The 72089-nt window shown below is 34.9% G+C and overlaps 1 protein-coding gene across 1 annotated transcript; it reads left to right on the top strand.

The window, feature by feature from the left end:
• Positions 1–20806: 20806 nt before the first annotated feature.
• Positions 20807–64491, top strand: LOC133337419 (segmentation protein Runt-like; the record flags this gene model as incomplete). The annotated part of the gene is made up of 3 exons (XM_061545644.1): positions 20807–21064; positions 22652–22868; positions 64291–64491. Coding segments are annotated over exons 1-3 (676 nt in total), but the record flags the coding sequence as incomplete, so codon positions are not given.
• Positions 64492–72089: the final 7598 nt, after the last annotated feature.

Genomic DNA, 72089 nt, shown 5'->3' with positions numbered 1-72089 from the left:
GGGAACCCAAGGACCGACCAACAACAACAAAATCAAATTAAGAAGAAGAAAAAATAATAACGATAAAAAAACTGTGCAGGGCAAAACAAATTAAAAAGAAGACGTTTGAAAAGAATTATGGCGAAAAATGTTTATAAATAACCTGAAGGTAGCCAAACAGTTAGGGGGCTAAGAGAAGGCGGAGGGGGTTTGGAGGATGAAATTAAAAAAAAAAATGGAAAAAATTTAATTAAGCTGATGGCCAAACATTGTTGTCGTTAAGGTTACACGAAGTGAAGAGACAGTTTCAAGAAGGCCATTTTATGTACTCAGAGTGTGTCCAAGGAGCCCTGCCATTGGTTATAAGGAATTGTGTCAGTGTATTAGTGCATGGATTTGTAACCACAAAATGTGTTATAAATTTTTGTGGTTTTGATTATAAAACCACAAAAACCACCACCATTGTCTGCACCACCTTGGTTGGTGGTTGGCCCACACTATATGCGGTATTGGGAATAGGTGTCGGTTGTGGTGATGGTGGTGGTTTTTTATGGAAATGACATTCTTCCCAGATGGGGTTGCTGTTGTTGGTTCGCTCCTATATCAGACTCCGCCTTACCCATGTGGTTTATTAATAGCTGTCTATGACAAATGGCATAGAATTTTTTTTTTTATTTTTTGCACTTTTTTACACTCTAATGCAAGGACCTCCTACTTGAAAGTAGTCCTGGCTTTGTTGGTATTTGCTGAAAAAAAAATATTTTAGACCATAGATGCCTTGAAACAACAAAAACAACATCAATATATAATGGGTTGTCTTTAGCCACAAATGTTAGCCACAAATTGTATGCCTCACTCACACCATGAAAACACAATGAGAATGGAAACACATACATTGACATAATTTAACTTCCAATAGAAAAGCAAAGAAAAATAAAACCGATTTAACCGAAAAAATCGGTAAAACGAAGACATTATTGTATTTGTTGCTGTTGTTGTCCTTGGTTTCTTTTTCCATTCTTTCCGTAAATGTTCACCACCGCTATTTGAGGCTTTTGGGGTTTTCCTTATCTTGAGGTTAAGCTTTTTTTATGAACTACTCTCCTGTGGGAGAATAAAAAAACTCCTTGAGGTACGTTACTCCAAAAATGCCACTCAAAAGAAAAAACCTCGTCTTTTACTCCGCACACCTGGAATGGAATGCAATTGCTCCCCCCTGAATTTTATCCCATTTAGAAAAGGGGGTGGTATACTTTTTTTCCCTAGGTCTCCTGCATCAACATAAAATATTTCCATTACTCGCTTTCTTATGGTATCCTTATTTTATTTTTTCTAAAAATTGCGCTTTGCCACCCTTAGAGCATCGCCAAATTAAACTCAACTCAAAATAATATAGAGCTGAAAAAAACTGGGAAATGCCATGGGGGAATGGTAAAGTGGATGCTGTATTTTTTTTTTCTCGCATTTGTCCGTGGAATGGGTCAGGGGTTAAGGATATTTTCGCCTGGCAAAGAAATGCAATATTTGAGTTGTCAATCTATGTAGGAATCATGTGGAATAAGGGAATGGGGGAAAGAAATAACTCGAAGGATATTTTTTTATTCCATGAAAAAAACATTCGATTTTTTTAGTGACGGATAAAAGAGGATTAAGGGGAGAAGAGGAAATTTTTTGTAGAATAAAGAAGGAGTACAAGGAGAAGAGGTTATAACTCCCACAAATGTTATATTTTGATGCCGAAGGAGGATGTATGATGAATTTATATTTTGAGTGACAAATAAACCTATGAATGGTAGGACAAAGAACAGGGGGATATATGGAAATAAGATCCCTTAAGAAATAGGTATTGGGGATATTTTGGCCAAACATTTCGATTTGAGAACAGTCCCAAGACATTATTTGAGTCTATATGTAGAATGTGGGCTAAAGTATTTCTATTACTCAAAATAGTGAGTTACGTTTTGTCGTTATTATTATTATTGTTTTGAGAAAACTCTCAGAACATTGTAAGATTTTGATTTTCATACACTGAGGCGCATTTTGATACACGGTGTCGAACAATGTTGGCTCTATTTAATCAACATCGACTTCGTGTATAAAAAATACAATATAGTACTAGTGAGGAAATCCGAAAATATATAATAACCGGAACGAGTACCTTGTATTCGCGACCAACCTACGATATCACATTTAGGTGATATCTCATTTATGTTGCTATAGTTTGATTACAAGCTGATAGGGATTAGCACCTGACATAGACACCTGGTAATACACTAATGCGACTACGTTGTAATTTATGTTCGGTGGCAAAATTGAGATTTGTTACGATATACGACTAAAAAAATACTAAATTACAGCGAATTTTGTTGAAAAACTCGCTCAAGAACCCCAAAATACCGAAACTTGTGCATATGTTTGTAACAGGCAAAAGGAACCAAGATAGACACATGGTTCCTTTTGAGAATATGCATAGAATCAATTTCTAAGTCGTTTTTTGCATGTCCGTCCGTTTGTCTGTCTGTCGATGTTAAAACAAAGTACAGGTTATGTGTGTTGAAATTGGAAAAATCGGTTCAGATTTACATATAGCTCCCATATATATATTTTCGTCAGATTTAATGTAAATGGTGTATCAAAATCCCTATATATCTTTGGATGTGCACGAAATTTGGCACAGCCTAATGATTTGGGTCTTGAATGATATGTGTTAAGTTTCCCGAAAATCGGTCCAGATTTAGATATAGCTCTCATATATATTTTCGTCCGATTTAACGTAAATGGTGCACTAAAGTCCCTATATATCTTTCAATTTGGCATTGAATTTGGCATAGTTTACTAATTTGTGCTAAAATTATGTGTGTTTAGACATAGCTCCAAAAAATTTTTTCATCCAATTTTATGTAAATTATGCACTAAAGACCCAAAGTTTGTCCGATTTCCACACAATTTTGTACAATGAACTGTAGTTAATATAACCTAGCATGTGGAAAGTTTTGTTGAAATCGGTTCAAATTTGGATAGAGCTATCATATATAATTTCTCCCGATTTTAAGTAAATGGTGCACTAAACATAAACATGAGGAGGTTTATCAGGAGGTCCGATTGATATTTGCTTTAAAGTGATTTACATAATTTTTTCCCATTGTAAGAAGCAACTCTATATCTGACAAATTTAAAAATATAGTATGGGTTGCAGAATGACATGTTTATGGATCCAATTTCATTTTACTGGTCCGTCAAAAATGCGACGTCTGCTAGGATTCATCTGTTGAATATACCCAAAGTGGTGAAGGGTATCACATAGTCGGCCCCGTCCGACTTTACTACTTTCCTTTCTTTAATTTTTAGGGTCTGTTCCCATACTGCAATAATCAACTAATTTTTCCAATTGCTTTCGATATCATAAAAGAAAAATTGTTATCGTGGTAAAAAATTGCACATTCTTGCAGGTTGTGGAACAGACCATTAACTTGAATCCATCCGAGAGCATAAAATTTCTCCACTGAGTCGAATTCCAATTATTATGAGTTTTTGCGAAAGTCAATCTGGCTTACCAATACTTTTCAGAAATAAAATGGCGTTCCTGATGGTTTTCGGGCTGTAGCCTGCTGTATAGCTCGTCCACCCTCTGTTCCACAAATTCCGTTGAACTCTTAAATGGGTATTTTTTATTGCTATGACAATTTGTTGGTCAGTACGAACTAATGTTCTTTTATAGCCTTCCTCCGTGCTTAACTGTCACTATTGATATAGTATCATAAAATCGACTTATAATCAAATAAAATGAATCCAAAATTGCGAATACAATATAAAAAAATAATATTTAGTTTCTCGGTAGTATTTAAAATTAGAATAGCATGAAATCGTATTTCTTAGATATTATGGTCTTAAAACTATGGTATACCTTAATAAAATTTGAATTATGGACAATTTGGTTGAAAAACGTGCTCACAAACTCAAAACTATCAAATAATGGAGGGTCCGTTTGTGTGGGGTTTTTCCCGAAACCTAAATCAATATTGATAGTTTTTTGTACGAAGATTGCAAACCCAATGAGAATTCAAAATATTGAATTACACAAACAATATCTCCAAAAATAGTAGAGAACCTAAAACACCAAATTACTGCAAATTTGGTTGAAGGTAAGACAAATAAATGGTGACTGCAGATGAGAAATGGTTCACATATAATAACCCTGTGCGAAAACGATTGTGGTCAAAAAGTGCTGAAGTACTTCAAAACGGTGGCCAAACCAGGACTAATGACCAGGAAGGTACTGCTATGCACTTGGTGGGACTGGAAGGGGATTATTTATTACGAGTTGCTTCTATATAGTCAAACGCTAAATTCTGTCTCTACTGTCAACAACTGGACCGTTTGATGATAGCAATTGACCAGAAACGGCCAGAATTGGCCAATACGAGGCCACACACATCTACAGTGACTCGCCAGCAACTTCGGGAGCTTGCTTGGAAAGTTTTAATCCAGACTTGGCACCAAACAATCTTTTTCTTGCATTGCAAAATTTCTTTAATGATAAAAAATTGGTATCTATGGAGGATTGTGAAAATCGACTGCTAGAGTTTTTTTACAAATAGAGAGCTGGACTTCTATGAGAGAGGCATTAGGAAGTTACCTTTAAAATGGCGACAAATCATACAAAAAACGGTTCATATTTGGAACAAATCGAACATTCCGAAGTTTGTTAAATAAAGTCTTATAGTTCAACAACCAAATATCTTGACGCATGTCAATTTTCTATAATATGAATTTTTGACTTTGACATTATGTTATGTATAAACCGCGACCACGATGATATACAATTTTACTAGAGTAAATCTGATGGGTTACGAACCTTTTGTGGTTAGGGAAGGGACTCTCCAAGGATTTAAATTATAAATGCAAATTCCGCATGATTGGAGGCCAATATAACCAATATGTGTAGCAACATAACAGAAATACAAAATCAGACTTCGTTCACATAGTAACCCTCGTATATGTTTCTGTTCTGACATAGTTCTCATATATCGATTTATATAATTTTCTGTCACATATTTTAATCGAAGATGCATTCTTGTAGAGTATTATAATTGTGGGCCTATATTTGGAGCTTATAAAAACTTCCGATCCATTTTCCATATTTTGAAGGTCCTAACCACATTTTATAAAATAAGTTTATGTAATTTCAAATCTTGGTTTCTTTCTGGATAATAAGCTCTTGATGAAACTGTACAATTTAGGTTCATTTTTCAATGGCTGTAATTTGTCATTTTGAACTTTCAAAGGGTCAAATTCCTACTTGTATAGGCTATATGCTTGGCATTTTAAGTCGGTAGTTAGTTTAGGCGTCGAAGAAAAAAATAACTACAAACAACAGATTTATAAGTCTGGGTTTATACATGCAACTTTTGTAAGCAACAAATCGGTGAGGTCATAGCAATATCGACCTCACCGATTTGGGATATTTTGTGGGTTTGGAGTTGTGTTGTTATTGAAACACTCCTCTGAAAAAAATTTAGATATACTAGATTAAAATAGCTCTAAATTGCCCGCCGAATTTTGATTTCTCATGGTGCAGGTTATGAAAAGTTCAAAATTTTCGGAAAATATGTCGGGAACTTTGTATAGTCGCTTATATAAAATGTGGACAGATATTTAGCATTGTTTTTAAGGTGGCGAGTTTTGTTTCTTCTGAGACCCTGATATGCTTCAAATCATCAAATCGTTTACTTTGATAATTTTGTAATAAGTCGAAATATCAAATTACAGAAGGTTATGTTGGAAAATGCGGGCAGGGCTATTAATGGGGGTTATGCCAAAATTAACATTAATTTTCATTTAAAGCTCATGTCGTCTTTCTGGAGTGGCTAATTCAAAAATTTCAATTCGCCGTGAATTTTTACATTCAAGAATATATTTTTCGTCATATGTCCATCATTATTACTATTTATAAAAAATTCCTACTGGCTGATTTTGTAGAGACCCTAAGAAATGTTTCTAGAAATCTCTCTCCAATATATTAATAGAGAGAATATATTTTTGCTTTAATAGCCAAGAAAAAAACACATTGAGCTTTTTCTCAAAACAATATGAGTTGCAAGGAAAAAAACACCCACTGAACACTCGTGGCTCGTTGAGTTGTGTGTCCTTTTAGAAGGAGGTGGTGGTTCATTCCAGTCAAATCTTTTTTCGTCGTTGTTAAGCGAAAATGGCCCATTTGAGTTATTTAGTGTGGAGGCTGTGAGTATTTTTTTTCATTCTGACTTTTTGTGCACTGGAAAAAGAAATTCCTTAAGAAAATGTCCTTACGCTGGCTCGTTCGCTCACTCTCTCTAACCACCTTCAAATAATTGTATTTGTGGACGAACTCATTCATAAACACAGGGAGAGCATTGGAATATAGACTCATCATTTTGGGGTTTGTTTTTTTTTCTGCTGCTTATTGTTGTTTTATTTTTTGTCCAACGTCGTGTTAGAAAGCTCAACATATTTTGTTGTCCTGTGTTGGTTACGGGTGCGGTATTGAGCACACCACAAGAGTAAACCACTGCTACTGGTTCTCGCGGTTCTGTGTTAAGCCAAAATGAAGACGAAGAAAAAAGTACTAAGAAGAGGACGAAGCAGATTTTTTCTTCATTTTGGTTTTGTGTTGAAGGAGACCAACTTTGGTGGCAGACGGCCAAGGCAAGAGAGACTGCCGCCTGATAAGTGGAAATGAAGGTGTTGTTGGCATTGGTGGTATCACTATTAGACATCTCTATGCATACTCAGACTGTGCGGACAGACATACCGACGAACGGAAAGGATATTAAATTAATGGGGCGTTATTATGCTGAGCGAAGGAAAAAATGAAACGCTGTCGTCACCCAGCAGCAGCAGGATGCCAGCGTGAGAGCGGGAGGCTGTACTGATGTTAACCAAAAATGGTGATGACAATATGCTGCATGCCAGCAGTGAGACAGTTGGCGGTAGGGCGGTCGGACAGCCGTTTGGTGTGGGTAAGTTGTTATCACACGCTTGCCATATGAATGGTTGTTGGTTGTCGTTAAAAGCTTAAGCTTTTTTGTGCCGAGCCAGGCCATACATGTATGGTTGCGTGTTGTCGCCTTAACCCCAAATGTTTGTAAAGACGTTCAGTTATGTCTTGTTTTTTTCCTTTCTTCTGCATCTTCTAGATACGAAGTTTTTTCTAACCACCTCCATCAGCATCATCGTCACCATCATCATCATCAGCATTGGCAACGACGATGACGACGACGTCGTAGCAGTCGTCTTCTTCGTCGTCTTATTCACCAAACCTAACACCAATACCAGACCAACAACAACTACAACAATAAACCAAGCATCCAACCAACCAACAACAACAGTTGCTCACAGTGATGGCAACAGTAGCTGCAGCAACATCAACAACAACACCAACAACAGCAACCATAACCATTAACAATTTTTTGGCCATATCGTCGACGTCGGTCGTTTGGCGTCGTCAACATTTTGTGTGATATTTTTGTCGTATTTGTGGTCCTCATATAGTGGTCGCGTTCATGTTTTACCGCAAAAACCTCAACGAATCGAACATTTATATAACCGAGTTTTAATACTAACGCAGCATTTGCATCGATCGCCAGAAGGATTAGTTTTTTGTCGTGTGTGATTGTCGTTTTTGAAAAAATAAATAAGTGAAGTTAACCGGCAATAAATTTGAAAAAAAATAAAAATTTGTTTTTAATTGCTAAAAAGAATATAAATAAAAATTGAATTTGTATGATTTAAAAATATAATAATGTGTGTTTGTGATAGAAAATAAAAGGAATAAAATTTTTTAAACAAATTGAAAATAGTATATAATACATTGAATGGAGATTTAATAAGCAAAGGTTTAATATTTTCGAGTTAGAAAAAATTCATAATTTTTTTATTCCGTTATGAAACGAAAGGTTTGATATAATGCTGTTATGCTGCCAAATATACAAATATATTAAATTTTGAAAATAATTTTTGTAACGTATTTTAAAAAACGTAATAATGAAAAATCGTTTAAATAATTATTTTTTTTAATAAAATGTAGGAACAATTGGCGTGATAGCCAAATGGAATTAGAACACGAAAATATTGTAAATAGATAATGCAACGGATACGTTTTTTTTTTTTTTTTAATGACTTAGTGTAGAATTTCAGGAAGCAAATCCCGTTTTTTTATTATTTACGCTGTCGGATTACCATATACCTTTAAGACGGCTCCATATATTTCTCTGAGGATGAATATAAAAATGCTGTCACTTAAATATCTTAAATTGGAAGTCATATATATGGAGACTAAGGACCAATATTTAAATCCCTCTGCTAAGTTATATATTATCTTCGAGAAACAGAAATGCCAAATTACAGAATACTGGCTGAAAATTGCGAACAGAACCTTCAAAATACAGAAAATATGTCGGTCAAAATGTGGACCAACATTTAGCATTTTACCCTAGATGAGAATTTTGTTCCCTCTGGAAACGTGATATGTTTCAAAAGATCACGACATTTTTCAGTGAGCAATTTTTTATTCTCCAATAAATCGAAATATCAAATTACAGAATGTTATGTTGGAAAATGCGGTTAGGGTTATTATATGGGGGTTATGCCAAAATTAACATTAATTTGTTAAGCCTTAAAGACCATGTTATAGACGGAATGACTTGAACATTTAAGTCAAAACATAGACCTACATTGGACATTTTCCCAAATAAACAACCTAACAGAGGACTATGCCATAGTAACTATACGAAGAACACGACTATTTTTTAAAAAATTACAAATACGGAAACGTCAAATTTTTTGTGATGCATATAGAAAATTAAAAAAAAAAAATAAAATAAAATAAAATCGCATATATATATATATATATATATAGGGGAGAGGGGGGCACCTTTGAACAGCGCTCATAAAATCTTGGTTTAAAAATTTTCCGACCCGCGACCACATTTTTGTATATGGCAATCTTGTTCTCTATCTGCGTAAACCACTTTGGCTAGCTTCTTCAGTTGTCGACAAATTTCATATGTATATTAATTTTAAAGGTTACATATGTACCTATATAGTTAAAACTTATAAGAAACCAAAAATTATAAAATAAAAAATTTTATGAGGCTTGAAAGAAAAAAGTGTTCCAAGGTGCCCCCCTCTCCTCTATATATGAATTGGTTTAAAAGAAATTTAGTAAACTGCATTGTCGGATCACTAGCCACCCAGTACAAAACCAAAAATTCTCAGATAGCAGGGATATTTTTTGATTACTAATGCAACAATGTAGATGAAATTGGACGAAAATCTAAACCGATTTTGAAAAAATTTTATACATGTCCATATATATTGTTCCTTGTTCATATCTCGTTTCTTTTTGTGATCTCGTACCTTTTTCCCATATTTTAAATTCGTTCTCGTTTGTTTTTCAGATGCTGTCACACTGTTAAAAATATATAAACGTATGCGTGTAAATTTTTATTGTTTAAATAATTAATTTGTATATAAAAAAGTAGATAAATAATAACAAATATGTATTAGGTTGGGGAAAAAGAAATCCATTATTTGTTCGCCAGATGGCTGTGCTGATATATTTCTCGTAAAGTATCGATCAACTAATTTCAGATTTATGTTCATTGGAATGGTGACATTTCGCAGTAAAAAAATTGTTTTGCTGTGTTTTGTTTGGTGCATTTAGTTGTGAGTTACAGTGTGTTAAAAATGGAAGTGAACAAAGAGAAAATTCCGCACATTTTACAGTTTTTCTTTGACAAATGCGAAAATGCAAGACAAGCGGGTAAAATTGTGAATGGTGTTTATGGTTCCGATACTGTAACAGCCAATTATGTCCAATTTTGTTTTCGTAGATATCGTTCAGGAATTTTTGATGTTAAAGATGCACCTTGCACATGTAGGCTGGTCGTCGAAAATGTCGATAAAATCGGAGAAATTATCGAAGTTGATAACAGTAGTAATATCGCCTAGGAGCTAAAAATAAAACTGCTTTAAACCATTTACAATTGACCAGGAACGGCCAGAATTGGACAGCAGGAGATGTTTCGTGTTCCTAGTGTCGACAACGCTAGGCCACACGCATCTACAGTGACTCGCCAGAAACTTCGGGAGCAGTTCGGACTTGGCACCAAGCGATTATCATCCTTTTCTTGCATTGCAAAATTTCTTTAATGATGAAAAAATTGTACCTCGGGAGGATTGTGAAAATCGACTACAAGAGTTTTTTTTTTTGGCAAATAGAGAGTAAGACATTTCTATAAGAGAGGCATTATGAAGTTACCTTTAAAATGGCAACAAATCATACAACATATTCAGCGCAAATCGGACATTCCAATGCATGTTAAATAAAGTCCTATAGTTCATATAAACATAATGGATTTCTTTTTCCCCAACCTAATATGTTGTATTATCATCCTGCGGTGGAATTCTGTGAACGAAAAACAAACGATGAAGGAACTAGTTCCTTTTTAAGAAATGAACGAGAAAGATCGATCCGCTTCATGAGATAAGGCAGTGAATAAAACTATTGTTCGGTCGAGTGTGATGATTTATATCACCAATCATAAATTTTGTGCTATTAAAATGAACCTCACGCATCGCAAAAATAAGACCGTGAACCACCGTATTCAGGACTCAAATAGAAATAGTTTTGCTACGATTGAGGATATAATGGAAAACTCGATTTTAAAGGAGACAAGATAGATCTTGATGAATGAATAAACAGTTATTTTTTAACCAAACTTTAACTTTTGATTTTAGATCGGACTCGTATATTCTGAATCGGAATTCCTATGTCGATTTAGCCATTTCCATCTGCTGAAATCGTTATAGAGAATTTGAAAAAGGTTTAAATTGAAGGTAGAAAATTTCGCACATTTATTATTACTACTCCTTGGATGTGTGGTATTGAACATGGGATATGGATCCATGATTTGAAATATTCCCCACATAGCGGTACATTTCTAATTTTCAGTATTTTAGGAACATTTTCAATCGATTGACTGTAATTTGTTAGTATACATATAACGGTATCCACTCATATTCGGTATTTTTGGCAATTTTAAGCATATTTTTCAATTTTATTTAACATTTTAGGGGTTTACTTCACAAAATGATTCCTTACCAGAAAAATTAAAACAACGTTTTGACCTAAACCGCTCTAATTGTAAAGAATAAATTTGAATATTTTTAATATCCAAGAAATATATTTCGACTTAATGAAAATAATATTTTTTAAAGCGATTTGATTCGAACAGCTATTTGAATCGAACATAACAGTTTCCAAGTTTTAACAACTTCACCACTACAAACTTAGCCAAATGTTTCATTTACAATTAAAATCAAATTATTTAAATGTTAACTTATGGTAGAAGGCAATCAATGTTGGTTTCCCTTGCAGCACGAGCAGCAGCAGCAGCAACAACAACAACAAAAAAGCGACATTTAATTTAAATACAAATCATCTTTAATCTGAGTTCATTTCTATTGGTTAGCAAATAATTAACTCTTAGAATATATCGGGGTTTTTTCTATATGTTGGTAATTTTTGTAAATATATAAATAGCAGAAATACACAAACACACACATACATACATGCATATATGTATTTGTATTAAGTGGCTGCTTTGGTTTAAACTGGTTTCTGTCTCTTTGCAGTTGTTGTTGTTGTTGCTGTAGTTGGTGTTTTTTTAGTTTAATTTACTATTAACATTTCAGATTTTTAATTGTGCATTATAGACCGCACCACCACATCTGCGGTAACAATAAAAATAATCTTTGTGGCATTACGATCAGTTGCATTATTGATTCAACACAATCACACAAACTCACACACACTCACACATTCACATTTGGATAAATTGCACTTTTAAGCCAATCTATATATAGATGCGAATGTATGTAAATATATTTATTTATTTGTGTTCACCCCAAAAACACTTTGATGTGATATCATAAATAATAGATGACGATGTCGATGCCGATGATGAGATGATGAGATGAGACAAACAAAAACCGAAGTTTATTTATTGTAAATAAAAAACGGCAAATGTCGATTTTAAAATGCAAGAGGAACAATATATAAACTATAAATAAGCATCTAAAAGGGAATAGACTAATATTTTGGTGTGATAATTATTTGTTGGTATAGAGAAAAATGTGTGTGTGTCGTTATGTACACTCGTCTTATGAGACAACATTTCAGTGGACCGATGTGCCTGTAAACATCCCTCAGTCATCAGTTTTAACTTTTTGAAGCAAATCTGGGTCTTCGAAGACTGAGCCCAATTCTACTTAGCAAAACGATGTTGCTAATTGCTAACATACGGACATATTGTTACACAAATTTAGAGCATATGGTGTGAATACCAAATTTCTTAAGTCGGTCGGGATCATTTTATTCACAGGAATGCAGAATGTCAAATTACAAAAAAATGCGTTTAAAACATTTAAAATTCCGAACATGGGAAGCGACCCTCATATAAGTACCTGTGTCAAAATAGGAATCTACTTAGAAAATATTCTGCAAAAATTATTTTTAATTTTAAAGAACCCAGAATGCGTTTAAATTTTTAAAATACCAGCACCTTTTTATGGAGGCCACTTCGGAGGGAAAATGAAGTTAAAATTTTTAAAATACGGGAAATAGGGTCCACTTTATGGGAGCTATTTATAACATGTATATTTATTAGTTAGATGTTAAACTCTATAAACTTGTAATGCCAAATTGCAGATACTTTTGTATGCGAAAAAGGATATATCCTTCAAAATACGGAATATGGGACGTGACCTTTATAGGGGACCAAGGACCCAAATTGTAAATTGGTTTTCTCACTCTCTTGAAGCACCAAGTTTAGAACAGGCCTTGAGAAAATATTCGTTAAAGAATTCACTCTTATAATAGTCCTTAAAATAGTATTCTTTAAAAAATTCACTCTTAAATTACTTTCTTACTTAGCTGGCTTGTGGCAGAACGTTCGTTTCATAAACCGAGCTTAAAAAGATTTCCAGTCGCGTCGGCCTTTTGCGCAGTTTTTCCAGTTTGAAAGATCATATTCTGCAATGTTGTCTTCCACTTGATCTTTCCATTTTATTCGCGGCCTTCCCTTTCTGTGAGAACTATCAGCTGGTTCGCTTTTATATGCCTTTTGGGCTGGGGCATCTTCATTCATTGTCACAACATGACCTAGCCAGCGTAGTCGCTGCAGTTCAATATGTCTAACAATGTCGATGTCTGAGAACAACTGGTACAGCTCATGGTTTATTCGACGGCGGTATTCAACGTCAACGCAGATCGGCCCATACATCTTTCGGATAATTTTTCTCTCAAACACTCCAAGAGCGGCCTCATCTGCTTGCGCAAGTACCCATGCTTCAGATCCATATAATAGCACGGGTAGTATCAGCGTCTTGTAGAGTGTGAGTTTGGGCCTGCAGGAGGTGGCATTACTTTTGGTTGCTTACTCAGACCACAGTAGCATCTGTTGGCCAACACTATCCTTCTCCGAATTTCAAAACTGATGTCATTAGTTTTATTTATGGCGGTACCGAGGTATATAAAATCTTTAACTACCTCGAAGCAGTAGTTCTCAAGTTCCACAGTTGGTCCGAGTCTACTGGATGTCTTGCGCGTTGATACTATCAGCTTGGTCTTCTCGCCGTTTACTGCCAGACCCACTTTGGCAGACTCCTTCTCATTTTATTCAAAGGTGGCTGTTACCGCTCTCAATGTTCGACCCATTATGTCGATGTACAGAGTGTCATTTCTGTTCACCTTTGCCTCTCGTATGACCTTTTCCAGCAGGATGTTAAAAATATCACACGACTTCATAACTGTCACCTTGTCTGAATCCTTGTTCGGTACTAAAGGGCTCCGAGTGGTCCTTTCCGACTTTATCTGCTGATCTTGTGCTAGTTAAAGTTATCCCACATAGCCGAATTAATTTTTCAGGAATGCCAAACGTAGACATGGCTAGGATAGGATAGGGCTGTTCAATGCGACTTCATAGTCGACGAATAGGTGGAATGTGTCGATGTGTTTTTCGTGGGGTTTTATCCAGGATTTGGCGCAGAGTGAAGATCTGGTCAATGGTGGATTTGCCAGGTCTGAAGCCGCATTGGTATGGTCCAATGATGTCATTGACCATTGGCTTCAGTCGTTCACACAGCACACTGGATAGCCCTTTATATGCGATGGGAAGGAGATTTATTCTATAGTTGGCACATATCGTATTGTCTCCTTTTTTGTGCACAGGACACAGGATGCTGAGGTTCCAATCATTGGGCATGCATTCCTCCAGCCAAATTGTACTAATCAGCTGGTGCATGCTCCTTACCAGCATCTGATCACCAGTCTTGAATAGTTCGGCTTGTAAACTATCGGTACCTGCTGCTTTATTATTCTTCAGCCGATTGATTGCTATTCCGACCTCATCTTGGCTAGGCGGTATGCACTCTACACCGTCATCAATTATTGGTTCTGGGGTATCCTCTTCACCGCTACTATTTGATACCAGAAGTTTTTCAAAATGCTCCTTCCCAATCCTCAGCAAGCTGTCTGTATCTGTCACCAGATTTCCTTCTTCATCTCTAAAGGAGGATGTGGCTGCACCAAAGCCTTCGGTTTGGTGTTTTATTCGTTTATAAAATTTTTGGACTTCATTCTGACTCCTGTACGTCTCGATTTGCTCTCGCTCACGTTATTCTTGTTATTTCTTTTTTCTGAAAATACGTTTCTCTTCTCTCCTTTTCTCCCGATAATTCTCCATCGCATTACGTGTTGCTACAGTCTGCAGGGTTGCCCTATACGCTTCGTTTTTCACATCAGTATCATTACGACACTCCTGATGGTGGTTTTTGGTCATTCTTAAATTAGTCCTTGAAAATTTTTTCTTCAAAAAATTCACTCTTATAATAGTCCTTGAAAATTTTTTCTTCAAAAAATTCTCTCTTTTAATAGTCCTTGAAAAAATTTTCTTCAAAAAATTCACTCTTATAATAGTCCTTGAAAAATAGTCTTTCAAAAATCCACGCTTATAATAGTCCACACCTCCATAGGTCCTTGAAAAAATATTCTTTAAAAAATCCACGCCTCTATTATAGTTCTTGAAACAGATTTCTTTCAAAAATCCACGCCTCTATTATAGTTCTTGAAACAGAATTCTTTCAAAAATCCACGCCTCTATTATACTTCTTGAAACAGAATTCTTTCAAAAATCCACGCCTCCTATAGTCCTTGAAAAAATATTCTTTAAAAAATCCACGCTTCTACAGGTCCTTCAAAAAATATTCTTTGAAAAATCCACACCTCTACAGGTCCTTGAAAAAATATTCTTTAAAAAATCTACACCTCTATAGGTTCTTGAAAAAATATTCTTTAAAAAATCCACGCCTCTACAGGTCCTTGAAAAAATATTCTTTAAAAAATCCACGCCTCTACAGGTCCTTAAAAAAATATTCTTTAAAAAATCCACACCTCTACAGGTCCTTGAAAAAATATTCTTTAAAAAATCAACGCCTCTACAGGTCCTTGAAAAAATATTCTTTAAAAAATCCACGCCTTGTAATGGTCCTTGACAAAATATTCTTTAAAAAATGAACTCCTATCACCCCTATTTTGAAATAGTTCCACCTCCTTCTAAACACATTTAATATAAACACTTTTGAAATAAATACACATAACCTCACAAATCGCATCAGTGTCCACTTGTTCGAGGAGCTCCAATACTATTTTTGAAGCAAATAAATGAATGTTCCAACAACGACAAGGACAATGATGATGAATTTGTTTTTTTCGCTCTTGTTTTGTAACACACTTCATAAAAAATATCCTTGTTGTCTTTGCTGTTGTAGTGACGAAGCTGCTGCTGATGTTTTTTTGTTGGTCAACCATTTTCCGCAACTGTTAATTTACCAACTCTTTTATATTTATTTACACTGTGTGTGTGAGTGTTTTTTTATTTATTTTTTTTTATATTTTATTTTTATTGAACGACAACAATATGCCCCGTAAGAGAAGGAGGATGGGATTTTACAGGGCAGAATTTTTCGTTGGATAAATTCAAATCCAACGAAAAATTCAGGATGGACAAATTTTCTAAAAAAAAATTTTTTTAGAACTAATTTTTTCTAAAACTGGTTAATGCTTCGTATGGGGAGGGACAAGTCCATGGTTCGCACTTTTTCCCCTATTATCTGTACCATATGGATAGAAAAAAAAATTCCATCTCCTACCCTTTAATTTTTCTCCTCGCCTGGCCAGTGACCAGTGTTTCACATGTGGCATCACACACTTGTTGTCTATCGAAGGTTTGCCAGTATGAGGTCATGTCCAACCTCCTGTGTTAACCAGAATGCACACAAATTCCAATTTGTTCGCGTAATTTTTTTACCATCTTCTCCTCCCATAATTGTTGGCGAACTTTCCGATGTATTTTGTTACTATACATGTATAAAGATAGAGGTGAGAAGTTGTCCGACATGTGGTACCATTTGTTTGTAGTTTTACTGGTAAATTTGTGAACTGGAAAAAAATTAACGATATGTTTATACATTTTTATATGGTACTGGAATTTAATATAGATTGTTATACCCTACAAAAACTATGTTGTCAGGGTATTATAGCTTTGTGCAGCCCCAAGAGTTTGTAACGCCGCGAAATATTGGTCCTAGACCCACCTTTAAGTATACCGATCGTCATATTTTGTAAACACGATACAGGCCACAGTTATCAACCAATATTCACGAAATTTTGCATGTTGGATGGGTTCGGCCCAAAGAAGACCCCCATTGTTTTTGGTAAATATCGGTTAATATTTAGGGGATAAAATGGACCAAATACTTAATTTTTGTCGGTTTTTCTGGTCGCTCCAGAGGCCGTAATTATGGTCCAAATATCTCTATTTTTACATGGAGAAGGGGATCGAGCCAAAGAATAGGCATGCCTGTTTTGATAAAGATCGGTCAATATTTAGCGGGTCAACTGGATCCCGACTTTTGTGTGAAAATGACAAAATTTGTATTCTATGGCGTATATATTTACTCCTGGCATAGAGCCGATAAGTTGATGGTATATCCAACCACTCCTCTTGGATATACCATCAACTTATCGGCTTTAAATTGATACCAATTATAAATTAAATTGATACCAATTATATTGTCGAATGTACTAGGATGAGGGAGTTACACGCAAATATTTACCGGTAATTACGTATTCACATATTATTTAATAAACCATAGCGGAAATATAGCGCTGATCGCTTGGAAATGTTGCATGAGGTTCTAGTTATGGTCAAGTACAACGCTTATAATTTTCTGTGATGATCAGATAATAATTTTTCGATTCAATCTATAGACTACAATTATAAGCCGAACATCACAACACAACCCACGATGAAGGGAATATGAATAAGGAATTAGAAGGGCTGTACTGAATATTAGTAATATTCGGAAAATATGTCAGTGCAAGGAAGACCTCTAATCGGGCAAGAGGGTGCAACTATCACGAAATATTACCCAGGCTCGGAATAAAAATCCGCAGAAAGATAGAGTTCTGTGGCAGCTGTGTAGGGTATCGTATGGTCGGCCGCGTCGGACTATACTGCTCCGCTCACTGGTTTAAAATATGTTTTTCTTCAAACAACAGTCTCGGATTTTTAAAAATATTTTTCTAATTAAATATAGATGCGGCATGGATTTCTTAAAAATATTTTTTCTTCAATCATCGTTGGCTTCGATTTTTTAAAAATATTTTTTCCTTTAATAAACAGAGGCGTGTATTTGTATACCCTTTACCACACTGAGGTACAGGGTATTATGTCTTTGTGCATATGCTTGTAACAGGCAAAAATAATCGAGATAGACATATGGTTCCTTTTGAGAATATGCATGGAATCACTTTCTGAGTCGATTTACGCATGTCCGTCTGTCCGTCCGTCCATGTATTTTTGTGAACAAAGTACAGGTCACATTTATGATCCGATTTGGATGAAATTTGGCACAGTTCACTTATTTGGCCAAAGGACGAACCCTATTGAAATTGAAGCAAATCGTGTCAGATTTAGATATAGCTCCCATATATATTTTCGTCGGGTTTAATGTAAATGGTGTGCCAAAGTCCCTATATATATTTCGATTTCCACGAACTTTGGCATAGCATACTGATTTAAGTATAGATTTATGTGTGTTAGGTTTCCTGCAAATCGATTCAGATTTGGATATAGCTCCCATATATATTTTCGTCCGATTTAAGGTTAATGTTGTACCAAAGTCCCTATATATATTTCGATTTGCACGAAATTTGACACAGTGTACTGTATTAGGTCTATAATGATGTGTGTTAAGTTTCGTGAAAATCGGTCCAGATTTAGATATAGTTCCCGTATATATTTTCGTCCGATTTAAGGTAAACGGTCCCTATATATCTTTCGATTTGCACGAAATTTGGTACAGCCTAATGATTTAGGTCTAGAATGACGTGTTTTAAGTTTCCTGAAAATCGGTTCAGATTTAGATGTAGTTCCCATATATATTTTCGTCCGATTTTATGTAAATGATGCACCAAAGTCCCTATGTATGTTTCGATTTGCACGAATTTGGTACAGCGTAATGAATTAGGTCTAGAATAATGTGTGTCAAGTTTCCTGAAAATCGGTTCAGATTTGGATATAGCTCCCATATATATTTTCGTCCGATTTAAGGTAAATGGTATACCAAAGTCTCTATATATGTTTCGATTTGCACGAAATTTGACACAGCGTACTGAATAAAGTTTAGAATGATGTGTGTTAAGTTTCGAGAAAAACTGTTCAGATTTAGATATAGCACCCACATATAATTTCGTCCGATTTAAAGTAAATGGGGCACCGAAGTACCTATATGTCTTTCGATTTGCAAGAAATTTGGCATAGGGTACTGAATTATGTGTGGAATGACATGTGCAAAGTTTCGTGAAAATCGGTTCAGATTTAGATATAGCTCCCATATATATTTTCATCCGATTTTATGTAAATGGTCCGATTTTATGTACACGAAATTTGGCATAGGGTACTGAATTATGTGTGGAATGACATGTGCAAAGTTTCGTGAAAATCGGTTCAGATTTAGATATAGCTCCCGTATAAAATTTCGTCCGATTTTATGTAAATGATGCACCAAAGTCCCTATATAACTTTCAATTTGAACGAAATTTTGCATAGTGTACTGAAATGAGTCTTGAATGACGTGTGTTAAGTTTCGAGAAAATCGGTTCAGATTTAGATATAGCTCCCATATATAGTTTCGCCCGATTTTATGTAAATGATGCACCAATGTCCCAATATATCTTTCGGTCGAGAATTTTGTGTCCTAAGTTTCGTGAAAATCGGTTCAGATTTAGTTATAGCTCCCCTATGTATTTTCGTCATATTTAATGTAAATTCAATAACACAAGGTACTACAATTAGTATTCCTTCGAAAAGGCGACGTCTGTTAGGATACATATGTTGAATATACCCAAAGTGGTGAAGGATATCATATAGTCGGACCAGTCCGACTTTACTGCTTTCCTTACTGGTTTAAAAATATTTTTTTCCTTCGATAAACAAAGGCTTGGATTTTTTTAAAAATATTTTTCTTTTAAAAAATGTTTATTTTGAAACACAGTGCCATTAAATCCTGTTGACTTCTTTATATTAATTTCAAATTTGGTTTTTATGTCATTTGAAAAAAATAAAAATATTATCAAAACGGAAATTGTTAATAACACAAAACTGAAAACAAAGGAAAAAAGCCAATATGTGCAAAAAAATAACAAAATGATGTGAAAAAAAATAATGAGCGAAAACAAAACGAATTGAAGTGAAAAGAAATTGTGTCATAAAAAATGGACGAAAAACTACAAATTATTATTGCAATACCGCCACATGCCGTTCGTTAACAGGATATTTTTTGGTGTATTAAACGGGAAACAGATGTGTTTGTTTTCAAATGAGGTTTAATTGTGACCGGTACCGTGTCGAGAATTAATGAAATGGCGGAAACGAATGGCTTTTAATGGTGTGAGTGGGTGGATGAAAGGTGACCGCTCCGGCTTTTACTTTTTTTGCGAACACAAACAAATTGACAATTGCCAGTAAATAATAAAAAATGCCTTAACCAATCATTTTAATCGCTCATCAAACTTTGAATCGGTTGGACGTCCTTAAAATATATAGCAAATAATTTTGAAATAGAAAGAAAATCATAAAAAATATTTTTTTTACAAAATCCCCAATTTTTTTAATGTTGTGAAAATGTGTGAGTGTTTGACATCAATCCCTAGAGTCTAGAAAAAAATAACTCAAATCCTCGTGGATTCAATTTGGAAATAAAGACGTGATAAAGACTCCCATTTAAACTTGAGGAGGCATAACAAAGTTTTACAATATCCTGTTTCCGCCAAAGAAGCTGTCCACACATACATTCAACAGGTCTATTATATGAGCATAACAGCACTACAAAGCCTTTCGTTTCGCATATCCTTTCATACGAAGCCTTAAAGAAAAGAGGGAGGGGAAAAGACCCCCATCCTGCAAATACAAAGTTTACATTTTTATTTCCCACCCGAATTTTTTTTGCCAAGTCTATCATCCGCATGTCTACATTTATACCCTTAAATATCCCTTTATCTTATAGTTTTCTTGTGTGTGAGTGTGTCTGTATAACAATCCTTTGAAGTCATGTATATGTAAAAATAGAATCGTGGATCATCAAGAGAAATCAAGATCTAAAAGAAAAATAAAGCAAATATTCAAAAAAGTGAATTTTGAAAGAAAAAAAAATATTTGCAAAAATGCACATAACCAGTGAAGTGAGTTCCACCACCACCGTAACGACCACAAATTCCTCCAAAAAATCCGGACGTAGTGCAAACAATGAAAATAACAACAATAACAACTCGACAAATAATAACAACAACAATGGTACGGCTAATAAAAAGCCAGTGGACACAAGTCCATATCTGACACCTGAAAATCTAATTGAACGGACTGTAGATGTGCTTTTGGCCGAACATCCAGGGGAACTGGTCAAGACGGGATCACCACATATTGTGAGTATTTCAAACAAATAAAAAAATATATATAAAACTCAATTATTATTCGAATTGGATACAATTTGGCACAGCTTATTCATATGCTTCAAGAACGAACCCTATTGAAATTGGTAAAAATCGGTTCAGATTTAGATATAGCTCCCATATATATTTTTGTCCGATTTAAGGTAAATGGTGCACCAAAGACCCTATATATCCTTCGATTTTCACGAAATTTGGCACAACGTACTGAATTGAGCCTAGAATGATGTGTGCTAAGTTTCCTGAAAATCGGTTCAGATTTAGCTATAGCTCCCATATATATTTTCGTCCGATTTATGGTAAATAGTGGACCAAAGTTCCTAAATATTTTTCGATTTGCACGAAATTTGGCACAGCGTACTGAATTAGGTCTAGAATGATGTGTGCGAAGTTTCGTAAAAATTGGTTCAGATTTAGATAGCGCTCCCATATATATTTTCGTCCGATATAAGGTAAATGGTGTACCAAAGTCCTTTGATTTGCACGAAATTTGGCACATCGTACTGAATTGAGCCTAGAATGATGTGTTTTAAGTTTCGTGAAAATCGGTTCAGATTTAGATATAGCTCCCATATATATTTTCGTCCGATTTAATTTAAATCGTGCAGCAAAGACCCTATATATTCTTCGATTTGCACGAAATTTGGCATAGTGTACTCAATTGAGTATAGAACGATGTGTGCTAAGTTTCGTGAAGATCCATTCAGATTTAGATATATGTCCCATATATATTTTCGTCCGATTTTAGACAGATGGTGCACCAAATACCCTATATATTCTTCGATTTGCACGAAATTTGGCACATCATACTGAATTGAGCCTAGAATGATGTGTGCTAAGTTTCGTAAAAATCGGTTCAGATTTAGATATAGCTCTCATATATATTTTTGTCCTATTTAATGTAAATGGTGCACCAAAGTCCGAATATATTTTTCGTTTTGCACGAAATTTGGCATAGCGTACTTAATTGAGTCTAGGATGATATGTGCTAAGTTTCATGAAAATCGGTTCAGATTTAGATATAGCTCCCATATATATTTTCGTCTGATTTTACATGAATGGTACACCAAACTCCTAATATTTGTCCGATTAACATGAAATTTAGCACAACGTATCAAATTGAGACTTGAGTGACGTTATTGGGTTTTATTGAAATTGGTGTCTGATTGAGATTAAATATTTAGCGGTGCGGTGTTCCGAATTTTGCTATAAATCGTTTTCCATAAATTTGTCCCATGGTACGCAGACGAATCTAAATCTGCCCGAATGAAATTAAATTTATCATAGGTTGCAGAAAGACATAAGTATGTTCCTTCGAGTGGTGAAGGGTATCATATAGTGGGCCCAGTCCGATTTTACTACTTTCCTTAATGGTTTAAAAATATTTTTTTGTGCAGCTTCACTAAGCGTTCCATCAAGCGTATACGTCATGTCCGTTGATCTTGTCAAACATTATACGCTACCCTGTCCCGCCGGACTTCTAATATCAATTTGTTTTCAATTTAATTTCCAACATCATTAAAATTTTTCATTTTTCTATTTTTGGGTTGTTCTCTATTTTAGGTCTGCACAACATTACCCACACACTGGCGTTCAAATAAAACTCTGCCAATTGCTTTTAAAGTTCTCGCCTTGGGCGAAGTGATGGATGGTACCATTGTGACAATACGTGCCGGCAACGATGAGAACTTTTGTGGTGAGCTGCGTAACTGTACGGCCGTGATGAAAAATCAAGTGGCCAAATTTAATGATTTGCGTTTCGTTGGACGCAGTGGGAGAGGTAAGTGAAATATTGTGAAAATTGAAAAAAAAACATGAAAATGAACAGGCCAAGAACAACAACTAAAAATCAAATCCAGTAAAATATTCAATAAGAATGTGTGTGCAGGGTAGTGGGTCCTGATTTCAATTTTCTTTTATAGAAAATACCAAATGATTGTGGCATGATTTGCTGCCAATTAAATTGAGGAAACGGAAAATTGTCACTCTTGTTGTTAGGCATTTAACATGACCTTAAAATGCTGTGCAGAACTTTTGAAGGGCCCAAAGACATTTTTGTAACGGAACCAAAAAAAAAAAAAAAAAAAAACAAGTACTTAAAATCTACTGGTGGAATAGTATGTCGTCATTTTTAATTTGACATTTGTATGGATGGAACTTTTTAATATGAACGAGGAAGGCTAAGAGAGGAGAGGAAAAAAAAAACAATCTAAACATGATCGGAATTTTTATAAATATTTTTTTTCAAGATTTTTTGAAGTCATCTCAAGGGCGTGGATTTTTTAACGAATACTTTTTCAAGGACTATAGGAGGCGTGGATTTTTTAAAGAATACCTTTTTCAAGTACTATAGGAGGCGTGGATTTTTTAAAGAATACTGTTTCAAGGACTATAAGAGGCGTGGATTTTTTAAAGAATACTTTTTTAAGGACTTTTATAAGCGTGGATTTTTTAAAGAATATTTTTCCCGAACCACTATAAGCGTGGATTTTTTAAAGAAATTTTTTCCCGAACCACTATAAGCGTGGATTTTTTAAAGAATATTTTTTCAAGGCCTAGAAGAGGCGTGGATTTTTTAAACAATATTTTTTCAAGGACTATAAGAGGCGTGGATTTTTTAAACAATATTTTTTCAAGGACTATAAGAGGCGTGGATTTTTTAAACAATATTTTTTCAAGGACTATTATAAGGCGTGGATTTTTTAAGCAATATTTTTTCAAGGACTATTATAGAGGCGTGGATTTTTTAAACAATATTTTTTCAAGGACTATTATAAGGCGTGGATTTTTTAAGCAATATTTTTTCAAGGACTATTATAGAGGCGTGGATTTTTTAAACAATATTTTTTCAAGGAGATGTGGATTTTTTTAAGAATTTTTTTTCAAGGACTATCATAAGCGTGGGGTTTTTAAAGAATTTTTTTAAGGACTATTATTAGCGTGGATTTTTTGAAGAATATCTTTTTAAGGACTATTATAAAGGCGTGGATTTTTTGAAGAATATTTTTTCAAGGACGATTGTAGACGCGTGGATTTTTTAAATAATTATTTTTTTAAGATTTTTTTTTCAAGGACTATTGTAGGGACGTGGATTTTTTAAAGAATTATTTTTTTAAGAATTTTTTTTCAAGGACTATTATAGGGACGTGGATTTATTAAAGACGTTTTTTATTTCATTTTTCTTATTTTTTCGTTTCCTCTTAATACCACCTTCGACAAAATTTTTCCCTTAAAAAATAATTTTCAATTTTTCTTCAGTTTTTTTTTATTTTATACCCCCTAAAAGACAAAGACAAAGGGAAGACAGATGAAATCACTGTAAACGAAAATTAAATCAGCGTAACTGTTTATTTAAATCCCCGCATCATTGGCTGTTTGTTAAGTGATTTTTTCTGTGTGCTCTACGTCCAACACAGCCTCTACTTTGTTACAGTTTCGGATGTCTTTGCATTCAGATTTTTTTTACGGTCATGCAAGATTTCCAAGTTTTTGTCGGTTTTTTTTTCTTGGTCGCTTTTCTTTTAAGGGATGGCTAAGAAAACAATTTCCTTAGATTTGTTTTTTGGCGTCATCTTCGTCTCAATCATCCGTTGACAATTGCTCATTAAAAGTGTCTTTTCGTTTAAGGTTGTCGGGAATTTTTTTCGAGAAATGTTTTTTACCCCAAGACCCTGCTGACCAGTAGCCAGGATTTTTTTCATCCCCAAATGTCTGTTTTTCTGTTCGTTGCCCATCAACTTTATAATGTCTTGTGACATTTTAAAGTGCCATCTAATTTCTGTGTAATTTTTTTTCATTGTATACATTTTTTTCAATTTTTAGTGCTCTTTTTTCTGGTAGATATTTTGTTAGAGGAACGATATTCATTACCAAAAAGTTGTTGTAAAATGGATTAAAAAAGTATCCCTTTTCCAGTATTTATATGAATAATGTGTTTTTTATTTCAAAAAAATTTACAAAAGGATTACTAGGGTTGTTTGTTTGAAATACACAAAAAAACTTGTTTGTGAACTTTTTTAACGCTACTTATATTTTATTTGAAAATCCCCTGTTTACTTGTTAATTTATTGGGATTAGTTAGTCAGTTTTTTTGGGGGTAAAGAGCCTTAGTTTTGTTTTCGGGGGATTTTTTGGCATTTGGAGTTCAAATATTTTACTAAAAATTAGTCGAGTCTATTGGAACCTCAATTATTAACAAATAAGGTTACAAAAGTAGTCATGAGCCTTTTGAATTTCGATTGTCTAGTTTATTTAAATTCCATTTAAATAAATTATTTTTAAAGTTATATGTCCCAAGCTCACCCACCCCCTTTTTTTAAATAAGTCTCCATATTAGAACCTATTAAAAAATAATTTAATTAAATGTTGATAGGATTATGCAAAAGATTTCAGATTAACACGACACACCAACACATATCAAATTATTATCTATTTATATTTGTTTAGGTCTCCTTATTTGAGTTAATATGTACGCACACACACACACCCATACATGGCAAATCGCAAACAAATCATTCATAAATCCTCAATAAACAAATTTGAAATGTGATTTTTCAGTGGCATCCCTCTATCTGCCAGGACATTCGACACACTCGTGTGTGTCTCCACGGAGCAACAAATATTTGCTAAAAGACAAATATTCACAATTAAATTCTATTTTTATTAGATAAGTAGACACAAACATTTATGCGAATTCAGATACTCTCAATGGCATTCATTATAATTGGAGCTGAGTGTTTTTTTTTCAATTGCCATTGATCAATGGCAAATAGTATCCAGTAACACACAAGGATTCACATACATGGAGGCAGGAAAAAATCCGAGAATTATTGGGATGGGAAGGAAAACATATGCAGAGCAAAATTTTCAAGGAATAGGACTTTAAAATCGTGGATTTTTTAAAGAATATTTTTTTCAAGGACTATTATAGAGGCGTGGATTTTTTAAAGAATATTTTTTTCAAGGACTATTATAGAAGCGTGGATTTTTTCAAGAATATTTTTTCAAGGACTATTATAGAGGCGTGGATTTTTTACAGAATATTTTTTCAAGGACCATGAAATAGGAGTGGATTTTTTAAAGAATATTTTTTCAAGGACTATGAAATAGGCGTGGATTTTTTAAAGAATATTTTTTCAAGGACTATTATAGAGGCGTGGATTTTTTAAAGATTATTTTTTAAGGACTATTTTAGTGGCGTGGATTTTTTAAAGAAATTTTTTTTTCAAGGACTATTTTAGTGGCGTGGATTTTTTAAAGAAATTTTTTTTTTTTTCAATGACTATTTTAGAAGCGTGGATTTTTTAAAGAAAATTTTTTTTCAAGGACTATTTTAGAGGCGTGGATTCTTTAAAGAATATTTTTTCAAGGACTATTATAGTGGCGTGGATTTTTTAAAGAATATTTTTTCAAGGACTATTATAGTGGCGTGGATTTTTTAAACAATATTTTTTTTCAAGGACTATTGTAGAGGCGTGGATTTTTTAAAGAATATTTTTTCAAGAATTTTTATAGAGGCGTGTTTTTTTGAAGAATATTTTTTCAAGGCCTATACTATTGGTGTGGATTTTTTAAAGAATATTTTTTCAAGGCCTATACTATTGGTGTGGATTTTTTAAAGAATATTTTTTTCAAGGACTATTAAAGAGGCGTGGATTTTTTACAAAGTACAGGTCGCACTTATAGTCCGATTTGGATGAAATTTGGCACAAGTCACTTATTTGGCCCAAGGACGGACCCTATTGAAATTGGGAAAAATCGGTTCAGATTTAGATATAGCTCCCATATATATTTTCGTCCGATTTAATGTAAACGGTCCTTATATATCTTTCGATTTGCACGAAATTTGGCACAGCCTAATGATTTAGGTCTAGAATGATGTGTGTTAAGTTTCCTGAAAATCGGATTTTTTTCTAATTTTTTCAACAAAGCGTGACCTTTTTAAAAATTTATTATTCATCAATTGTATTTTTCAATAACTATTGACGTGCCTTTAAAAAAAATTATTTCTTCTATAATAAACTTTTTTTAGAAATATATTTTCTTTAATAACCACTCCACCCCAATGTCCTACAATATCATTGCACATAAATATTTGAAATGTTTTCTTTGTGATTTGATTTTTTTTTTATTTTTTTGTGTTTGGCTTCGTTATATTTCGATAAATCGAAAGAATTTAATTGCAGTCACGATTCCCAAGAACTTGTTCGCAGACACATTGAACAACTCCCTACCATTCATACCACGACAACGGCAGCAGGAGCAACAACCTCCGCCAACCCAAACACAGCAAACAGGGATCATAATGCATGTATACACTCACACACATACGAGTATGTGTGTTATTTGAATATGTTCTTCTTTTCGGCGCAAATACACACAAAATTCTTTAGCACCATTAGAAAATATTTACTCCACATACTCTAATCTGAAAATAAGAGGTTATGGCGGTTCAAAACCCAAATACAAACATAGGCATTCGATATAATGAAATATTTTTTGTTGCATGTATGTACGTGTGTACATGTATGATATTTTGCTTAAATTTTATGAATTATTTAAATATTTCATATGTGTGTGTAAGTGTGTCTGCGTGAAATAATCAAGCATAAGCGAAAAGTGTGGGATAACATTTGGGTGTTAAATTATTAAATTTATTTGACACCAAATAAAATATTTGTTGCTACAAAAATTGGTTATGATTTCTTAGGAGGATTTGTATGCAAGTTATATTTCCCTAATGCTACATCCCCAATTTCGATATTTTGAAGGTTTGGAAAGGTTTCCAACCGAATTGATTCTTATTTAATTTTTCACGTTCCTACCAAAAATTATCAATATTGGTATAGATCCCATATAGGGATGTTACCGCCGATGTGCCTGTAATTTGGTATAAAAGATTCTTGAAGGCATTTATATACAGTCATGTACGGTTATAGCGAAAACGTAGGAACAAAACAAATTAGTTATAGAAGAAGTTCTCTATATCCAAGGTATATCAAAACATAGGCTTAGTAAAATAATATATTCAGTTGGAAACTGGAAGGCTTTGTGTACTACTTTAGCTGCTTCCAATTTTTTTAATGTCAATGTAATGTCAGATTCATTTTTTTCTGAAATGTTGGACCGAATAAATATTTTGTTATAAAAAATCGTATACCCGTTCGTTATAAGCATACTCAACTCCATACGATCAATATATGTTCATATTTTGACAAAATCCCCATATAAGGCTAACACCTTTTGTCAGTATTTTGAAGGTTTTAGCCAAAGGTTTTCCCATTGATATTCCGACATATTAATCTTTCCACCAAATTTTAACAATTGATGTTACTATATTTTGTTGTAAATAATCATTATATGCTTTTAAATCGCTCGTATGCAAATGACCCGCCTAATATTTGGTATGTTGAAGTTTATATCGCAGCTTTTCCACCAGAGTGTTCATTTGTTCAATAAGCCGATAAGATTTACAGGTGGGTCGACATTGTGCGAAGTTTTTTCCAATTTGAAAGACCTCCCATTGATATGCCAATCTCCACTTGATCTTTCCAAGATTTCCATTCTTGGCCTTCCCTTCGTTTTTATATGCCTTTGGAGCTGGGGCATCCTCATCCATTCTCAAAATATGACCTAGCTGTAGTAACTACATACCTCGATACGACTGACTATGTCGGTGACCGTGTGTAGATGGTAGAGCTCGTGGTTCATTCGACGCCGATATTCACCGTCTCTCAAACACTCCAAGAGCATCTGCAAGCGCAAGTACCCATGCTTCACATCCATACACCAGCACGGTAGTACCAGCGTCTTGTAGAGTTTGGGTTTGGTCTGGCGAGAGGAGGTCTTGTTTCTAAACTGCTTACTATGCTTCTCCGAATTTCAAAACTGATGTCATTAGTTTTATTTATGGCTGTACGAAGGTATAGAGTTATATAAAATCTTTAACTATCTCGAAATTGTAGTTTTAAAGTTCCATAATTTATCCGAGTCTACTGGACGTCTTACGTTGTGTTACCATCAGACTGGCCTCCTCTCCATTTACTGACAAACCCACTTTGGTAGACTCATTCTAAATTTGTTCAAACCCGCTTGCAATGTACGACCCATTATGTCGATGACATCAGCGTAGACGAGTAAGATCTGTTGTTTGGTGTACAGAGTGCCATTTCCTTTCACATTTGCCTCTCGTATGACCCTTTCCAGCAGAATGATAAAAAGGTCCCTCGTTTGGTTTTGAAAGGCTACGAGAGCTCCTTTCTGACTTATCCTACATAGCCGTATAAAGTTTTCCTACATAGCCGCAGGAATGACGAACGCAGATATGGTTTTAAAAACCTCTGAACGGATAGGACTGTCAAATTCGGCTTTACAGTCGACGAATAGGTAAAATGTGCCGATGTGTTTTTCGTGGGTTTTTTTCCAGAGAAAATCTGGTCAATAGTGGATGTGCCAGGTCTGAAACCGCATTGGTATGGTCCAGTAATGTCCTCTTTATAGGCAATGGGAAGGAGACTTATACCTCTATATTTGGCACATATCGTCTTGTCTCCTTTTTTGTACATGGGACACAGGATGCTGAAGTTCCAATCATTGGGAATGTATTACTCTAGCAAAATTGTACTAATCATCTGGTGCATGCTCCCCACCAGCATTTGACCACCGGTCTTCAATAGTTCGGCTGGTAATCCATCGCACCTGCTGCTTTATTATTCTTCAGCGATTGATTGCTATGCTGACTTCATCTTCATCACTCTATACCGCAATTTCATATTGGAGGTATATTCTTCGCCGCCACTATTTGCTTTTCAACACTTTTCAAAATGCGCTTTTCAGATCCTCAACACGCTATCTGTCACCAGATTTCCTTCTTCATCTCTGCAGGAGGATGTGCCTATACCAAAGCCTTCGGTTAGGTGTTTTACTCGTCGTTAAAATTTCCAGACTTCGTTTTGATTCTTACATCTTTACATCTTACGTTATTCTTGTCCTTTCTTCTTTTTTTTCGAAAATTCGTTTATCCTCTCTCCTTTTCTCCCGATAATTATCTCTCGCATTACGTGTTGCTACTGTGTGCAGGGTTGCCCTATACGCTGTGTTTTTCACATTAGTAGCATTACTACACTCCTGATCGTACCATGGGTTTTGATGGTGTTCCTTCGTACCCAATTGTTGCTTTTGCTGCAGTTTGTAGGCAGTGGACAATTTTTTGCCATTGTTCTAGGTCCCGACTGGTTTAAGCAATTTTTAATGCACATCACGTCGTGGAGGTTATAAAAAGCTCGACCCGGCCATAGTTAAGAGGACCCCCCATTCTCGGTTTCAAAAAATCTATTTTTATACCCTACACAACTATGTTGTCAGGGTATTATAGCTTTGTGCAGCCCCAAGAGTTTGTAACGCCGCCAAATATTGATCCTAGGTGGGTTCTGACCAATGAAGACCCCTATTGTTTTTGGTAAAGATGGGTCAATATTTAGGGGATGAAATGAATCAAATTCTTAATTTTTGTCGGTTTTTCTGATCGCTCCAGAGGCCGCAATTATGTTCCGAATACCGCGAAATTTTACACGGAGAAGGGGATCGGGCCAAAGAGTAAGCATGTCTGTTTTCATAAAGATCGGCCAATATTTAGCGGACTTTTGTGTGAAAAATGACAAAATTTGTATTCTATGGCGTATATATTTGCCCCTGAAGGATATAGATCCGAGAAATTGACAGTATATCCAAGAGGAGTGGTTGACCTATAAATTGATACCAATTATATTGTCGTATGTACTACTGGTAATAGCTTTGGCTATGAACCTGACCGAAGGTTTCGGTAGCACGGGTGTCAGGGCCCCTAGGTCTGCGGATCTAGCCTGGCAGTTGGTGTTGGCCCTTCGGGGAGCATCGTGCTGGATGTGGTTAATACCCAAATCGCGGGTAGAGCTGTGGCTCGGTGTGGAGTTGCATTACAACCGGGAGGTGATCGCGTCCAAATACGTGTGATCGATTGGTACCTGCATTTCGGTGTGGGGGCGTTGGTTGACGCTTTGTGTTAACTGGTGTTTACAGCACCGTGGGGTAAGACCGCAAGGTAGGTACCCACGTACTCTAAGCATCTCTGTCGTATGTACTCGGATGTGGGAGTTACGCATAAATATTTACATGTGTTTACTTACGTACTACACTAGAGGGAAAAAATATAACTCTGATCGCTTTGGAATTTTCCATGAGGTTCCAGTTATGGTCGACGACAACGCTTATAATTTTCGATGATGATCAGATTATAATCTAATCGGACAATAGGCTCCAATTTTCACGAAATATTGCCCAGGCTCAGCTTTACTGGATATTAGTAATATTCGGAAAATATGACATTTTAAGCAAGAGGTGCTGTTGAACTCTAATAGGAAAAAAGGGTGCAAATATCAAGAAATATTACCCAGGCTCGGAATACACATCCGCAGAAAGTTAGAGTTCCGTGGTAGTTGTGTAGGTTATCGTATGGTCGGCCCCGTCCGACTATACTGCTCCGCTCACTGGTTATTATTTTGTTTTTTAATATGAAATTACAATTTCTCAAGAATGTATCATTAAAATGTCAACCACTTTTGAAATTATAGCCGATTTATTGTGTCAGCATCAAGCGATCTATTTTTTCCCTCATCATGCAAAATCATTTTTTTCACAGAAGTGCGGCTAGTGCCAGTATGACCTCCTAATTAAATATGACACACATATATATATATATATATATATATATATATGGTGTGTGTCATTTTCGGCTAAAAAATGAATTTAAGATTTTTTATTAAATGTTCAACGGGTTTATAATTTAAATCCTGCGTGCACCTCCAACATATACCCATAGTGATGTAACCCACAAGAGATTCTTTAGATAGAATTAAATCATTGTTTAGATGGCAACAGTATCGTTGAATATCCTTGAATTTATTATTTACTTCCAAATCCACCTTTGATCAATGTTCGTGAATCTCATTAGTAGCAATAAATATGTCCGCACTGGACAAAATCCGACCATTTATTTGCTATGCCGTTCATTTCAATGCCTTTATCATTTGTTTTTTACCAAACAAATTGGGAACCAATAAACCATAACAAATCAATGTTTGGCCAAAGAGAATAAAAGATAAATTTTCCGTAGCAAAGAAAGTTTTCTTTGGCCTAACAGATGATGTCGAGGGTGCGGTACAATTTATAAAAATACACTTCAGGTTAAATGAAATCAAATACGAATGAAAAACTACAACAGTACGGTTTGTTCTTTTCAAAAAGTTTGGAATTTTGTTGTTGTTCTTATTCTAAAAAAAAATAACGTAGAGTAACTCAAGTGGCTGGTGTTGGACATTTTGTTATGCTTAGGTATGAGTAGATTATTTCAAAGACCTAGCCAAATAGTCAATACTGTAGACCTGGCCTACCTTCCAAAAGTGTGGCCACATTTTCTAAGCATTTTGTGTATTCAAATCTAACTATCTACGTTCCATTACTTCCGTTTCTTTATTTGTATTTAAGATAAAACACAAATAAATAATGAATTTCAAATAAAGTTCAAAAGAAATATGTTTTCCCTCTAAAAAATGGCAACAAAGTTCAGGTAAATAAAAACGACGAACCATTACTAAAGACCTAACCATTAGAGCATGGAAAATGTAAAGCTTAAATCCAGACAGAACAAAACAAAGAAAAGAAGCAGCAAAAAAATAAATAAACTGTAATGAATAATATTAAATTTTTAATGATCTTTAATGGAGGGGCGGAAGTTTTTGGCCTGAAGAAAATAAAGGAAAAAAGTAAATAAGGCAAACGAGAGAGAAAACAAATCTAACTTCTTGATACTTGAAAGGTGAAAATAATAAACAGATATTCGAGAGAGAAAAAAAACGAAAGGAACACAACAGGAAGTTTATAAAAGAAAACCAACGGAAAGTAAGGCAAAAAAACCGGAAATTTTTGTTAAGTGAAGCAGGTGTGCCTTTACACGGGTTTTTTGTATAGCCATTAATCTAGAGGGTGGATGTTTGTTAGCATTGGTTGGTTTGTTGTTGCTTTTTTTATCTAGGTTTAATAGAATTTTTTTTGCTGCTGCTGCTTCGGTTTAGGAATTTTTGTGGAGTTCATTATGATTAGGAATTTATTGGTTGTTTCAATAATGACTTAATGGAAGAATGATGGTTATTTTTGTTTGTTAATAACTAATTAGAGTTATTGGAATTTTTGTAAATAATTGAGTTTTAATTTTAAATATTAGGGTGGTTGTAAAATTTATATACGAGTTACACACTACATAAACGCAGATTATGTAAATAATAGTTTTTAAGGACTATAAAGAGCGTGGTTATTTACAAAAAATATTTTTTCAAGGAATATCAATAGCGCCGATTTTCAAACAAAAAAAAAAAAATTTTTCAAGGGCTATCACATCATTTCGATTTTCACGAAACATAGCCCACATCATTCTAGACTCAATTCAGTACCCTATGCCTCTAAACGGATTGGACTATCGAATGCGGCTTTATAGTCGACGAATAGGCGGAATGTATGGATTTGTTTTTCGTGGGTCTTTTCCAGGATTTGGGGCAGAGTGTAAATCTGGTCTATGGTGGGTTTGCCAGGTCTGAAGCCGCATTGGTATGGTCCAATAATGTCCTTGACCAATGGCTTCAGTCCTTCTCACAGCACGCTGGATAGCACTTTATATGCGATGGGAAGGATATTTATTCCTCTATAGTTGGCATATATTGTCTTGTCTCTATTTTTATGCACGGGACACAGGATGCTGAAGTTCTAATCATCTGGTGCATGTTACTGACTAGCATCAGCCTAACTATTTGATATCAGAAGGTTTGCAAAATGATCCTTCCAGACCTCAACACGCTATCTGTATTTGTCACCAGGTTTCCATCTTTATCTCTACAGAAAGCCTTCGGTTTGGTGTTTTACTCGCTGGTAAAATTTCCGGACTTCATCCTGATTCCTGTACATCTCGATTTGCTCCGCCCTATACGTTGCGTTTTTTCACATCAGTAGTAGTAGTTTTTCAAGGACTATCACAACTGTGCATATTACATTTCATCAGCGCGAAACTAAGCTCACGTCATTTCGATTTTCACGAAACATAGCACACATCATTCTAGACTCAATTCAGTACCCTATGCCAAATTTCGTGCAAATCGAAAGATATATAGGGACTTCTGTGCAGCATTTACATAAAATCGGACGAAAATATATATGTGAGCTATATCTAAATCTGAACCGATTTTCCCGAAACTCACCACTCATCATTGTATACTCATTTCAGTACCATATGCCAAATTTCGTGCAAATCGAAAGATATATAGGGACCTCCGTGCAGCATTTACATAAAATCGGACGAAAATATATATGGAAGCTATATCTAAATCTGAACCGATTTTCCCGAAATTCACCACTCATCATTGTACACTCATTTCGGTACCCTATGCCAACTTTCGTGCAAATCGAAATATATATAGGGACTTTGGTGTACCACTTACCTTAAATCCGCTGAAAATATATATGGGAGCTATTTCTAAATTTGAACCGATTTTCACGAAACATAGCACACATCATTCCAATCTTAATTCAGTACGCTGTGCCAAATTTCATTAAAATCGAAAGATATATAGGCACTTTGATGCACCATTTATCTTAAATCCGACGAATTTATTTATGGGAGCTATATCTAAATCTGAACCGATTTTCAGGAAACATTGCACACATCATTATAGACTCAATTCAGTACGCTATGCCAAATTTCGTGAAAATCGAAGGATATATAGGGACTTCCGTGCAGCATTTACATAAAATCGGACGAAAATATATATGAGAGCTATATCTAAATCTGAACCGATTTTCACGAAACATAGCACACATCATTCTGGGCTTAATTCAGTACGCTGTGCCAAATTTCGTGCAAATCGAAGGACGAAAATATATATAGGAGCTATATCTAAATCTGACCCGATTTTCTCGAAACTTGACACACATCATTCTAGGCGTAATTTAGTACGTCGAGACAAATTTCATGAAGATCGAAAGATATATAGGTACTTTGGTGCACCATTTACATTAAATCGGACGAAAATATATATGGGAGCTTTATCTATATCTGAACCGATTTTGCCCAATTTCAATAGGGTTCGTCCTTGGGCCAAATGAATGAGCTCTGCAAAATTTCATCCAATTCGAATCGTAAATGGACCTGCTCTTTGTTTACAATTTAACATGGACATACAAGTGGATTTTTATTTTTCTAGACGTATATTTCTATTTAGTGGATTTTTATACCCTACACAACTATGTTGTCTGGGTATTATAGCTTTGTGCAGCCCCAAGAGTTTGTAACGCCGCGAAATATTGGTCATAGACCCACCTTTAAGTATACCGATCGTCATATCTCGACTAGCTGAGTCGATCTAGACATGTGTGTCCGTCCGTCTGTCCATTATAATTTGTAAATACGATGCAGGCCCCAGATATGGACCAATCTTCACGAAACTTTGAGTGTAGGATGGGTTCTGTCCAATGAAGACCCCTTTTGTTTTTGGTAACGATCGAAATGTACCAAAAACTTTATTTTTGTCTGATTATCTGGTCGCTCCAGAGACCTCAATTATGGCCCAAACATCGCGAATTTTTACATGGAGAAGGGGATCGGCCCAAAGAATAAGCATGCCTGTATTGATAATGATCGGTCAATATTAGGCGTGTCAAATAGGCCCCGACTTTTGTATGAAAAATCAGAAAATTTATATTCTATAGCGCATATATTTACCCCTGAAGGCCGTAGACCCGATAAGTTGTTAGTGTATCCGAGAGGAATGGTTGACTTTTAAATTGATACCAATTATATTGTCGTATGTACTCGGATGTGGGAGATACACTTAAATATTTACCGATGCTTACGATTATGATTTACCGATGCATTACCACACTAGAGGGCGGATATATTGCGCAGATTGCTTTGAAATGTTCCATGAGGTTCCAGGTATGTCATTTTCGGCGATGATCAATATTGGGATGACGTGGTAATTTTTTGTGTTTTTTTCGAGTCGTTCTATAGGCTACAAGCCGAACAACGCAGACGATTATGATTTACCGATGCATTACCACACTAGAGGGCGGAAATATTGCGCTGATCGCTTTGAAATGTTCCATGAGGTTCCAGGTATATCATTTTCGGTGATGATCAGATAACAATATTGGGATGACGTGGTAATTTTTTGTGTTTTTTTTCGAGTCCATCTATAGGCTACAAGCCGAACAACGCAGATCACGTTGAATATTTTCCAAGCTCAGAATATAGGACCACAATAAGTTAGATTTTCGTGGAATTTGTGTAGGGTATCATATGATCGGCGCAGACCGACTATACTGCCCCGCTTACTAGTTTTATAATATTTATCTACCTGGGTTCGATTTAATTTTAAATTGTTTAATATCGAATTCATGTCTAATAAAATTTCAATTCATTTTCAACATATACATCCTTGATTATTTTTGCGCACATATGTTTATATCCCATCTGTTTATCGACATTATTTCTGTAGATAATCAATATTTTAATTAACTAATATTTACATAGTTGTTATTGTTCTTGTTGTTGTTGGTCCATAATCATTTGTGTCCGAGACGTTAGGACATGCAATAAAGATTTTAATTAAATTTATTTCGCATTATGACAATAATCTTCATTTAATGTTTTTTTGTTTTGTTTATCAGAAGAAGTCATTCACAGGACGTGTAAATGTATGTGTGAGTGGGAGGTGTGTTCTACTAAGGATGTATGTATGCGTGTCTATGCATGTGGTGGCAATAAATTGCACATTGTTGTAAGATGTACAATGTAAAATATATAAGTGTCGTTTTAAGACTTATAATATAGGAGGTGCGGACGCATTGACGGGATAATTTTTCAAAAACCCAAACTTGAAGAATTTTGAGTTTTTTTGAAGAATATTATTTCAAGGCCCTTTGAAACCAAAAAATGTGGATTTTTAAAGAATATTTTTTCAAAGACCTTCAGACCAATAAGCGTGGATTTTTTAAAGAATATTTTTTCAAAGATCTTCAGACCAATAAGCGTGGATTTTTTAAAGAATATTTTTTCAAAGACCTTCAGACCAATAAGCGTGGTTTTTTTAATGAATACTTTTTCAAAGATCTTCAGACCAATAAGCGTGGATTTTTTAATGAATACTTTTTCAAAGACCTTCAGACCAATAAGCGTGGATTTTTTAAAGAATACTTTATCAACGACCTTCAGACCAATAAGCGTGGATTTTTTAAAGAATACTTTTTCAAAGACCTTCAGACCAATAAGCGTGGATTTTTTAAAGAATACTTTTTCAAAGACCTTCAGACCAATAAGCGTGGATTTTTTAAAGAATAAGCGTGGATTTTTTAAAGAATACTTTTTCAAAGACCTTCAGACAAATAAGCGTGGATTTTTTAAAGAATACTTTTTCAACGACCTTCAGACCAATAAGCGTGGATTTTTTAAAGAATACATTTTCAAAGACCTTCAGACAAATAAGCGTGGATTTTTTAAAGAATACTTTTTCAACGACCTTCAGACCAATAAGCGTGGATTTTTTAAAGAATATTTTTTTCAAAGATCTTCAGACCAATAAGCGTGGATTTTTTAAAGAATACTTTTTCAACGACCTTCAGACCAATAAGCGTGGATTTTTTAAAGAATATTTTTTCAAAGACCTTCAGACCAATAAGCGTGGATTTTTTAAAGAATATTTTTTTCAAAGATCTTCAGACCAATAAGCGTGGATTTTTTAAAGAATATTTTTTTCAAAGATCTTCAGACCAATAAGCGTGGATTTTTTAAAGAATACTTTTTCAACGACCTTCAGACCAATAAGCGTGGATTTTTTAAAGAATATTTTTTTCAAAGATCTTCAGACCAATAAGCGTGGATTTTTTAAAGAATACTTTTTCAACGACCTTCAGACCAATAAGCGTGGATTTTTTAAAGAATATTTTTTTCAAAGATCTTCAGACCAATAAGCGTGGATTTTTTAAAGAATATTTTTTTCAAAGATCTTCAGACCAATAAGCGTGGATTTTTTAAAGAATATTTTTTTCAAAGATCTTCAGACCAATAAGCGTGGATTTTTTAAAGAATACTTTTTCAACGACCTTCAGACCAATAAGCGTGGATTTTTTAAAGAATATTTTTTTCAAAGATCTTCAGACCAATAAGCGTGGATTTTTTAAAGAATACTTTTTCAACGACCTTCAGACCAATAAGCGTGGATTTTTTAAAGAATATTTTTTTCAAAGATCTTCAGACCAATAAGCGTGGATTTTTTAAAGAATACTTTTTCAACGACCTTCAGACCAATAAGCGTGGATTTTTTAAAGAATATTTTTTAAAAGACAATTTTGATTCACATAATCGTACCTCGTATTTGCTCTTTATGTAGGTATTTCATGTCTTCATTATGACGATTTTTGGCCTAATAGGAAAATGCACTCGACCGTAACGATACACATAATCCGTATGCAATTTCAGTTTTCCGCCAAGCAAAGCTTACGAACTAATAATGAATTGCATTTAGATGCTGGTATAGCTTACCATACACACACTCATCATTACACATATACATTTTTACATACATTAGGCAAGGACACAATTATCTCAAGAAATGAATACATTATAGTGGTGGTAAAGGGGGACAGAGGAGGCTAACACAAAATGACCCATTTGTTATGCCAATGAGTTTATTGCCTAGAAAATAAAGATAAAATAAGGCCAGACGATGAAGATGAAGAGGGGAGGATGCATACAATATTATAAATTAATATGGGTGAGGAGGAGTGTGGTCGAAGGTCTATTGCATATATTAACAACCCATACTAGAATAATTTCTTCATACAAGTAGCAATTATTGTCGGACAATTTCTATAGCATGGCATGGTATGTTAATTAACACACTTGTCGTAGTTTCATAGATACACACACATGTTGCATGTGTGTGTCTGTGATTGTGTGTGCATTAATATATAGTTTCATTTGTTGGCTATTATTTTAAATGTGAAATTATTTCTTATTGGTGGTAGGCATGCAGGCAGGGCCAGGTTTTAATGGCAAGTATAGAATTAAAATTTTGGCCAATGCTGTTCGAAAGCTTGTTAATGATGAAAGCTGTCTATCCGTCTTCTGCATGTCTTTCTTCTGTCTATCAATTACACTCTTCTAAAAGCCATTAATGGCTAGCTGCTGTAAAATGTAAATGCATTTTTAAGATTTTTACATAATGCGGATTAATATAACACGACAAATGATTTCATTAGAATCACTTGCATGTGCAAAATAGTTGTTAAGGATAATTAGAGCCCATACTCCTTGATTTTCAAATACAATTTTTCAAGGAGTCATATTCGAGGAGACTTTAAAGAAATATTTTTTCAAAACATTATTTTTTGCATTTAAAACAAATTTAAGGAATATTTTTGCAAGGATTATTTGACCAATAGGCGTGGATTTTTAAAGAATATTTTTCCAAGGACTATTTGACCAATAGGCGTGGAATTTTTAAAGAATATTTTTCAAAGACTATTTGGCCAATAGGCGTGGATTATTTTTAAAGGATTTTTAAAGGATATTTGTCAGATCTGAGGCATGGATTTTTTAAAGGATATTTTTCAAGGACTATTTGACCAATAGGCGTGGAATATTTTTCAAGGACTATTTGACCAATAGGCGTGGAATATTTTTAAAGGATATTTTTCAAGGACTATTTGACCAATAGGCGTGGAATATTTTTAAAGGATATTTTTCAAGGACTATTTGACCAATAGGCGTGGAATATTTTTCAAGGGCCAACTGAGGCGTGGATTTATTAAAGAATATTTTTCAAGGGCCAACTGAGGCGTGGAATATTTTTCAAGGGCCAACTGAGGCGTGGATTTATTAAAGAATATTTTTCAAGGGCCAACTGAGGCGTGGAATATTTTTCAAGGACTATTTGACCAATAGGCGTGGAATATTTTTCAAGGACTATTTGACCAATAGGCGTGGAATATTTTTCAAGGACTATTTGACCAATAGGCGTGGAATATTTTTCAAGGACTATTTGGCCAATAGGCGTGGAATATTTTTCAAGGACTATTTGACCAATAGGCGTGGAATATTTTTAAAGGATATTTTTCAAGGACTATTTGACCAATAGGCGTGGATTATTTTTCAAGGACTATTTGACCAATAGGCGTGGAATTTTTAAAGAATATTTTTCAAGGACTATTTGACCAATAGGCGTGGAATATTTTTCAAGGACTATTTGACCAATAGGCGTGGAATATTTTTAAAGGATATTTTTCAAGGACTATTTGACCAATAGGCGTGGAATTTTTAAAGAATATTTTTCAAGGACTGTTTGACCAATAGGCGTGGATTTTTTAAGGAATATTTCTTCAAGGACTATTAGATCTAAAGGTGTGGATTATTTAAGGACTATTTCTTCAAGGACTATTAGATCAAAAGGCGTGGATTATTTAAGGACTATTTCTTCAAGGACTATTATATCAAAAGGAGCATTTTTAAAGAGCATTTCGTCAAGGACTATTAGATCAAAAGGCGTGGATTGTTTAAGGAACATTTCTTCAAGGACTATTAGATCAAAAGGCGTGGATTATTTAAGGACTATTTCTTCAAGGACTATTAGATCAAAAGGCGTGGATTATTTAAGGACTATTAGATCAAAAGGCGTGGATTATTTAAGGACTATTTCTTCAAGGACTATTAGATCAAAAGGCGTGGATTATTTAAGGACTATTTCTTCAAGGACTATTAGATCAAAAGGCGTGGATTATTTAAGGACTATTTCTTCAAGGACTATTAGATCAAAAGGCGTGGATTATTTAAGGACTATTTCTTCAAGGACTATTAGATCAAAAGGCGTGGATTATTTAAGGACTATTTCTTCAAGGACGATTAGATCAAAAGGCGTGGATTATTTAAGGACTAGTTCTTCAAGGACTATTAGATCAAAAGGCGTGGATTATTTAAGGACTATTTCTTCAAGGACTATTAGATCAAAAGGCGTGGATTATTTAAGGAATATTTCTTCAAGGACTATTAGAGCAAAAGGCGTGGATAATTTAAGGAATAGTCCTTCAAGGACTATTAGAGCAAAAGGCGTGGATTATTTAAGGAATATTTCTTCAAGGACTATTAGGGTAAGAGATGTGGATTATTTAAAGAATATTTCTTCAAGGACTATTAGGGTAAGAGATGTGGATTATTTAAGGAATAGTTCTTCAAGGACTATTAGGGCAAGAGATGTGGATTATTTAAGAAATATTTCTTCAAGGACTATTAGACCAATACGAGTGAATTTTTAGAGAATATTATTAAGGACTATTATACCAAAAATTTTTTTCAAGGACTATTAGAAAAATAGTCATGAATTATTTAATCAAAATTATTTCAAGGAATATTAGACCTAAAGGCGTGAATTTTTTAAAGAATATTTCTTCAAGGACTATTCGACCAAAGGTCCTGCATTATTTCTTCAAGGATTATTAAAGCGAGAGGCTCCAATTTAACGACTTTTAAGAAATATTTGTACATTATAGGAATATTTTCACTCATATTCTATTATCTAAATAATCATCTGAAAAGCCTCAGGCGTTAAACATTCTTACATAACATAAAAATATTCATCATAAAACAACAACGGGCAATACTTACAAACTCCACAGAAATCATTATGAAAAAAGAAAGAAAAAAAAAACAATAAAGAAGGAACTAGGAAGTCGGCACGCATGTCATACCCCAATGGGAGACAATAATCCAGACTGGTATAACAAGAAATAGCTAAAAACAAGCACAGCAGCAATTGAGCTCCATAGAAGTTGTGTTATTGAAAAAGAACCCCCCATCAAAAGTCTAACAGAAGGAAATCAACGGAAATCAGTCATAATAAAATAACAAACAAGGGTAATGATTATAGCAATCGCTTTTGAAGGAGGCACGAATGAGGAAGAAAAGAAAAAAATAACAACAAAATAACTTGTGGCATTTTGTATGTGTGTTGTGTATAACATGATAGGAGAGGGTAGGTAGGAGGAGAGGGTGGTGGTGTTTATAGCCTAAAGAAACTTGGTAAAGTTGTAACAGAAGTTAATCTGATGAGATTTGTAAGTACTTCTAATGGTGTGCAAAGGCATGTTGTAGGAGGAATAATAAAATGGTATTTATTTAAGAGACCTACGAGGATTTAGCTAGACTGAAGGATATACATTACAAGAAAAATGTTGTTAATATCAATATAATTGTTGTGGAGTTAAGAATAATTTTTAAATAAAGAAATAAGAACTTTAGGCAAGGGCGTATTCGCTTTGTCAAGACTAATGATCAAATGAGAATTCAGAGGCATAATCGTCTAGTTTTCAAGAATGTCCGGTGTCATATTCCAAAATTTTCATTATCAAGGATTATAGATCTTGGATTTTTTAAATATTTTTTTGAGGACTAATGGGCCAATAAACCTGGTTATTTTATGTAATACTTTTTTTAAATGTCTAGTAGACCAGTAAGCGTGGATTTATTAAGCTATATTTTTTCAAGGACTATCATATCAATATGCTCGGTTTTTTAAGAATATATTTCAAGGACTATCAGAACAAAAGGCGTTGGAGTTTTTAAAGAAAAATTTGGAAGGGTTACAGTAACAAGAGGTGCGGGTTTTTAGAGAATATTTTGCAAGAAATATTATACGATAAGACGATTTTTCAAGAACTACATTACATTTCATTTACATTTTCAAAGACTGTTAGGCCTTTAAGCATGGATTTTTTTTGCAAGGATATTAAACCAATAAGTGTGGATTTTTTAAACAATATTTATAAGGACAATAGACTAATAAGCGTGGTTTTTTAATATTTTCAAGGACTTTTACACTAATAGGCCTAGGTTCGTAAACCAATATTCGTGAATTAGTTAAGCAATATTTCTTCAAGGACTAAAATTCTAGAAGGAATATTTAATGTTTCTTAATTATATTATTATTAATATATTATTATTTCCATTATCAAGGATTGATCTATAATCCTTTGGATTATAGGATTGTTTTTTTTTAATATTTCCCCAAGGAATGAAGAATAAATTTTTAAGGTCTAGTAGATCAATAAACGTGAATTTATTGAGCAATATTTTTCAAGGACGATCATAACAAAATGCGTTTTTTAGGGAATTATTTGGAAGGGATATCATAACAATATGTGTGGGTTTTTTAGAGAATATTTTGCAAGGACTATTATACCAATAGGAGAGTATTTTTAAAAGTGATTTCTCAAGGACCGACAGAAGACCGAAGGACTATAAGACAAATAGGCGTGGATTATTTAAGGAATATTTTTCAAGGACGTGGGTTTTGTAAAATATTATTTTTAGGGAATATTTTTTAAGGACTATTAGAACAATAGTCGTGAATTATTTTTATTATCAAGGATTATAGATCAATAATTGTGGATTTTTTGAATATTTTTTTCTTGAGGACTAATAGAGCACAAAACCTGGATATTTTAAACATATTTCTCCATCATAGTAATTTTAGTCAATGTTTAAGGGTATTTTTCAAAGACAAGCAATTTTTGATATTAGGTTGGGGAAAAGAAATCCATTATTTGTATATGAACTGTAGGAATTTATTTAACATGCTTCGGAATGTCCGATTTGCACCGTTTTGTTGTATGATTTATTGTCCTTTACCTTTAATCTCTCTCATAGAAGTCCTGCTCTCTATTAGATATGATAATTGCTTGGTGCCAAGTCCGAACTGTATGGCGGATGCATTAAAACTTCCCAACCAAGCTCCCGTTTTCTTGGTGGAACACTACACCTCTCCTGTTGGCCACTTCTGGTCAATTGCTACTTTCAAACGGTTCAGTTGTTGACAGTAGAGATCAGAATTCAGCGTTTGGCCATATGGAAGCAACTCATAATAAATAATCCCATTTCCAGTCCCACCAAATGCATGACAGAACCTTCCTGGCCGTTAGTCCTGGTTTGACCACCGTTTGACGAGCTTCACCGCTATTTTACCACGATCGTTTTCTCACAGGGTTATCGTATGTGATCCATTTCTCATACCAGTCACCATCCGTTTAAGAAATGGGTCTATCTCATTCCGTTTGGCCAAGGCTTAGCAGATGGAATTCGATCCATCCTATTTTTTCTGTTAATTGGTGTAAATGGCTTAAAAAAGTGGTTGGTAGATTTTTAGCTCCTGAGCTACGTTGGGAATGCTAACATGCCGGTCAACTTCGATCATTTCTCCGATTTTATCGACATTTTCGACGACCGGCCTAATTTTTTCTCCCGACCTAATATATTAGACATGTGAAGTAATTATGGATATCTCAAGGACAATTAAAACTTTTTTTCGTTCATAAAGCTACGTTCGCATATTTTCGTTACGAATGTATGTATTGGAAGAATTCGAATCTATTTGAAAGTTCTTTGGTTATAGACATATTTCACCATGATATAAACACCACCAATAAATGTCATCGTAATCTGAAAATCCCAAAAGGAAAAATTATGTTCCGCAGTGGCTTTTAAAGTTCTTCTTCACAAATTCGGTTCACTTTGTTTTTGTTTTCCTTGTAAACATTTTCTTAAATGACCATCTGCAAAAAAAAAAAAAAAAAAAAACAAAGGACATCATGCTCCCCACACACTAAAGTGGATTTTATTTCGTTTTCCTTAAAAAAAGTCTTAGCAATTTAAGTATCATCAGATTACAACAATGTTTATGGTATTATATGGGACAATTATTTTTGAGACTATGTCCTTATTTATGTTTGTTTCTTGAGGTCAATTATTGGGATTTTTTCAGTATTCAGTACATAGAGGTGGAGAGAAATGAAAGAAAATTGATTGTTCTCAGAAATTAAACTTTCAGTGGATTTTATTTATTAATTTATAATAGCAGAATTATCATCCTATTCCCCAAGAGCTATTAGACCAATAGTCGTCAATCATATTTCTTCAAGGACTATCAGGGCAAGAGGCGTGAAACGAATTTTTTTACGATACTTAGACTTTTTTTCCAAATAAACATCAGGCGTTAAAAATTCATACATAACCTAAAAATAGTCATCATAAAAACCACAATGGACAATACAGACACACTCCACACATCGCTCTTCTATCCCTTTAACATATTTTTTTAAATACACTTTTATTGGTATACATATTTTTTTAAATGTTTGTTTTTTCAAAATAGTCAGGCTGAATCCCAGTTTGTTGTTTTTATAAAAAAATAATACTTGCTTTTTGTTTCTCGAAAAATTATCTTTGAAAACTCCAAGCCAGTCTTTGAACCATCATCCTATTCTTCAAGGACTATTAGACCAATAGTCGTTAATTAAATTTCTTCAAGGACTATCAGATTAAAATCTTAGATTATTTAAGGATTTTTATGCCCTTCATAAAAGGTATTATGTTTGTGCATATGTTTGTAACAGACAAAAGGGAACGAGATAGACACATGGTTCCTTTTGAGAATATGCATAGAATCACTTTCTGAGTCGATTTATGATCCGTATTGGATGAAATTTGGCATAGCTCATATATTTGAGCGAAGGACGAACCCTATTGAATTGAGTGTAGAATGATGAGTGCTATGATTCGCAAAAATCGGTTTAGATTTATATATAGCTCCCATATAGCGTACTGAATTGAGTCTAGAATGATGAGTGGTGAGTTTCGGGAAAATCGGTTCAGTTAATCGGTTCAATTAAATTTAGCATAGGTTGCAGGAAGGCATGTGTAGTTTCCTTCTGGAGAACATTGAGATCAAATTGTTAGGATACATATGTAGAATATACCCAAAGTGGTTAAGGGTATCATATAGTCGGCCCAGTCCGACTTTACTACTTTCCTTACTGGTTTAGAAATAATTTTATATCATTAGCAAAACGTGAATATAGACTCATCCTTTTTCTAAATAATCACCTGAAAAGCGTTGAAAAAAGAATAACCCTTAAAAATCAAAAATATATTTTTTACATAAATTTTTTTGTTTCTTGAAAAAATATTCTATAAAAAATCCAAGTATTTAATGAAAAAATTATCATCCTGTTAGCCTTTTCTCATTCATTTTCTTCCATTTTAATTTTTATTCCCCGCTTACTTTAAAACTAAATAACAATTTCTAAACATCTGCCTGTAATCATAACATTCAAACTTAAGTACTTCCAACTCTTTTCAAATCCATCATTTAATCTTGTGATAAATGGGGTCTCAAAGTATTTTTGATAATGCACAATGGTCTTCCAAATCGGTTAGGTATCATTTGTTCGCTAATCAAAGGTAAAACAAGTCTACTAAAAAATGCTCTATTCTAGACATCTTTGCAACATTTTATGCCACTGCCTCTATTGTTAATGATGATGATGAAGATTAATTCAAAGCACAGGCCCAACATATTTTTTCTCTTTAACCAGTTTCTTATTTTCCTCTTCACTTTTTTGTGTTTATGGAAAACATGTCTTAAACAGGATATTAGTTGAAATGTCTTAGGCCATTTTATCGGGGTGTATAGATGCGGAAACAAAGGCGCTAACATTGCCATTATGTCTGCGCTCCAAATGCGAGTGGTGGGTGGGTGGTGGTTGGTGTTTATCACTTTGCTTTGCTGCTATTAATTAAGCTTAACGAGGTTACAACACCGCCATCACATTATGAATCTTCATTTCATTTCAAAAAGAAAATAGCAGCCGAACAGAAGTAGTAGTGGTGCTGGTAGCGACAGTGGTGGCAACAACAAAGGCGTTGACAACTAACACACACTAACAAAAAATCCCATTATGTTATGTTGATACTAAATAAACAACAACAGCTGCTGCTGTAAAGGATATTTGTTAAGCCTTCACAAAGTTAAAGTGAAAAAGTTTCTTATTATATTTATTTGGTCGACAGCCAAAGGGATGGTGAATTGATAAATTAGAAAAAATAAGTTGGTCAAATAGCCCTTTTAAAAGAATTCTTACAAAAATTACATTTCTTGATCTAATATGTCTTTGAAAATACTCGATCATTGTAGTCCTAAGAAGGCCCACGATTATTGGTCTTCATGTCCTTGAGAAGTATTCTTAAAAATCTACTCTTATGTTCAGCTTTAAAAAATAAAAAATATTATTTAAAAAATATTATTTCAAAAGTCCACTCGGAAGTGGTTTAATAGTCGATCAAACTAAACGTTCTTATTTTTTTCTTTAAAAATCCACGCTTATAGCTCCAAAATCTATCCTAAAATACTTACTTAGCTGGCTTGGGACTTGGGAAAGATTTCCAGGCGTGTCGGTCTTGTGCGAAAATTTTCCATTCTCACAATATCACCTAGCTAATGTAGTCGATGCAGCTCGATACCTCTGACTATGTCGATGTCCGAGAATAGATGGTACAGCTTATGGTTCATTCGACGTAGAATTTTTATCTCAAACACTCCAGGAACTATCTCATCTGCTTGCTCAAGTACCCATGCTTCAGATCCATGCAACATCACGGGTAGTATAAGCGTCTTGTAGAGTGTGACTTTGGTGTGGGGAGAGGTGGCCTTGCTCTTGAATTTTCACTCAGACCATAGTAGCATCTGTTGGCTAATACTATTCTACTCCGGATTTCAAAGCTGATGTTATTAGTTTTGTTTATGGCGGTACCGAGGTATATAAAACCGTTCACTACCTCGAACCTGTAGTTTTCAAGTTCCACATTTGATCCGAGATTGGACGTTTTGCGCGTTGATAACATCAGCTTGGTCTTATCGCCATTTACTGACAGTCCCACTTTTGGAGACTCCTTCTCAATTCGTTTAAAGGTGGTCGTTACCGCTTGCAATGTTCGATCCATTATGTGGATGTCGTCGGTTTAGGCGAGTAGCATGAGCTGTTTGGTGTACAGAGTGCCATTTCTGTTCACATTTGCATCTCGTATGACCTTTTCCAACAGGATGTTAAACAGGTCATACGAGAGGCTGTCACCTTGTCTGAATCTCCGTTCGGTATTGAAGGCCTCCGAGAGCTCCTTTCCGACTTTAACTGCTGACCTTGTGCCAGTTAAAGTTATCCTGCATAGCCGCATTAATTTTGCAGGAATGTCGAATGCAGACATTGATTTGAACACCTCGTTATAGGCGTTATAGTCGACTAATAGGTAGAATGTGTCTAAATATTTTTCGTGGGTCTTTAAGGATATGGCGCAGAGTGAAAATCTGGTCTATGGTGGTTCAATGACATCATTAACCATTGGCTTCAGTCATTCACACAGAGAAGGGAATAATTCCTCTGTAGTTTGTTCCAATCATTGGGCATGCATTTCTCCAGTCAAATTGTACAAATGAGCCGGTGCATGCTCCTGACCAGCATTTGACCATTGGTTTTGAATAGTTCAGCTGGTTGCCCATCGGCCCATGCTGCTTTATTATTCTTGAGCCGATGAGGTCAGAATATCTCATCTTGACTAGGTGGTATACACTCTATACCGTCATCTGTTATTGGTTCTGGGGTATCCTCTTCATCGCCACTATTTGATACCAGAAGCTTTGAAAATGCTCTTTCCATATTCTCAACTCGCTATCTTTATCTGTAATCAGGTTTCCATCTTCATCTCTTTTACTCGCTGTTAAAATTTCCGGACTTCGTTCTGAGTCAAGTACATCTCGATATAGGGATGAGATCTTGGAGACGAGGTCTTTTATTCTCCTGTTAACCATAAATCCGCAGCCAAATTCATGTCTCGTTTCTTGGCAGCTGTAATAATTGCGTAATCATTTGATTTACTTACGCCTACCCTTTCCATCGCAATAATATTGGTTTTCATATGAGCTCACTACTTTAACTGGTGTTGCAAATAGCTAGGTGCCACCTGGCACACCTTGGGGAGGTCAGTGTCCTCAATTGAGATGAAAGAGGGATCAAGATAAACCTGAGCTTTGCAATGTTAAAGTCAATCAGAGCCGTTTCTTGCTATATATAATCCCCTACGTCACCCTATCTCAAAATTCGTCATTTAAAACCCCAAATTGTTTCTCTTAAAAATCCAGCTCTAAATTATTTCCTTTAAAAATCCACAATTATATCCAAATAGCTCCTAAATAGTCGATCCACAAATTTCCTCAGTAATAATCACCTGACCACTGCCTGTACAGCTGTGTCTCTTCAATTTGGCCTTGGAATAAAAATCCTCAAAGTAAAATAATGAATTTTTGTTTTGAACTGCCCTCATCTCATTAGCATTAAAGAAAAAGTGGCGCCCAAATGTAAAACATCTCAATACCAATACACTTGTTCTCACAAACATGTCTTTACGATAGACCTTGTTTTGAGTGTGTGTGCGTATACACAAAAGTTTGTACACACACACACATTTATATATTTCAATATAATTTTATGTAAAACAAAAAATTTGTTACAAAGTATTTAACCTTCGACTGAGACTGTCTGATACTTTTGAATGCAGCACAACAACAACAACATCGTCAAACCCCTTCGACTACAACAAATTAAAGTGAAGAAGAAAAATAACAACCCCTTTGTTCCAGTCAAACTGTCGTGATGTTCATTTAACTTGGAAAGCCTTTGATGGGAATTTAAGGGAGGACGGGATGACATCTTAAGGTGGTAGTGATGTTAATATTTAAAAGGTGAATACTTTGTATGAGAAGGACTTATAGTGTTTTTAAAGCCAGGACCAGGATCATCAGCACGGCTGCTTTATTATTCTTCAGCCGACTGATTGCTATTCTGACCTCATCTTGGCTAGGTGATCTTAATATATAAAAGAGTTTAGTGATAAGGTATTGAGTGAGTGACTGACAGATCATCTCCCTAAATTTAGTTCTAATTGTATATATATTGTCCATATGTAGCTAGAATCCTGAAATTTTTTATGAAATACAGGTTGGAAAGTGGGGTTGATGTATGGACATGGATTTAGAAATTCGTATTTATGTGTATAAAAAGTATCAAACGGTACTAAATTTGATACTATTTGCATTTTGTTGAGCATATAGAGAAGGAATCTTGAAAATAGGAATTAGGACTACTATTGTAATACAGGATTGATGTAGTTTTAAAAAATCGTACTTATGTGTACGAAAAGTACTAAATGGTACTAAATTTGGGGCATGTTGGATTAAGGTGAACATATAGAGCTGGAGTCTTGAAATTAATACAAAATGACTGTTGGAGTGTAAGATTTCTTTATGAGATTCATACTTGTGAGTACGAAATGATACTAAATTGAGTACAATTTGGATTTTGGGTGAGCGGGTAGAGCTGGAAAGCTAAAATTCGAAAATAAAATTACTGTTCAGGATTGAGCTGTAGAGACAGCTTTGGAAATTCGTACTTAAGTGTACGAAAAGTACTAAACGACTTTAGATTTGGTACAATTTGTATTTGCGTGAACGGAGAGATCTGAAAACCAAAAATTTGGAATAATGATTGCTGTTGGAGTATAGAATTTAGATATGCAAGTATATATCTGTACTAAATAGTACTATATTTGATACAACATGATCATGTGTGTACGGATGGATCTGGACTTCAGAATTTAAATTACTGTTGGAGTGTAGGTAGTTAAGGTAGTTTAGGAAATGCGTTCTTATGGGAACAAAAAGTAGTAAATTGTACTAAATTTGGTACAATTCAGATTTGTGGGAACGGATAGGGTTGAGAACCTGAAATTTGGAATTAAAATTACAGTTAGAGTGCAGGATTGAGATATGGAGACAGTTTTAAAAAATTGTACTAAATGGTACCAAATTTGGTAAAATTTAGATTTAAGTGAAGCTTAAAGGAAAACTTAAATTTCGAATTAATTGCAGGATGAAGGTTGCATTGGGATTTCGTACTTTGTGTGGAGGGCAACCTACATTTTGGAAATAAAATTACTGTTGGGATGTAGAAATGAAAAACGGAGGTAGCTTTGAAAAGTCATATATATATATATATGGTTCCAAATTTGGTACAATTTAGATTTGATTCAAATTATAGAAATGGAAGATATATATTTGGAGGTAGTGTTTAAAATTCGAACTTATAAGTATGTACAAAAAGTACTAAGCTGTACTATTTGGATCTGTGTGAACGGATAGGGGTGGTATCGTGGAATTTATGATATACATTACTGTTGGAGTGTAGAATTGAGGAAGTTTTGGAAAATTGTACTTGTGGTACTAAATTTGGATGTTGGTGAACGGATAGGCCTGAAATCCTTAAATGTGGACAGAAGAATATTATTGGAGTACATGACGGAGGTATTTTTGGAAATTCGTACTTATGGGTATGAAAAGTAATAAATTTGGTACAATCTTAAAAGTTGTAACTAAAATTACTATCGGAGTGTAGTTTTAGATAGTTTTGCAATATGGGTGCGAATGGAGTACAGAATGGTATAAAATCTGATTTCAATTGGGATTTTGGTGAACGGATAGAGCTGGAAATCTTAAATTTGGATTTACTAATTTTCGGTATTTTGAGGTTCTTCAGCGCGTTTTTCAACCGAATTCGCAGAAATTTGCTACATTGGGTTCTTATTGGGTACACTTTTCTGGTAGCTTCCATATAACGGTACCTCTTAATTTTCAGTATTTTGGGGGTTTTGATCGTATTTTTCCGCCGAATTAGCTGTAATCTAGTATTTTGAGTTCTTGATAGGTCCCAAATTTCTCCACCAAAAATTATGAATATAGGTCCATTTTTTCGGATAGGTCCCATATAAGGGTACCCCAAATTTTAGGGTTCTTGAGCGCGTTTTTCAACCGAATTTGTTGCAATTTGGTATTTTGTAGTCGAATATGGTAACAAATCTTCCTACCAAAAATTATTAATATTCGCCCCCTTTTTGGGGTAGTCCCCATATAACCCCCATTTTTATGTTAAAATAGTTATCTGATTTGTTCCGCGTTTTGAGTATGGTTCTAAGACTCTGTTGTAATCATTTCACCTGCGGAGGATAGCGAGATAAAAAATTGGAACGTAAGGTTCGATAATGAACTATAGCCGCATTCCAGGAGGTTCCCATCTTTGATAAAAACATATTTGTTATATAAAGAAATAAAATCTTTGTGAAATAAGACCTGGGTACCTATCTGTCGTCAACACCGAACTTATCGCTTTTTTACTTGTTTGTATTCCCTTTCGGCATACGAAGTATCGGGAACTTGATAGTTTACAAACAATTTAGATTATGTCTAAAGGTGATTTACATGGAATATAAAAAATGTCATAATATCCGAAATGAGTCCAAGGTTAATAGAGTTGAAGTCCATTTTGTAATTAAAAATATCCCCATCGTGTCAACCTGAATACGTATTATATATTTAAACTGTATTTAATATTGAATATAGAGCGGGTGTATAGTTATGTGGATGTGTTTCGGTATTATTGTCATAAATTTGCCCTCTATGACAATATTGACATTGGTCAAGTTATGACATTATTGCTGTTTTTCCATCAGAATGACAATGCTGCGGATGATATCCTTTGTTGTCCTTCAGTGTTTGTCCTAACATTCCGTTAGGTTAACGAGTGATGGGGTTTCCTGTTTGTTTGTTATCCTTGACAAAGAGAATTTCAACATATGATAAAGATCAAGCAAATTCTTATGCACACACACACACACATTATACAACAACATTATATACACACACATACAAGTCATTGTAAATGAAGATTAATATCCTGATAAGCTTAAATGTAAATAAAAGTCTTTAAAATTATATCCTAAAAGTGAGTTTGTGTGTGTGTCTACTTTGTTTGCAAATGTATATATAACTTTTCTTTTAATACATATTAATTACCCTTCCGTAAAATAAAAAAATGGGAGACACAAATATTCTAAAGGGTTAAAAGCTTTTCCTCAGGCAAATATTTCGAAAAATCCTGCTTAAATGTGTGACAAATTGCCCGGATAATGTTACGTGTGCTGCAGAAAGTCCACAAACAAAATTTGAATAAATTTATCTCAGGGGTGTAGGGTTAGACTAAAGAAAGGCAGTTAAGAGTATTCTTCATAATACTAAGCATATAAATAATAAGGATAGAATTTCGATTTGGTGAATTTTTTTGAAGCTGATAATTTTAATGTCGATATCAATTACTTGATGATTCTCACAACTCCAAATACGACAATTTTTATATTAACATACCTTGAACAATTATATTGTAAGTAATAATCTCCTCGAAAAGCACGAGGCCAACTTTTGTAGTAGGTTTTTAATTGTATATGCTTTGCGAAATAGCAAAGCGGTCCATTTACGTCAATGTCCGACTTTCAACTGAAAAGAAAAAAATAATAATTAATTTATTAACATAGTTTGACAGATGTCGAATTTCAATTCTAGACCTTTGAAACCACAAAGTGGAAAACCCTTTAAAAATAAGAGATTTTTTTTTGTCCAAATTGACGTTATATTTTTCTGAACAATCAAGCTCCCAACCCTCAGGTATATATAACAATTTCCCTTAGACAAATCACTAAACATGCATTTACAACCCTCATCATACATGCATGACAAACTGTCCTATTTGAAGTTTTCAAAAACAAAAAAAAAATCCTTTTTTAATATTTCTAATCTCTATTTTTTAACACTTTCTTCCCCTCCCTCAGACATTGTCACTGCCACTGACAGCAAATGACAAATAAGCGCGTAAATAAATTGTACTTCCTGAGATAAATATGAAGTCTAGCATCATAAACTTCTTGCAACACTCAGCCAAATAAACGTGTGGAGTTTATGATATTATACAAATTGTGAAACAATATTAAAAATTGTAAAAACAAAAAGTTTGAGGAAATGAAAGTTTACTACCAGGGTTTACAAAAAACAAAAGCAGCTCTTTAGACGTTACTGTTATGACATAAATGGAGTCTATTCCACATTTTTTGCAGCTACTGCTGCTGTTGCTCACTTCTGGGCCATGCAACGTGACCCCTTAATGTCAAAAACTTGAACGTGTACAAAATATGCAAAACGACACAATGAAGTTATGAAGTTGACGGATGGTAGGAGAAGGAGGCGGTGTCAAACAAGCCTTTGTGAAAATGCGTTGAAGCAACACGGTATGGTTTGCCACATTTGTCGTGCCACGTTCATAACAAGATGGAAAATAAAAAAGGTTCAATGTGGCAAAAGGAAAGGAATATTTTTTTGAATTTTTACAGAGTGGAAGGGTGGAAAGGTGGAAGTACAGGAGTTTTACTTTATATGGAGGGGAATTTCATATTTCGTCAAAGAGGGCTCAATAGAAGAACATGAGGTCTACTACAATAGAATACCATGAAGACTTGTTGCATAGAAGGCAACGAGGTCTTCAAAAAAAAAAAAAAAAAAAAACATGAATATTTTTTCATTAGAAGACCAAGAGGTCTTCTTCCATGGTAGGACATAAAAAAGCATGAGGAGTTCTTTCTTAGAAGACCAAAAGGTCTTATTTACTTACTGACTTAGATGGCTTGTGACAGAACATTTATTTCATAAGCCGAGCTTAAAAACTATTTCCAGATTTCTTCCAATTTGAAAGACTATGTTCAGCAATATTGTACCAGTTAGTCATTCCATTCGTGACCTTCTCCTTCTGCGTGAACCATCAATTGGTTCGCTTTTATATGTCTTTTGAGCCGGGGGGATCCTCATTCAGGCTCACAACATGGCCTATTCAACCGTCGACGCGGATCTTTCGGAGAATTTTTCTCTCAAACACTCCAAGAGTTGCCTCATCTGTTTTCGCAAGTACCCATGTTTCAGATCCATATAACAGCACGGGTAATATCAGCGTATTGTAGAGTGTGAGTTTGGTCTGGGGAAAACGGTCTTCTATTATAGAAAGAGCATGAGGTCTTCATTTATAGAAGGCGAATAAGTTTTCTTTTATAGAAGACCAAGAGACCATGATGTCTTCTTCTATAGAAGTCAAGAGGACCAGGAGGTTTTTTTATAGAAGAAAATAGAATATTCTTCATCATTAGAAGATAAAAAAATATTATTCTTCTATAGAAGACCAAGATGACTTCTACTATAGAAGATCGAGATGACTTCTACTATAGAAGACCAAGAGGTCTTCTACTATAGAAGACCAAGAGGTCTTCTACTATAGAAGACCAAGAGGTCTTCTACTATAGAAGACCAAGAGGTCTTCTACTATAGAAGACCAAGAGGTCTTCTACTAAGAGAGGTCTTATACTATAGAAGACCAAGAGGTCTTTTAGAAGGTCTTCTTCTGTATAAGACCAATAGGTCTTTTAGAAAGACCTCTATATAGAAGGCCAAGAGGTCTTCTAATTTAGAAGAACAAGAGGTATTCTAATACAGACGACCAAGAGGTCTTCTACTATAGAAGCCCAAGAGGTCTTCTACGATAGAAGACCAAGAGGTCATTTACTATAGAAGATCAAGAATATTTTTTATATATAAGAGCTAGAGGATTTATTCTATACAAATCCTAGCGGTCTTCTTCTACAGAAGACCAAAAGGTCCTCTTCTACAGAAGACCCAGAGATCTAATATAGAATATCAAGAGGTCTTCTAATATAGAAGACCAAGGGGCCTACTTCTATAGAAGTCCACGAAATCTTTTTTAGTGGAAAACCACAATTTTTTTCATTCATATAAGACCATGAGTCATTTTCATAGAATACCATGTAGATTTATGAAGGAGTTGCCAGATCGAAACAATATTAACATGTGTTCATAACAGAGATGAAAGTTTATACCACACTTTGCTAGGCTAAGAACTTTCCGAACTGCCTTCATATAAGGCCTTGTTCTGTAAAAGGCAATGATGTTTTCTTCCACACAAGGCCATATGAAATTCTTCCATAGATGACCACGTGTCTTCATCTATTCAAGACCATGAAGTCTCTATTTATAGATGGTCATGAGGTCTTCATTCATAGAGAGCCAAGATACCTTGTTCCGTAAAATACCGTAAGGTCTTCTTTTAAAGAAGGCTGTGTTGTCTTCTTGCATAGAAAACCAGGAGAAATACTTCTTCATCCCCTTGTGTTATTCCATACCCTCCTCTTCCACTTTTCTATACACGCCCTTTAATAAACCCGGAGCAGCAGTGTTCCTGACTTAATAATGACTTTACAACAACAGCAGCACCGCCTTAGGCCTTTAACAAATAAACGGATATTAGATATTACACAACAACAACGACAGCAACCAACAGAACATTAAACCTACAAATATGGCTAACTTACATTTCGCCTTTTGGTGAGCGGGGAGAGTTTGGGGGGAAGGCCATTGTTAAACAATGCCAACATGCGTCTGTTTCATAAATTTTTCAAGTTATTAAAATTTTACACAAGATTTTTTTTCTGCAGTTGTTGAATGAACTGTTTTTCCTCCACATTTCGGTTATATGCTAGAACGTTGGAGAATCCCGCCGAAAAGGGTTGTGTAATGGTCTCTAGACAAATAATTCATAAAATGTCACAGTAAATGCCAAAAAATGTAAACACACAAAATTCCGCGCCGAAGGGAATTGGTGGGTGTACTCGTACATAAAGGAGGCAATGACTTGCAATGTCGCGATTTATAAACAACAACAATAGGGAAATATGAGGAAAGATATAAAGCCATCGTGGAAGAAAAAATAACGAATTAAAAAGCGTGGATTTTTTTAAAGAATATTTTTTTAAGGACTATTTGACCAATAGGCGTGGATTTTTTAAAGAATATTTTTCAAGGACTATTTGACCAATAGGCGTGGATTTTTTAAATAATTTTTTTCAAGGACTATTTGACCAATAGGCGTGGATTTTTTAAAGAATATTTTTTCAACGACTATTTGACCAATAGTCGTGGATTTTTTAAAGAATATTTTTTCAACGACTATTTGACCAATAGGCGTGGATTTTTTAAAGAATATTTTTTCAACGACTATTTGACCAATAGGCGTGGATTTTTTAAAGAATATTTTTTCAACGACTATTTGACCAATAGGCGTGGATTTTTTAAAGAATATTTTTTCAACGACTATTTGACCAATAGGCGTGGATTTTTTAAAGAATATTTTTTCAACGACTATTTGACCAATAGGCGTGGATTTTTTAAAGAATATTTTTTCAACGACTATTTGACCAATAGGCGTGGATTTTTTAAAGAATATTTTTTTAAGGACTATTTGTTAATGGCTTTCAGAAGCAGGACTTTTATGATAGTTGTTTCAACCGTTTTCAGAGGCCTGGATATTTTTATGAATATATTTTTCCGCGGTTTTTGGGAGACATGTAATTTGTAAGCATATTTTTTCTCCTAGGCAAATACGCTTAACCTTACCTATTATTTATATAATAATCACCACCTCCTTAACAAACATTTCTTAATTGCACCGTTAATGGAAATTCTTCAGGAAAACTTGAAGATAATTTGTTTCTTTGTTTTCACAGCTTTTACCACGACAAAAGACCCTGTGGAACTGAGCAAAGTGAAACAATTATCATGTCGCCAAAAAAAAAGAAAAGAGGAAACTTTTGCAAAGTGTGTTGACATTAGGCATTTTTCACCATCAATAAAAATGCGTGTGTGTGAGTGTTGTGACTTTATGTGGAATTTTTCGTCCTCAGTTATTTGTTTCATTTTTGTTTTTTGCAAATCTTGGTATAAATGGCGTCAGATTTATATGTCTGTCCTGTATGTTGGTGTGAATTGCCGCCAGTAATGTCTAACAAGGTCTGCCGGGACAACAATCTTAAAGGAGTTGCCGTCACATGTAAAAATTACTAGAGATCACCAAGTGCCATTAAATGGCTTTGCCGGGCTTGCCTTGTTTTCACGCTGTGTCCTTTTTGAGGTTTGGGTTGTTGTTATGTCCTTGTTTGCATGGTTGTTGTTGTTCGTTTCGTTCCATTTCGTTTGACTTGTCGCTGTGTTTTGTTGTTGATGTTGTTGTTGGTGTGCATAATTAAAAAAGTTTCATTAGAATTTCGTTGGTTTTCTTGGTTCGTTGCAAACGACATCCTTAGAAGGAATTTGTATCCATTTGTGTTTTTTTTGTTTTTCGTTCTGAAGACAGGGGGAGAAAGTGTAGGTGTGAGGGGGAGTAGATTTCGGTGTTGTGACTCGTCTCCAATTGAATGTCTGTTGGAGGATTAACACCAATGCTTTCTCCATTTGTAGTGTGTTTTGAAGTATTTTAAGACTGTCTAACTGTTCGCCCAAAAATTTAATGAGTAGGCGTACCATATTCGAGTGTTGTGCCTTGTTAACAGGAAATCGTGGAGCGTTTAATTTAATATTATATTTTAAAGTTTATTTATTTGGTTAATAGATAATTAGGGAGAAAGACTGGCATTTGAAAAAAATCGTGGCCTCAGTTGATAAATGTGGTTGAAACCATGTCTATAGAAATGTTTTGTTTTGGCCTCAGTAGAACTGAGATAGATAATTTTTGTAGCGCAGTCTGGAACTGTGCTAAAAAATCTATGGGCTTAGTCAAGAACTGAGGTCGAAAAATGTTATCCAACTGAGGGTCACAGGAATTTTCTATAGAAATTTTTGCGACCTCAATTACCATCTGAGGGCCACAGGAATTTTCAATAGAAAATTTTGCGATCTCAGTTACCAAATGAGGGCCACATGAATATTCTATAGAAAATTTCCATGGAAAATTCATGTGGAAACTGAGTCCAAAAAATTCTTTAGAATATTCTTGGTGACCTTCAATCGAAATCTGAGGCCGAAAAAATTTCTATAGAAAAAATTTTAAAATTGAGGTTGACAATTCTTGAATGGAATTGTGTTGTTAGCCTCAATCTGGAACCGTGATAACAAATTTATGCGCTTATTGAGAACAAAGTGTGGCCTAAGTCGGGAACGGAACTTATGGGAACTGAGTTTGAAAAAATATCTGTAGAAGATTCTTGGTGACCTCTGTTAGGCACTGAGGTCGAAAAAATGTTTTCAGAAGATTCTTGGTGATATCAGCAGGGAACTGAGGTCGAATAATGTATGTAGAAGATTCTTGGTGACCTTCAATCGAGATCTGAGGTCGAAAAATTGTCTATAGAAAAAGATTAGAATTGAGGTTGACAATTTTTGGATAGAATTCCGTTGTTGGCTTCATCAGGATAGAATTGAATTTTCTACAAAAATTCGCTGTCCTCAGTTGGAAACAGAGGTCGAAAAAATGTTTATAGAATATTCTAGGCGATCTATTATGGGAACTGAGTTCGAAAAAATATCTATAGGAGATTCTCAGTTGGGCACTGAGGTAGAAAAAAATGTTTTTAGAAGATTCTTGATGATTTCACCTGGAATAATGTTTGTAGAAGATTCTTGGTGACCTTTAATCGAGATCTGAGGTCGAAAAATTGTCTATAGAAAAATATTAATATTAGAATTCCGTTGTTGGCTTCATCAGGCTGGAACTCTGCAAAAAAAAATGGGCTTAGTCTAAGGTGTGGCCTAAATCGTGAACGGAGGTCAAATATTTCCTATAGAAAATTCTGTGTGGCCTCAGTCGGAAACTGAGATCGACAAATGAGGTCGTAAAATTTTCTACAGAAAATTCGCTGTCCTCAGCGGGGATCTTAGCTCGAAAATTTTTCTATAGAAGATTTTTGGTGACCTCAGCCGGGCACTGGGGTCGAAAAAATGCTATAAAAGATTATCGATCGAGAACTGATTTCGAAAATTTGTCTATAGAAAGTTTTGGCCTCTGTCTGGAACTGTGGTAAAGAAGTCTATGAGCTGAGGTATGGCCTAAGTCGGGAACGGATGTCAAAAATTTGCTATAGGAAACTCTAGGCGGCCTTAGTTGGAAACTGAAATCGACAAATGAGGTCGAAAAATTTCTACAGAAAATCATTGTCCTCAGCGGGGATCTTAGCTCGAAACTGAGGTCGACATTTGTTTCTCTTGGTGACCTTCATTCGGGATCTGAGGTCGAAACATTTTTTGAAGAACACGTTTGTTGACCCTTACACGGGCACTGGGGTCGAAAATTTGTCTATAGAAAAATGTTTGAACTGAGGTCGGAACATGTTCTATAGAAAATTCTTGGTGACCTTCAATCGGCATCTGAGGTCGAAAAATGTTGTATAGAACATTCTTGTTGACCCTTAGTCGGAACTGAGGTCGAAAATTTGTCTATAAAGGGCTGAGGTCACCAATATTTTTATAGCCAATTTGTCGACCCCAATACGCAGCTGAGATCCCACAATTTTCTATAGACAAGTTTTCGACCTGAGTTCCCGACAAAGGGTAAACAATACAACATTTTTCGACATCAGATCCCGATTAAAGGTCATCAAAAATTGTCTGTAGAAAATGTTCGATCTCAGTCATAAATTTTATTTATTTGTGGCCTCGACTTGAAAGAAAGTCCTGGAAAAATTATTTTTATTTTTAATTCCACGCATATAAAGGAAATTGAAAAATTATTCTTTAAAAATTCCAGAGACCTCATTAGGGAACTGAGATCGTAAAATATTCTATGAGGTCGCAAAATTTTCGATAGAAAAATCCTGTGGCCCCCAGTTGGTAACAAAGGTCGCAAAATTTTCTATAGAAAATTCCAGGCTTAGCTGAGAACTGAGGAACAATATTTTTGTCTAGTAAATTGTGTGGCCTCGGAAAACGGATGTCCTTAGGTGAAGTATGCCATAAATGCATATGATTCCGTAATTAAATTTTCATTTATTCTGTCTTTCACCCCTCTCCAATATTTCTATAGTTCGGAATCTGCCGTCTGTCTATTAGCAAATATCAATTTAACGAAAATATTTTCTGTTCATAAAGTTATGAAATTCTTTAGTCACACTTTTGGCGAAAGGGAGGGACGTGGCAGCTTCATGCTTAGAAACCATGCGTAGTTATTCAGAAGCAACACCATTGCCATATTTATAACCCGAAAGGATGCTGTGTCTATAAATTTTGCACAATTATGACAACTCAACCCCGGCAGGGTGTGTTTGTGTGTGTTCTAATACGCAACGCGCCACAGAAATATAAAAATGAAATCACAATTCATGGCAATGGCAATATGAAAAGTGAATATGTGTATAATAGGGTGTTGTGAGAAAAGAAGTGCAAGTGGCCTGTTCGTCAATAAGGGAGCTTTGAATTAGAATTATTTTTTCTCATATGGATAATGAGGGTGTGAGTCTCTCCGCATAATATTTTTGCTATGCTTGGAATGTAAAATTTGTCCTTTCATTCCACCCTATTATCACCGGCTCCAAATGGGAATACTAACTCTCCAAATGGAGTTATTGTCGGGTGTAAATATTTTCATTTAGTATATCTTCATTTGAAAATGAAAATTTTTGCAAAAATTTTATATGAATTGAAATGAAATGTTGCCATTCAATAGCGTAAACGTCGGAGCACATAACTTTCCATCTTCAAATAGAGAATGGTGGTATGCGGATCAGGATATGCGTGTTTTTCTTGTTCCAGAATGGATACTTTCATTTAACCATAGCACAGGAGCATGAGTGGAGGTAGGGTAATTGAAAACATCCTCTCTACACTGATGTGTGTCAGCATTCCACAGGGAAGTGTATAAGCCAATGCAATGCGAACGAATGAAATCACGTTTTGTGTTGCATGCCCCCCCAAAAAATACGAATTCGCGTTCCCTCACAACTTTCCACCAATATTTTGTTTTCCCCAGTTTATTTGTGCATTTTAGAATTTTGTTTGTGGTCGCTGAGGGTGGCTTGGGAGGGCAGGTTCACTACCCAAAAGATTGCAAAATATTTTATAGTGTCTATAAAGCCGCATGGACACAGCACACCTATGCTGTAGCGCTTTGGGTGTGCCGTGGTTGTGAGAAATAGAAAATCCATAAATTGATAAAATAATTGCAAAAAGAACGGCACCATGGCACACTCATTTATAATATTTGCAATTGGCAGAAATGAGAGCGACGAGGGGTTGTGTGATAATTTTGGGAAATTTAAAAAAAAAACAATGCAAAATGTTCATAATATATCGACAAATTGTCTTTAAAAATTCATGGTCTCTATTGGGAACCCTCAGAACCCTCAGTTGGGAACTGAGGTTGTTAAATTTTCGCAAAAATGTTTATAGAAAATTCCAGAGCCCTCAGTTGGGAACTGTTCTACCAAAAATTCACACAATTTTCTATAGAAAATCTCTGGACCCGCAGTTGAGACCTGAAGTTCCCAAATTTTTTTATTGTAAATTCCAACGCCCTAGTTGGGAACTGTTCTACTGAAAATTCATGGCGTCGCAAAATGTTCTATAGAAAATTCCAGGGCCCTAAGTTGGGAACTGAAGTCACAAAATTTTCTATAGAAAATTCCAGGGCCCTAAGTTGGGAACTGAGTTCGAAAATTTTTTCTATAGAAAATTCATTGAAAAATAATTCTTTAATAATCCACGCTTACAAAGGACCTTGAAAAATTATTCTTTAATAATCCACGCTTACAAAGGACCTTGAACAATTATTCTTTAATAATCCACGCTTACAAAAGGACCTTGAAAAAGTACTCTTTAATAATCCAAGCTTACAAAGGACCTTGAAAAATTATTCTTTAATAATCCACGCTTACAAAGTACCTTGAACAATTATTCTTTAAAAATCCACGCTTATAAAGGTCCTTGAAAAATAATTTTTTAATAATCCACGCTTATAAAGGTCCTTGAAAAATGATTCTTTAAAAATCTACGCTAATAAAAGTCCTTGAGAAAATTATTCTTTAAAAATCCACTCTTATAAAGGTCCTTGAAAAATAATTCTTTAAAAACTCACGCTTATGAATGTCCTGGAATTTGTTTTTTAATCCACGCTTATATAGGTCCTTGAAAAATTATTCGTTAAAAATTCCAGGGCCCTCATTAGGGAACTGAGATCGCATAATTTTCTATAGAAAATTTCTCTGGCCCTCAGTTGGTAACTGAGGTCGAAAAATGTTCCATAGAAAATTCCTGTGGCCCTCTGAGGTCTCAAAATGTTCTAAAAAAATTCAAAAAAAAAAAAAAAAAAAAAATTTTCGATAGAAAATTTCATGTGGCCCACAGTTGGTAACTGAGGTCGCAAAAGTTTCTATAGAAAATTAATGTGGCCAAGGAGGTCGCAAAAATTTTTATAAAAATTCCTGGGCCCCCCAGTTGGCAACTGAGGTCGCAAAATTTACCAGTGGCACTCAGTTTGCGAACTGAAGTAGCTAAATTTTGTATAGAAAATTCCTGTGGCCCTCAGTTGCGAACTAAAGTCTCGAAATTTTCTATAGAAAATTCCTGTGGCCCTCAGTTGGAAACTGAGGTCGCAAAATTTTCCATAGAAAATTCCTGCGGCCCTCAATTGGGAACTGAGGTCGCAAAATTTTCTATAGAAAATTCCTGTGGCCCTCAATTGGGAACTAAGGCACCAAAAATTTCTGTGGCCCTCAGTTGGCAACTGAGGTCGCAAATTTTTTTATAGAAAATTCCTGTGGGCCTCAGTTGGGAACTGAGGTCGCAAAATTTTCTATAGAAAATTCCTGTGCCCCTCCGTTGGGAACTGAGGTCGTAAAATTGTCTATAAAAAAATTCATGTGGCCCTCAGTTGGGAACTGAGGTCGCAAAATTTTCTATAGAAAATTCCTGTGGCCCTCAGTGGTAATTGAGATCTCAATTTTTTCTATAGAAAATTTCTATGGCCCTCAGTTGGAAACTGAGGTCACAAAATTGTCTATAGTAAATTCCTGTGGCCCTCAGTTGGTAACTGAGGTCTCAATTTTTTCTATAGAAAATTCCTGTAGCCCTCAGTTGGAAACTGAGGTCACAAAATTGTCTATAGAAAATTCCTGTGGCCCTCAGTTGGAAACTGAGGTTGCAAAATTTTCTATAGGAAATTCCTGTGGCCTCATCTCGGAACCGAAGTCTTCAATTTTTCATTAGAAAAATTGTGTAGCCTCAGGTGATTACTTAAGTTAATTATTTCACCATTTTATTTTCCCACCCTATCCATCCCTTGCCTTATATATTATATCTGAAATAATGTACAAAAATTATTATTAGCTCAGCTCGGCAATATAATTCCAATTAGCCGACATACATTCATAAATATAAAATTGTATTTATTGGTGTTTTTTGCCGCTGCTGTTGTTTTTGTTGGCCTGTTAATTAGAACACTGTGCTCCGCCGCGCTATTATTAATGTTTTTAATTTCTGTTCTCTGTTTTCCAGGTAAAAGTTTCACCCTGAGCATTGTGATCTCCACGAATCCGATACAAATTGCCACATACAATAAAGCCATTAAAGTCACAGTGGATGGTCCGAGGGAGCCGCGTTCCAAAATACGACATCCCGGCTTTCATCCATTTGCCTTTGGGCCTCAACGATTCGGCCCAGATCCTCTTATGGGTGGTTTACCGTTTAAATTACCCGGTAAGTAGAAAAATCGCTTCGAAATGGAAAATAAAAATCGTGTTATTATTTGCCGTAGCAACAGTTGTTGTGTTCTGTGGGGCAGGGTATTACAACTGCAGTGGAGATTACAAAAAAAGAGAAAACAGCAACAATAACAAGAACAACAACAATTTGCCATAATTTTTGTATTGGCAAAAAGGGCAGATATATTACCACACCATCACGGAGGAGAAGGAGGAGGAGGGTTGTATTACACGAATATGCATATTTGGCCTGGGACATCAACCCATCCTCGTCGACATCTCGTCGTTATCATCATTACGCTGAGAGGCTTTTGTTCGTTGTAATATTTGTTTCCGACCATTCAACGCCATAGGATTTCATATGTATGTGGCTGACTGGCTGGCAGGATGGCTAGTTTTGTTTTTTCTGCTGTTTTGCAGTTGTTTGAGTAAATCAATCGTCCTTACCAGAAAAACATCCAACAAAAATCGGATTCACATTCGTCATCACTGCTTTTTTTGGTCGCTATCTCAACGCGTATATCTGTTTGTATGTGTGGTATTATAGCATTTTATGATTGTCATGATTGAGCTTCTTTTATGCCAATCAATTTCAATCAAATCTGTTGACGTGTATCATGACAGGATTTACAAAATTTCCATGTTGTATACGATCCGCACCAACTGCCTCCCTCCTCCTTCATCTGATAATGTCGTTGAGTAGTAGTGGTTTTTCTTGTTATTCGTTTTGGGCTTATATATGGAAAATCAAAATTTCTTTTATTGCGGCTTTTGGCATTATTACAACCAAATTTTGATTGGTGGCATTTAAAGATGATTGGTGTTACATTGAAGGGGCGAGGGGAATGTTATAAGTTATTTTACATGTTGTGTGTCATATTTAATAGTGAACGATTTTTTTGTAAGTGTTCTGTAAATTAAGGTTATATCATGGTTTGAAAAATTTGCGAAGGACGATTACCTTATTATCGGAATCAGTTCTTTATGAATAATTTAGAAAACATTTAACGTTCTTTTTATATTTATTGGTGGACTAAGGTTGAAAAATTTCCAGTTGGCAACTCAGTTCGCAAAATTTTCTATAGAAAATTCATGTGGCCCTCAGTTGGGAACTGAGGTCGCAAAATTTTCTATAGAAAATTCCTGTGGCCCTCAGTTGGAAACTGTAACTGTGGTCGCAAAATTTTCTATAGAAAATTCATGTGGCCCTCAGTTGGAAACTGAGGTCGCAAAATTTTCTATAGAAAATTCCTGTGGCCCTCAGTTGGGAAGTGAGGTTGCAAAATGTTCCATAGAAAATTCTTGTGGCCCACAGTTGGGAACGTAGGTCACAAAATTTTCTATAGAAAATTCCTGTGGCCCTCAGTTGGTAACTGAGGACGCAAAATTTTCTATAGAAAATTCCAGGACCATTAAAAAATTGACCTTTATTGATAATTTTACTTTGCCAATAACCTGGAATGTCAGATTACAGCTTTTTCGGTTTGAAAATACAACCAAAAGCCTCAGAAGACCGATCATTGGGACAGACCTTTATATTAATCAGTGTCCTGTCTCTATGCCAAATACCGTATTTAATGTCGATTTGAATTAGGGCATGTGTTGTGAATTCTACGCTCGCTCCAAGTGGAAGGATCGTAAAAAAACTGCATTGTGCCACAATACATTGATGCAGTGCGTGAATTTTAAATTCAACCAGTAAGGAAAGTAGTAAAGTCTGACTCGGCCGACTATATGATTCCCTTCACCACTTTATGTATATTGCGCATATGTATCCTTACATTTGCATGTCAATGTTCCCTGTTAAAAATTTAATTTCAATCAGACACCCGGTTCGAAATACATATGGAAGCTATGGCACCAATTTCAACAAAACGCAATAACGTCATTCAAGTCTCAATTTGATACATTGTTCAAAATTTCGTGTTAATCGGGCAAACATTAGTACGCTATGACAAATCCAAGAATCTGTGGGGACTTTGATGCACTATTTACCTCAAATTGGACGAAAATATATATGGGAGCTATATCTAAATCTGAACCGATTTTCACACATCACTATAGACTTATTTCAGTACGCTATGCCAAATTTCGTGCAAATCGAAAGATCTATAGGAACTTTGGTGCACCATTTACCTTAAATCGGATGAAAATATATATGGGAGCTATATCTAAATCTAAACCGATTTTTCCCAATTTCAATAGGGTTCGTCCTTGGGCCAAACAAATGTGCTGTGCCAGATTTCATCCAATTCGAATCATAAATGCGACCTGTACTTTGTTCACAAAAATACATGGACGGACGGACATGCGTAAATCGACTCAGAAAGTGATTCTATGCATATTCTCAAAAGGAACCATGTGTCTATCTCGATTATTTTTGCCTGTTAAAAACATATGCACAAAGCCATAATACCCTGTACCACAATGTGGTGAAGGGTATAAAAACATGGATCTATGCATATGAACCAAAGCAATACAGCTTATAATGGAACTTGAAAAATTATTCTTTAAACATCCACGCCTATAAAGGTCCTTGAAAATTTATTATTTTTAATACCCAAGTTTATAAAGGTCCTTGAAAAGGTATTCTTTAAAAATCCTTAAACCTTTAAAAGGTCCTTGAAAAACTATTCTTTAAAAATCCACACTTTAAAAGGTCCTTGAAAACATTATTCTTTAAAAATCCACGCTTATAAAGGTCCTTGAAAAACTATTCTTAAAAAATCCACGCTTATAAAAAGGTCCTTGGAAAAATAATTCTTTAAAAATCCACGCTTATAAAGGACCCTGAAAAACTATTCTTAAAATATCCACGCTTATAAAGGTCCTTGAAAAACTATTCTTAAAATATCCACGCTTATAAAGCTCCTTGAAAAATAATTCTTTAAAAATCCACGCTTATAAAGGACCCTGAAAACTATTCTTAAAAAATCCACGCTTATAAAGGCCCTTGAAAAAATATTCTTAAAAAATCCACGCTTATAAAGGACCCTGAAAAACTATTCTTAAAAAATCCACGTTTATAAATGTCGTTGAAAAAATATTCTTAAAAAACTCCACGCTTATAAAGGTTCTTGAAATTTTTTTCTTTAAAAATTAACGCTTGTAAAGATCATTGAAAAATAATTCTTAAAAAATCCACGCTTATAAAGGTCCTTGAAAAATAATTATTTAAAAAATCCACGTCTTAATAGTCCTTGAAAATTTATTCTTTAAAAATCCATGCTTTAAAAGGTCCTTGAAAAATGATTCTTTAAAAATCCACGCTTTTGAAGGTCCTTGGAAAATTATTCTATAAAAATCTACGCTTATAAAGGTCCTTGAGAAACTATTCTTAAGCTTGAAAATTATTCTATACGGGTCATTGAAAAAATTATTCTTTAAAAATGCACGCCTATAAGGGTCATTTTTATTCGAAAAACTCTAGCCAACAATGTATTTCTGTAGGAGTTGTAGAAATCTGCAAAGAACTCTCACACTGATATCCCCTTAAATTAATTCCTTTTTTAAAACTGTGAATTATTTCAAATCCTTTAAAGTATTTAATCCTTTCAAATACAATTGCTAAATAACAACAACCATCATACGACCCGACGAACAAATAAAGAAAACAAAAACAACACAAACAGGAACTGGCACACCGTCAAGGGTGAAACAGAGAGCAGTGCAAATAAACGCTGATATAGTTCACAGGTTCACTCCTTTAGATGCGGAGAAGACAAAGCCTGGAAGATTGACTGTTAAATTGGATTGAATTTATGGGCATAAACGTTTAGGCTTTCCTTAACAAATAATTGAAACTGGAATTGCCATAAGGGTTGATTATGGAACTGCAGCAGCAGCGGTAAACAGATGTTGGCACAGCATACAATAGCTGAAGATAGCTGGTAGTCGTGATGTTAATGACAAGGATAATAATGATGATGCTGACGTGGACGATGATGTCTTTAAAGCTATAGTTAACACCAAATTATACTTTGTTGTTAATGGTGTACAATTTGAGAAGTTGAAAATGTGTTAAAGTAATGTGCACAGTGGTTCGAAGCAAATTAATTTATGAATACAAATTATTATTTTTACAAATTTTTAATTTATTTCAAGTCGAGAAATTCTTTCCCACCCTCAAAAAATTTTTGTTAGTTAATAGAGTTTTCGAAAACACTGTCACACACCAAATTCCTCACCCTTTCCCATCCCCTAACCTAACGAAACACAAATTTACATAAATTTATATTTCTGCTGTGCTGCAAAGTGGCAACAAGGTTATTCGTAAACGGGGTTGTGTTCCTACTTCAATTATTTGTTAGCACTGCTCTTATTACTCTGTCAGGATACAATACATACATCCTTCTATTGTTGTATACATATAAATGTGTTGGTGTTCTCCTTCTGTTTGGTATATCTTAACGAATGTACTTACAAAAGTTAAATTCAGTTCAATTTCAAAAAATTTGTCAGAGGTCGTCGCTGAGGTGTAACACATGGCATTTAATGGGCGCTCAATGTGTCTACAACAAAAGCAGCAGCAACAGCGGCAACAACATAAATCCGCTAAGGACTACCAAGTGATGACTACTACGTTTGTTAAAGGGGTGCTGCCGCTGTTTCGCTTATTGAATGAAACATATTTTGACTTCATATTTTATTTATGTCACCAAATGCCATTGTCATTAGGCGGTGCAAACACACACACACATACACCGCCGCGTAGCTTGTTAAAGTCCCCGCCGAAAAAGTGTTAGTGAGAAATTCAATTCATTTTGGAAAACGAGGCGTGAATTTAATAATAAACGAAATTTGTTAAAATTAAATTTTGTAACACAAAAGTTGTATAGCTTTAAAGAGGTAGTTTTGTTGTAAGAAGTATTGAAATGTATTAATTTACATAAAATATATGTCAATCATTTGTGCGTTTGAAGCAGTTTGAAGTTCAATGAGATAGAAATTTCTTTGCAGTACTGACATGAAAAAAAAACTAATTATCAAAAATTTAGGACTTACGTGGCCGTATGTTGCAAAGCTAAAAATCAGGAAAATTAATCTGAAAAAAATAAATAAAAATATTAATGAAAAAAATTATAATAATAATAAATAAAGAAATTGATGAAATCAATGAATTAGAATGTTTTCGGTAGATCGTTTTCCAGTCATATCCAGTTACCATCCGTTTAAGAAATGGGTCAATTTCATTCCGTTTGGACAAGGCTTCGCAGATGGGAATTCGATCAATCCTATTTTCTTCTGTTAATTGGTGTGACACCCAAACATCGATTGTAAGGAGTCCCTCAAAGGGTCTGGCAGTAAACGGCGAGAAGACCAAGCTGATGATCCAGTAGACTCCTACCAACTGTGGAGCTTGAGAACCACAGCTTCGAGGTAGTCAAAGATTTTATATAACTTGGTACCAATGGTGCAATGTGGTGGCTGTTGGTTAGCCCAAAGATTTCCCGGGAAGAGCTTCGACTCGATGTGGAGTTGCATTATCAACCGGGTGTCTGACCCATAGAAAGGCAGAGGTTTAGGTAGTCCTCGACTCCTCACCAAGGAGGAAGTGAAGTTTTGCGGTGAATCTTCGAATTGGTACCGGCGGATTGGCTTTAGAGTGTTCGTTGAGTACTCTGGGCTTTTCCAATGGGGCGCTGGACGACGCTAAATTTCGACACCCAATGGTGCACCACGGTTAAAGGAGTTAAGGCGGGAATCATGTAAAACACACAGGATTCATACCTTGGTACCACCATAAATAAAACTAATGACATGAGTTTTTAAATTAGGAGAAGGATAGTTTTGGCCAACAAATGTCACTTTGGTCTAAGTAAGCAATTTAGAAACAAGGCCACCTCTCGCCGGACCAAACTGGCACTCTACAAGTCGCTGATACTACCCGTGCTGTTGGGTGAATCTGAATCATGGTTACTTGCGCAAGCATATGAGGCAGTTCTTGGAGTGTTCGAGGGAAAAAAATTCTCCGAAAGATCTATGAGCCGACCTGCGTCGACGATGAATGTCGCCGTCGTATGAACGATGAATTGTACCATAAATTCTCGGCCATCGACATAGCCAAACGTATCGAGTTGCAGCGACTACGTTGGCTAGGTCATATTGTGAGAATGGATGAGGATGCCCCCGGTCAAAAGGCATTTGCATGTTCCAAATATACCACAGTGTGGTGAATAGTATAAAAAGTGGTTCGATTCGATTGTTCCGATGTTTTTATGTAATCCACTACTCAAAATACTTAAAATCATTGGGAACATTTATGTGGTGGATACGCCTTGACAAGTTCTTACCACGGTATGAGGCTATGCTCCAATGGAATATTCAGAAACTCATTTTGAAAAAAAGAAATGATTGCAGCTTCGACCACAAATTCAAGCTCCTCAACGACATCGACCTTATCCGACATTACTCTCTATGACATAAACGTGAGAGAGACGCGGAACTTCTCATTGATCTAATATACGAGAGAATATCCCGACATATCTTTGAGATTATTCGCCCTTGACGAAGAGGATGATGCTGGGAATAACATTGTGGTCAAGGTTAATCATCAAAGGTGAGAATGCCAATCTCGATGGAGATGAAAGTCCCAAAACCATGATGGTCTGTGTCCCTGGCAACATGCTATTGAATGAATGCTGGTTTTCTTGATCTTCCTATTGTAGCCATAAACGCGAGCCTGAAAAGACACACGGACATTCTCATTGATCTAATGGAGGAGCAGATAACCTTCTCGACACATAGCTGGGGTGATTCACCCTTGACGAGCGGGATGACGCCTTGGATAATATTGTGGCCAACACAACGGTTATTCAAGTAACTCCTCCAAATCAAGGTAAATCATCAGATGTAATGGAAGCCCCAAATTAATGCCGGTCTTCCGAGGTAAAAAGATATTGAAGTGGATGCTGGTTTTCCTAAAGATCATGAGAGCAATTAACTTTGGAAAATGGTTCATCGAGCGGGACAGGTCAAGAGGATTGTCAAATTTATTCGGATGTTCTCAAGACTCTATTCGACTGATATTGCGAGGGACTTCCCAATCGAAAGAATTCCGACGTTGCTAAAGGCAGCCCAAGTTAACCCTCCAACGTAGGAGACAACTCTGAGTCTCCCGAGAACGACTAGGAAACTCTTATCAAACATAATATTCGAAGGGGTCTTTGAATGATGAGCTATCCATTTACCACTGTGGAAAAGGCCAAGCAATTCCACCAGTTGTTGCACTGCAAACATACAGAATCATTGTCCAACTTTTTTTAAAATATTTTCTGGACATGCAAATAGGAGTGATTTTTTTAATATTTTATGGCGGGGATTTTTTTAAATAGTTCTGGACATATCAATAGGCGTGCATTTTTTAAAAATATTTTGTGGACATTTTTTCACAGTGTAATTATCTTATTTTGGAATCCGATTACTTTTCTTTGTATGAAAGAATTTGTAATTAAATTTGTGTATTGAAATTCGCCGAAAATTCATTGAAAATTATTTATAATAATTCCAATGTGTTTTCTAATTTTGGGCATATTCAAACAAGGGTTTACATATGTGAGAATTTCTTAACTTGATTTCGACACTTGGCAGTTA

This window comes from Musca vetustissima, unplaced genomic scaffold (assembly GCF_032173495.1).
Source record: "Musca vetustissima isolate MV318-11 ecotype Yass unplaced genomic scaffold, APGP_CSIRO_Mvet_v1 utg13228, whole genome shotgun sequence".
Taxonomy (NCBI): domain Eukaryota; kingdom Metazoa; phylum Arthropoda; class Insecta; order Diptera; family Muscidae; genus Musca; species Musca vetustissima.
Note: the sequence above shows the minus strand (reverse complement) of the source record. Positions and strands in the feature narration are given on the sequence as shown.